The sequence below is a fragment of the Equus asinus genome, chromosome 1, assembly GCF_041296235.1.
Source record: "Equus asinus isolate D_3611 breed Donkey chromosome 1, EquAss-T2T_v2, whole genome shotgun sequence".
NCBI classification, from domain to species: Eukaryota; Metazoa; Chordata; class Mammalia; order Perissodactyla; family Equidae; genus Equus; species Equus asinus.
In genome coordinates, this window is record NC_091790.1 from 62,800,784 (window position 1) to 62,872,872 (window position 72,089).

Below are 72,089 nucleotides of genomic sequence, written 5' to 3' on the forward strand. Positions count from 1 at the left end.
GATGGGGGGCTGGGGAGGGTGTGGGTACACCAACGATGCACTCCTCGGGTCCCCAAGATGCCAGATGTCTGGGAAGCAGCTGCCACCATGGCCTTTACTGCTGCAGCCACCGCCAGTGCCATTTTCCCAACCACCAAGAACACCACCACAGTAGGCTGGACAGGGAAGTAAGAAGTAGGTTCCAAATTCACCACTGTGGTCTCAAATCTGGACGTGGGAATGTTGGGATTGGGTCTGATAGGAGTCGTTGGGCAAGAGGAATTATCCTGAGGCAGGGGCATGAAGATCCCTGAGCTCCTCTCCAAGTGTCATTTGTTGTATTTGCCTCTGTTGAGCTGAGGTGGATCCCTGCCCCAGAGGTGACCAGAGTCAGCCCACTCCACATGCCACACCACAGGGGGCGCCACCCCACCCAATGCATCCCAGGAGGTTGTGGGACACCACCCCCCGCTGCTGGTGCCCTTGCACCGGCTGCTGCCAAGTTCATCATCCTCCCTCAGGAGCCCGGCCTGGGCTGGAAGGAGCCAGAATGTGGAGGGGCTGAGACACAGTTTGGGCACACTAGCTGCCTGGCAGCCTCCTGCTCCAACCAGGCTGATGACAACTGCCAGGGTACTTTCAGGTCTCAGGGCCCTTTTCCCCATCGTAGACCCCAGACAGAGACTCATCCCAGGAAGCTGGAATGGCTGGCCTCCTTAAGACAAAGCAGGCTCCTACAGAGGATACACCTCTCCCCGTGCCCTGCCACAGTGCACCCAGGGAGATGGCCAGGGGAAGGCCTGCCTTGGCCCTTAGTCATGGATTTCTCTCAAGAGTAGAGCTCTGGGCAGCAGGAGGGCATGGCTTTAGTGACTCCAGAGTGAAGGGAGGTGCCTGCCCCTGGAAGGGCAGGCCTGCCAATTTCCCCACTATTTCCACAGGGGGCGTGGCATGCCTAGTGTGGCCAAACTCCTTTGGCTAGCATTGTGAGCCCTGTTGACTTGTCAAACATTTACTGCTCCCTGTGTTGAAAAGTTCCTTCCTGATGGGAGGCCTTGTTCTGTCAAACAATAAAGGAGGCCCCGGATGATCAGCATGCAGGAGGGATAGCCTTGCCCTGCCCCCTGGCTCCTGATGGGCAAAGAGGGGCAGAAAGCTATTTTCAAAGGATGGGAGTGGGACCTGAGCAGAAGGGGAGAAGGGGATGTGAGACACAGTTGTAGAAGTTGGGAATCCCAGTTCACCAGCAGCTGCACCCAGCCACCACCAGTGGGCTCCCCCACACTTTCAGTGCCACAAGGACCTGTCCCTCAGCAAGCCCAAGGGCCTTTCTGAGGCCAGTCACCTTTGCTGTGCATGCGTAGATAGAAAGGAGGGTTTTCCCTCCATGGAGTGGCGCTTCCAGAGTGCTAACAGTCAATAAGACCCATGGGATTTGTCAGTCAGTTGGGGAGGGGCGGGTGCACCCACCATCCTCTCTTCATTTTCCTGAGATCCTAGATCTGGTGAGAGTCACTTGAGGTTTCCATGAAATTAGTGGAGTTCTCACTGTGTTGTAGGGGATCTTGTTGAGGTAATGGCTGGCCTCTGTGATATCGGGTCTTGGTGAGGTCAGAGGGGGGTCTCTATAATGTCACTAGAGGTTTCTTGGAGGTCATGGGAGTTCTTTGTGTGTTCAGGGAGTTCTCTGTGAAATCAGGAGACCTCACTTTGAGGGAAGAGGGGTTCACTATGAGGTCAGTGGAGGTCTCTGGGTGGTCAGACAAGTCTCTGTGTGGGCATGGGATGTCTCTGTGTGGTCAAGGGGAGTGTCTAAAGTGTCAGGGGATGACTCTGTTAGGTCAGCTGAGATCTCTGTCTGTCAGTGAGGGCAGAAGGGGTCTCTATGAGGTCAGAGGTGGTCTCTGTGAGGTCACGGTGTTACCAAAATCAAAGTGGGTTGAATCCTTGCGAGTTAAGTTGGCATGAGCACACTAAAGCTATTTGGGGACATAAACCTTCCCTCGTTTGTTTGTCTTCCAGCCCTTGACTATTGGGGGCAACTGAGAATGCTGTGTAGTAGCTTCCCTCACTTCATCTGTAGTAAGTTCACAGAAGGTGTCAGTTCACACAAGGGCAGTGTGGAAATTAATGGTAACTAGAGAAGCTCTCCTGATGGAGCGGCCATTTTTGCAGCTGCAGCTGCCACGTTATGTCCTTTGAAGGGCTTTACCATGGATCCCAGCTACTTTCTGGGGGACCTGTACCACTTCTAACAGTTTAAGCATCTCTGGCCCATGTTTAACGTCCATGATTCACTCTGGAGACCTCTGTGGCTGGAGGTCACTTCTGGGCAAGCATGGCTTAAAGACCCATTGGAATCAAGGAAAAGGGCAGCAGAGTTTAAGATATGACAGGATATTAAAGAAATCTGAAGGGTCTCTGGCATCATATCTTGATACTGAAGTATTCTATTTTGGGATAGCCAGAGGCCTCATCAGTCACTGGTAGACTAGAGAATTGATGTAGGAGTCCAAACCCTCATAGGTAGGTCCATAGCCGATTTTTTTGCTTTCTTGATTAACAGGCAGATGGCAGCTACTGCTCTCTTGGGGGCTACACTTTAACCACGGTGTCCAGCTTGCCCCACTCAAAAGCGTCCGTTTATGGTCGCCGTAGTTTATCAGAGAAGCTGATAGCCCTGCATCCAATGTAAAGAATCCAAGGAAGAAAAAACAGAGCCATCCCTTTAGACACATCATATCCCTTACAGGTCAAGAAGCTGAACATACTTAGCTCACATCTGACTCTATCCTCCTGGGGATAGAATCACACCCTGCAGGATTACCCTTCTCCCCGCCCCCATTTTCGATGCCAATTGCAAGTTCGGGTCGTGACCTGTGCTCCTGACAAAGCGGCCGCGAGACCGCAGGTTCCCACCACCCCCTCCCTGGGTTTGAGGGCTCTGATAGAGCGGCTCACACAACTCGGGAGAACCTCTCCCTTCTGAACAGCCACAGGGAAGAGGTGCATAGAGCAAAACATGTGTGGCAGGGAGGAGGAGCTCCCGGGGCCTCTCTGGGTGTGCCACTCTCCCCGAACCTCCACGTGTTCGCCAACGCGGCAGCTGTCTGAGCACCGTCCTTTCGCAGTCTGACGGAGACTCCATCGCCTGGGCATAGTCGATTACGGTCATTGGCCGTTGGCTACTCAGCGTGACCTTCAGCCCCTCTTGCCCCCGCCCCCACCCCAGGGCTGGGGGTGGGGATGGGGACGGGGACAGGCCTGAAACTTCCAAGGCCCGAATCGAATCGCACAGTTGGTTTCCCCAGCACCCAGCCCCCACCCTTAGGGCTTCTCCAACACTCACCTCGTTAACACCAGTTCAGGTGGCGTTGAAAGGGGCTTGTTAGGAATAACACCAGACAAACCACTTCGCCTTTCTGGCTCTGGACTCGTTTCAGGAACTGAGCCCTAAAGTAATTCTCCTAACCAAAGATGCGCCATGTGGCTCTCGTATGGGCAATCACAGGACTTTTAGGCACTCGGTGCCAGAAACCAAGGGAAGGCATTTACTGTTATAGCCCCAGGAGCGCACAGCATTGAGAGCACTAAGGTCACGGGCAAAGCTAGATTCCCCTGTTCTGAAAACTTACTGATTCCGGGAAAGCTTCCTCTTTATGGCTTCTGGCTTCAAGGGGCATATGTTTTACCCGGGGCCAGCCACCTACCTGCTTCCGTTTTACCTTTCCTGGCGTGGCACCAGCTGCTCACTCCACCTGTCCTTGGGCCCATAGTTCCGAGTTAGCCCTGCTTGAATCATGTAGGGGAATCTCTCGCTTCTCAGGGGCTGCTGTATCCTGCAAGAGGGCCATCAGCTCACCTCCCCCACTTTTTGGCGCTTGGAGCTCGGTTTTCTCCTGTTCCCGGCCTGTGGAGGCCCCTAACTCACAGCGCATGTCCCTCCCTAGAAGGGGGTGGGGAACGGGGCATTCTGGTACACACAGTGAGGAATCCTTCAGCAGTCTGGACCCTGTTTCACAGGTCCAGGGCTCCAGACGTCTTCCGGTCTCTCCCTTTCCTGAGACCTCCTTCAGTTCACACTTTCCTTCAGAAAGGTTTCCCTTGTGGGCATTCCACACCAAGAACACGGCTCCACTAGGGAGCAAAGATTCAGCCTGCTCTCCTCCTTCCTGCCGAGGTCACCGGGGCCTCCCGGAGCCAACCGGGGGAGGGGGCTGTCCCTCAGCCCCATCACGTCTCATCTGTGGTCAAGGGAAACTGCCACGGCTCGGTCTTCTTCGATCCCTTCCCTCCCTGGGGACGGTTCGGACAATCCTGCCACCAACGCCCTTCCTCTTGGCAGTCCGCACACCGATTAGCCCCCGACATTGTGGGTGGCCTCCTGGCCCCTCGGTGGGGGCCGGGGTTACTCACCCATGGCATATGCCCCCTCTCCCTCAGGATACCTTGAGGAGACTGGCGGGCCACAGCGAGCAGGGCGGCCTGCCTTTTCATCATCTTGTCTTCCTTTGCATCCTCAGCTTCAAGTCGGTTATGGAGCACCCTCCGTGCAGCCACTCGTAGCTGTGCGGGACTGGTAGCAGGATGGATCGCCAACTTTTGGAGTTTCCCACGGGTGTCTGGAGCACTTCTGAGATCTGAAACACGGATTCGGGATCACTGTACTGCCCCGGGCCTCCAGGTCCCAGTTTGTGTATCGCCTGAGGCAGTCCTGCGGCCTCTGGAACAAAGTGTGTGGGTGTGGTGGGGTGGGGGTGGGGGGGGTGGGCGCGGGGCGGGGAGGGGCGGCTCGGCTTTCCCCAGGGCCCTATTGGACCTGTCTGAATTTAGGCCATTTAATGGGTGGCCGGCTTACTCTTTTCATGGCTTTCAGAAGCAGACCCCAACAATATCCTCCCTTTCCTCCATCCCCAGGATCATTGGGATTTCACCCTGCCTCGCTCTCTGGCACAGCCTGTCCACCAGGCCTGCGGATGTCCGATCCTGGGTCATCTGCCTTACCCGCTTGTTCCCTGGCTTCGAACGGAACGGATGACTTTGCCTCAGGCATGCTAACCTTCTCCTCCAGAAGCCCACAATTCGTATGGGGTGAGAATTCATATGGAGTAAGTATAATAATATTGCTCATAATGTTATTTTTATTATTAATAGCTAACAATTATATAGTGCTTCCTATATTCCAAGCAATATTCTAAGTGCTTTCTCAATGTTAACTCTTTGAATCCTTGCAATTCCCCCATGAGGTAGGTATTATTTCTTTCAAATGAGGAAACTGAGGCACCAGAGAGAGGCTAAAACCAATATGTAACTGATAAATGAATTCCTCGATAAGGCTGAGTAAATGCAGGCTCTTTGTGTTCGGAGTCTTGGCTCTTGATACTCTATACCTGTTCTCCTGCAAGTCCTATGAAACTCAGAAGCTTGTACCGTGGTGGTGAGGCACAGGGGCTTTAAGCACACTGCTGAGTTCCAGAGCTGACTCCACCCTTGGCTTGGTAGTGAAAACAGTCCTGGATTTGAGAAGCTCAGTATCTACTGCCCTCTCCTCTAGGACCCAGTAGAGGTGGGGGATACAGATGCAAATGTTGGGAGACTTTTAAGTTCTAGGGGCAGGTTGTATCCAAAGAAGCTGAGGGCCTGCAGGTAACTTCTCCTCGCCAGTTTAGCACCTCCCCTACCCCTTCAGCCCCCATCCATGCAGAAAGGCAGCATGAGCCTGGAATCACTCAGGCCTAGATGGAAATCCTGGCTCTGAAATGCACTGGCTTTGGGTAACAACTTAGGCTTCATGATCAAGAAGGTAAAATCAGAGGAAGATGGTGCTGTTGAGTGAGCATCCCAGCAGCTGAGTTAAACGGTAACCAAAATGACTGCCTGACTCAGGGGCATAAGGCTTTAATGCACACACACTTCACATGTCCCAGGCACAGGCTAGACATTCTACACGGCTCCTCCCTTTTCATACTCCCAATAGCCCCAGGAGTTGTGTTGTTCTATACCCACTTCACAGATGAATAAACTGAGGTTCAGAGACCTTAAGTAAGTTGTACCAAAAGTTGGGCTTCTTTGAATCCTTGTTACCATTATGGGCTTAACTGTATCCTCCCAAAATTCATATGTTGAAGACCTAACACTTAGCACCTCGGAAGGTGATTGTATTTGGAGACAAGGACTTTAAAATGGTGATTAAGTTACATGAGGCCATTAAGGTGGAGCCCTAATCCTGTCTGACTGGGGTTCTTGTAAGAGGAGGAAATTTGGAATCACAGGGAGACATCAGGAATGCGCTCACACAGAGGGAAGAACATGTTAGCACAGTGAGAAAGTGGCCATCCACAGGTCCCCTACTATCAGCACATAATCAGGAAGGGCAAAGAGGTTTTCTGGTGCCATTTTGTCCCGAGGCTTTATCTCATATTTCGTAACTCCTAGCAGCTCTGAAAAATAAATGTTATGAATGTGGAAATATCAATGGATCTGGGACTTTTTCTTGCATTATTGTCATTTCTCAGAGGATCAGAAGATGTCATAGGCATAAGCCTGTCTCTCCTAAGAAGGCCTGGAAAGAAATTACAGAAAGTGTAGAAGGCAGGAGCTACTTCTACTATAGCTCATTTCCAGATTCGGGCTAATATCAGATCTTCATTGGATTATTAATGTTTCTTGAGAGTGCAGCTTCATCAAATTTCTCTTCCCTGCCTGGGCCTTCAGCAGCTGATACGGTCATCAGCTGTCTAGCTTGTGGCCCTGCATACCTATGCCTTACCTATTCATATGTCCAAAGTGACATGAAGCTCAGGACGCCATATTTTCTGATTTATGGTATCATTTTTGGAAAAGTTTTATGAGGTATAAACAAAGCAAACTAGTTAAAAATCTAACAATCCTTTTTATTTGAAGAGAATAAGATTATATGCCATTAGAACTCCTCTGCAAAACCCAGGACATATATCTCACAACTTGCTTGACATTTTTTTTTAAAGATTTAATTTTTTCCTTTTTCTCCCCAAAGCCCCCCGGTACATAGTTGTATATTCTTAGTTGTGGGTCCTTCCAGTTGTGGCATGTGGGATGCTGACTCAATGTGGCTGGATAAGCGGCGCCATGTCCGCACCCAGGATCCAAACTGATGAAACACTGGGCCACTTGCAGCAGAGCACGCTAACCTAACCACTCAGCCACGGGGCTGGCCCCCTTGCTTGACTTTTGATAGGTAAGAAGGAGATAGAAATTCTTACCAGTGGCTATCTGGTTGCTAGAAACAGAAACTGCCTTTTGTTAACATAAGCAAAAGAAATATCTTTAAAGGCTATGGAATGACATATAAAATTGAGGGAAAATAGAACTTCAGGAAGAACCAGAACCAAAAAATAATGAGAGATACAGAGACAGAGATAGAGAGTGGGGGGGAAGGGAAGAAGGGAGGGAAGGATGGGTGGAGAAAGTGATAGAGTTAATTGAACAAGGTGGCCACAGCATAGGCTAAGGGAGGGGATGGGAGATTGACAGTAGTCCGTGATCCCAGAGAAGAATGTATTTATATACAAATGGAGGAAGGATACTGGACAAGCAAGTATAAGTGATTTTCACTAACAAAGCATTCCTAAATTACTCATAAGCATTACGTGACTCCCTGATTGTCACATGCACAAGTATTGCTCCATGAAATTCCTGCTTGGGGACTTCACCAAATGTCATCTATTTACACTCAACACCCATTTCCATCTCCTTGTACATTCTTTCTTGTGTTGCAGTACTTCCCATACTTGAGAGGGCTAAAAAGAACGTTTCCAAAACTCCCTTGATGCCACGGTTCCAGAATTGATTTAAGTTCCATCAATGTAATGCAGTTGCATGAGATTTGAAAGGCAGAAGGGGTAGTGAAGGGCAGCAGGGACATTTCGTATATTTATTTTCCGGCATTAGTAGGAACTCCAGGCCCTGGCAGGCATCAGTTTTTCCAGTGGCCAAAAGGCACTTTGCACTGCCTAGTCACCAACCTCATGGTCAGGGGCACGGAGACATCAGCCAGAATTTCCTGCAGTTCCCCCATCTCTGGACTACATCTGCTGAGGCCTGACCCTGAGCCTGAGCCTAGCAGCAGACACCAAACTCCATTCTACTAGCCCTTGCAATAATTCTGTGGATGTCTAATTTCCTATAGTAAAGCCCTTTCTAGTGGAGATACTTAAAGTAGTTTCTGTTTCCTGCATGCACCCTGAATGATACAAGTATCAAAAAGCTCCTTCAGTATCAATTTAATTTCCAGCTTTATTGCACCTTCTTTCAGTGCAATGATATGGTTCACCCATCTTATGGCTCCTTTCCTTGCACAGATGACAGAGTTTTCTTGAGTAATTGAGCAGAGCTTCCTCTGACTTTCCTACAGGTGAGTTGAGTTATTTTGTTCCTTGAGATCACTCCCATTTCCCAGAACTATTGTTGACTATGCTGCTTAGCTTCAGTGGTTTCTTTGTTGTGTTTCATCTCATTACTCCCAGAAATGTAGATGCCTCACCAGTGAAGAAAGACTAGGAGTGATGATTGCCTTGATGGCTGTTCTTTTAGGCCAGTTGGATCATAAAAGGCATACTTCTCCAAATATTATTATATCATGAAGCATTCTCTGGTGATAGCCCTTTGATAGGTACACTTATGGAAGAAGTTAGAGTTGGTATTATGCATTAGAATTTCAGTCACATAGTCCCTTGGATCTAGGAATCCCAAAGCTAGGGACTTATGTTACTGATATCTCACAAAAAATCCTCTCAGATTTACATATAAGTTTAGTGCAGGAATTTTTTTTGGTAAGTGTTTTTAAAAATGAAAACAGCAAAACGATCATTCAGGGACCATTTAATTGAATTACAGTATATTCAATTGATAAAAGTATTCAGCTGTAAAATAACATGGTTGGCCCAATACAGGAACATTTCCAAGATGTAATATTAAGTGAAATGATAAGGATGAATTGCACAAAATATTTAGCATTTAGCAAGTTTTAAGTATGACAGGTGAAAAAATATGCATTGGTGTCAACTACACATCAACTGTTCACTAATTCCCCTTGGGATCAAAATACTAGGTTCTGAGGGTTTAGAGTGGGGGGGTGGTATATCATTTTGTGTTTCAGTGGAGAAAGAGAAACATTACCAGGTATTTCAAACAGAGGGAATTTACAACAGGGGATTGTGGGTTGGTTATGCCAGGATTGGACGACTGAGAATGAGGGTATTCATTTCCTAAGGCTGCTGTAGCAAATTACCACAAACTTGGAGACTTAAAATAATAAGCATGAATGAAAAAAGAGAATGAAATATACAAAAAGAAGTGTATATGAGACATATAGGAAATGCTGACAATACTCAGTACACATGTAATCAACGTTTCAGAAGGACAGGAGGAAGAGAACGGAGCTAAAGCAATATCTGAAACAATTATGGCTGAGAAATTTCCAAAAGTGATAGAAGACTTCAAGCCACAGATCCAAGAAATGCTATGGATTCCCATGAAGACAAATACAAAACATTTAGAGCCCACCAAACATGGTATGGTCTAAGGTCTAAAGGGGTATTTCACAATAAGGAAGTGTGGGCCCAACTTTGCATCTCTTCATTGTGGGGCCTGTGAGTGAGGGAGAGGAAGAAGCAGCAATCATGGAGCAGGGCTATAGCATGGCTGCTGATGGGGGATAATTAGGAGGGAATGAAGGTGGCCTCAGAGGCTCATTGATCCCCTCAAACATTGCTTGAAGACCTGTAACTCAAGATTTGACAGAAAAATGGCTAAGAGTTTGCCTTCCCTTTTATCAAGGAAAAAAAATAGCTATAGTAATTCTTACTTACAACTACTTATACAAAGGGACAGAAAACCCAACTCAGTGGGTATAGACCATGAAGAGATTTTGTTTTATGTAAGTGCAAAGTCTGGCAGCAGCAAGCCTTACAGGTGTGGGTTGATCTAACCATTCAGGTGTCAAAATCAAGGATCTGCTTTCATTCTGGCTCTCTGTTCTGCTTTACTTGGTGTTGGCATAATCTCTAGGCTCTACGTGGTAGTCCTCCAACTTCTCCAGGTGGGCACTCCTCTGCAATAGCAAAATAGCCATGGCAGCTATGTCATCATATCTGTACAGCTCCCTCTTTTGGTAGGTCCTTCTAGGAAGGAGAGAACATTACTAGCTAAGAAATTATAGCAGATATCTCCTCTCACCTCTGAGGCTCAGATTGAGTCTTATGCCCATCTTTGAACCAAGATCGTGATTGAGATACCACGTTAGTCTTCAACTAAGCAGAGACCAGGTTTAGAGTTGGAATTGGGGGTTAATACTACCAAACCACAGCACTGGGATGGGGGAGGAGTGGTCTCCACAAAGCAAAATATAGTTGCTAACAGTAGAAGTGGGTAATCACCAGAGGAGGAACAAATGCTGAAAGCCAAAAAAAAAAAAAAAAAAAAAAAATTAACTCAAATCACATGGCATGACACTTGACCCACTTCTCTTCCCTTTTCCTCCTGGGTTAGCTCGGCTCTGTTCTCAACTGTTGCTTGAATGCACCAAACACCACGCCCTTGAGGCCTTTGCTCTCCCCAGAGCTTTATCCTGGAATGCTCTTTCCTCAGACATTTGCTTGGCTTTCTCCCTTGTTTTTCTATTCACGGCTCTATTTAAATGTCACTTCAGAGAGGCCTTTGGTGAATTCCCTATCAAAAATAGCAACTGCATTTCTATATACCCCCATAATTGGCTTTGGTTGTGTTTATAGCATTTATCACTATTTGACATTATTTTATGTCTCTCTTTGTCCTCACCACTGGAACGCACTCTCCCTGAGAAGATTCTCTCTTGCTCATTGTTGTATCGTGGTGCCTAAAACAGTGCCCAGCATGTAGTAAACATTAAACAAATGTTTGTTGAATGAATGAATGCGTTAGAATCCAAGACCTAACCCCACTTCTGTAATCTTAAGCAGGGAACTGAAGCCTTTATTGCCTCTGTTACCTTATCTGTCAAATGGAGATGCTTTCTACCACAGAGCATTATTCTTCAAGTAAGAAAATGTGTGGGAAATGTCTGGCATGTACAGATCTTTGATATATATTATTCTCACAAACATATATATTGATGTATATATATATATATATATATATATATATTCTCACAAAGCTTCATTCAGTGGACCCAATGAGGCCAGAATCCTTTATTTAAATCAGTTGTTATCGACCCTGGTGTCACTTTAGGATTACCGAGGGAATTCTTCACAGGTGCTGAGCTTGGTTCTCACCCTGAGTCTCTTATTTAATTGGCCTGGTGTGACGCCCAATCATTGGCAATTTTTAAAGCTCCCCAGCGGGGTCTAATATGCAGCCAGTGCTCAAGACCACTAGTTTCTAGTCATTGGTGGGCTGATGGCAGGGCTGGATGTGTAACCATCAGACTCATGGAAGCATTGTAAAACCTGGCCCTTCCAACACCTGGAAATCTCTAGAAGCCAGCTTGGCTTATTTTCTCCAGTACAAACCTTCAACTGGCAGACTACACAGATGATCCTTCCCACTGTGTTAGAAAGAAAAAACATCAGCCCTGCCTCAGATTTCTCAAATGATTTTTACATGTGCAAACCATGACCTGTTTCCACGCTTGTAGATGTTAGGGGGGAGAAAGGGAAGCTTAAAGGAGACCAGGGAGACTAGTGTGTATTTTCTTCTAAAGAAACTTTTAAAAGTGCAGAGAAACTGGCCTGGGACAGGGTCTAGGATCTAGATCTTATACTAACAGGGATGATGCATGTGAACAGTGCCCAGGACAATTCCTGGCCCATCGTAATTAGTGTTCAATTAAGCAAACTAGACTTGCCTAAGGTGTTATGATAATAATGACACAACAAACAATGAATCCTTTTTTTGAGCATCTTCCCTGTGTTAAGTATTTTAGGTAGGTAATTTTTTATCTCTACAACATTACGGTAAATCACTGGTTTTCTCCCCTTTCACAACTGGCAAAATTAGGATCTGAAAGCTTGCAGCTGGGAGAGGGAAGACTCAAGATTAGCATTCAGGGCTGACACCAAAGTTCATCTTCCTGCCTGTATACTCTATACTGTTTCTAGAATCCCCTTAACTCTCAAACTCTATGACTCGGAGCAACTTGGACCTTTTTCACCTGCAGTAAACAGAAAGCTTTTCCTTCACTTAAAATAATGTAAATAGTGATAAATGCTAGGAATACAACCGAAGCCAATTGTGGGGGTACTGGGTTAGAGATGCTGTTCAAACCTCATCCCATTCAGACCCTCTGACTATTGATAGGAGAGGGAAAGTGGAAGAGAGAGGTTTTGCCTGATCTTTGAGGCATACACCTGTGTGGAGAGAGGGGGCAGAAATGCCTGGTTTTCTGTTAAGAGGTAGGGCCATGGGAGGAAGCTGCTGCCCACTCCTCAAACTGTGCAAGTCCTCCTGATTCAGGGCAGTTCTACAGGCTCTTGTCTCTGCTTATCTGGAACTCTCTGCTCCTTGTGAACACCCACCATCACCTTTGCCTAGAAATTCCTATTCACCCTTTGGATCCACAGTTTAAGTGTCACTTCCTCCAAGAAGCCTCCTCTGGTTCTCCACCACTCCCACCCCTACCCTAAAACAAAATATTTTCACATCTTCTTTTGTTGTGTTTATGGTAGTTTGTAATTAAATAATAATTTTGAGTAATTGTTTAGCGCCTACCTCCCCTTTGTCAGCTCCATCAGGGCAGGAACCAGATCTTTCTGATCTACCTCCATATCCCCATCGCCTAACACAGTGCCAAACACATAGAAGGGCCTCAACATTTTATTTGCCTGGCTGTAAGTGTTACAATGAAGAGACCAAACTTAACCCTTCCATTTTTTCTATCTTTCTCAGGAAACAGAGGAAAGGGAACCTCTGCCACTCCAGTGCAGCCTGACATTCCTGAGATGACTCAAGACACAACTAAACAAATGGTATGCACCTGGGTATGTGGAGCTTGAGGAAGAGCTTCACTCATCTTTCACCTTCTATTCTCTGATGCTGGGTAGGGTCCTCCTTTCTGGTTTTTTTTTTTTTGGTGTTGTTCATTTATTTTTTTAATGATTGGCCCTGAGCTAATATCTGTTACCAATTTTTTGTTCTTCTTCTCTCAAAATTCCCCTAGTACATGGTTTTATATTCTAGTTGTAGGTCCTTCTGCTTCTGCTATGTGGATGCTGCTTCAGCATGGCTTGTTGAGATCCATTCCCAGGATCTGAACTGGTGAAGCCCTGGGCTGCTGAAGCAGAGCATGTGAACTTAACCATTCGGCCACGGGGCTAACCCCCCCTTCTTGGTTTTTGGTTTCCACCCACCACCGTGATGTCAGACTCTCTTTGACTTTGAGAATCTCCTCTGGCAGAGAAGGGAGGTAGAAACCTCTTCAAGTGTGGGGTGGTTCCTGCCTTAGCTGATATCGCTGCAGAAACCTCTCTCCACAACCTGGTCATGGGCTTGGCACCTGCCGCAAGAAATTGGACCTGTAGCATGTGCAATGGTTCTGAAGCCTGTGACCAATCCTCCCACTGCCATCAAAATAAAGGGTGGTTCTGAGACCTATTTCAACTTTTTTTTTAAAGATTTTATTTTTTTCCTTTTTCTCCCCAAAGCCCCCGGTACATAGTTGTATATTTTACTTGTGAGTCCTTCTAGATGTGGCATGTGGGATGCTGCCTCAGCAAGGTTTGATGAGCAGTGCCATGTCCGCACCCAGGATTCAAACCAACGAAACACTGGGCCACCTGCAGTGGAGCGCACGAACTTAACCACTTGGCCACAGGGCCAGCCCCCTATTTCAACATCTTAAATTCAGCTTCCAGAGACTGAGGGTGACCTTTTCCCCAGACACCACATTTTAAAATGTAATGGGCTCTTTGATTTTGCAAACAAAATCTTGCAAGCAGTTAAATTACATTTTTAATATTCCCAGCACTTAGCCAGGAAAAGATGCAGACAGAATTGAAAAGCATCCTGAGGTTTTCTGTCGTTGTTTTTATTTAAATGCCCAGATTAGACCATAATTCATCTCAAAATGGCAGGAGGCCTCTTCAGGCACTTCACACTTCAAAATGTCTTAGAAAATCATGTCAATTTTGGCAAGCCTCTTGCCATGCCAGAAACAACAGCAGATGCTTTTCTCCTTGAGTATCATCTATTGTGAATCAGATTATTAAAAAATACACCTTGCTCTTTTATTTTTGCCTCTGTTTTGAGGATTTTATGGCATCTCTGCAGTAATTGATTTGTGTCACATTCCTGCATAAGTAGCATTCATTGTCCCACTTTTTAGAAGGGGGAATTGAAGCAGAGGTGTGGTAAACCAACTTTCTTATGATCCCGGAGAAACTCACTCATTCATTCACTTGTTCATTCAGTAACCATGTCTTGAGAACCAGCTATGCCCTGGTCACTAACCAGACCTTGAGGATACATAAACGACTATCTCACAGGCCAGTCTCCAGATCTCTGGTAGAAGAGAGAGTCAATAAATGATTACAACATTCCACGATAAGTGCTGAGGTGGATAAAGGGGCCACAAAGAATCGCCCCTCAGCCAGCTTGTCTGTAAGAGAAGGCTTCCCACAAGAAGTGAAATATGAGTCAAATCTTGAAGGATGAGTAGGACCCCAACCATCCAAGGCCTGAGTGGCAAGAAGGGCTTTTACAGCAGAGGGAGCAGCATGCACAAGGCACAAAACAGCTTCGTGTTTTCTGGTTTTAGGTGGTTGGAGAAAAAGATGTATATGTGGGATTGAAAGAAGATAGGCAAGAACGAGAACGAGAACAGTCTTACATGCCAATCACGGGACGTGGACTTCCTCCTGACACAGTGGGACGAAAACAGTATAGAGTGTGTTAGTACTCACTCACTTACTTAGTTCAGCCTAATTCAGGTTCATACAAATTCCCCCTTTCCCTGTCTTTAGTGGTCAAAGAGAGTGTTGATCTATCTGAAGAAATATAAAATTATTAAAATCACTTTTTCAGATCCAAGGACCTCTTTGAACTGTCTAAAGTCATCCTGCATGCAAATGTGCATTTGCCTGGGTAGATTATCTAAAGCCTTCGTTGGATTTCTCAAGTGATCTAAAGCTCTAAAAAGTATAAGAATCACTACTCTGTTTATTTTATGAAAACTTTCAGCCCTTCCCAAAGTTGATTTTATCCAAGTAGAATTCTTTTATATCAATCTCTTAAAATTTACTGGTTGCTTGTTATCCATGTGGGTACCATATCATGTACCATTCTATTATTTCAAACAAAACAATTCTTCACATTTCCCAGCAGCAGGTTAATCCATGTTTGTTAACCAACTAAAACTGGACTTCTAATCTCAATTACTATTCTTTAGACCTATGGGATTTTCATACTTTCTATGTGAGAAGTTTGAGACAAAGGTACTATATTGGAGAAATACAGGTATTTGAATGTTGGGGGAAGCACAGATGATTTTCAAAAGTTAGAGTCATAATTCTATGGTGAGTTAGTTAAGATTATTTGGATTGAAATTAAGAGAAGAAACTCTACTAAATTTATTGGAAGGAGAGAGAAGCGTATTATGCTACCTAAGGTTAGAAATGTAACAAGTAACAGTGAAGTAAAATCAGGGACTTGAACTTCATCATGACGTCCTATATCTTTTCTCTTCTCTCTGCTGTTAGCTTCATTCTCCCTCTCTCTCTCTCTGTCCGTCTCTATCTTTCTGGACAGATCAGCCTTTTCTCATTTCCAGTACACAGTGTGTAAAACCCGTGAGAGTTCCTACCTCTCACACAGAATGATCTCTGTTTGTATATCCCTCTGTCTTCATCTCTCACAAATCGTTCCAAAATCACTGAACAATGAGTGCATTGGTCCCTTTGCATTAGATACCCAGTCCTGCACTGTACACTTAGATATGGCTGTTCTGTCCCTAACCATATGGCTCGGCAGGAGAGAAAATTCCTGGAAAAATGAAGTTGTGAAGATCAAACAATGGATGCCACTCTGTACATGGTAGGTGACAGAATGCCTGTCATGGCTGCCGGGACTAGGTTGTCCATTATTCTAAAAACATCTCTATTTTGCAGTAGACATGAGATTAGGATGCCAAACTGAGCTAGACATAACCTCTACATCTCCTTATAGTTCTGTGTCTACCATTCACTGCCTGATCTCAGTAAGTCACTTCCACTCTCTGGGCCTCGTCTTCCTTAGTTAAATTAACAGGACAGACAGAACTAGAAGTTCTTTATGGTCCATTACAAGGAGCCCATGAGCCTAAGACAACGTCACTATTCTTTCAGTCATTCTTTGTCAAGAACCTCAGGCTCATTGTCCAGAGGTTATTCCGTGGAGAAGTTATAAGCAATTCCTGAAGACCCTCCTCCATGAATCCCACTAGTATAGAACGTCAAGAAAAATCTCAACCAGTTACAAAAACCTTTTCTTTGTGAAAATCAGAAATGCAAACTGATTAAAGTCATGATTTCACCCTTCTCTTAAAAACATAGAAAACATTCAACACAGTAATTTACATCCTGGAAGGCTTCACAGATGTAGTCCTATAGCACTCAGGACTTGAAACCCATCCTCCAAGCTTTACAAAGCCAGACATTACAGTAAATCTCGCTAGCTGTATGGCCTCATCTTTGGCCAAGAGACTGGAGAAGATCTAGGTGGTGAATGTGTTGCCAGTGAGATAGTTGTGTTGTTTTGGTAGAAAACTCTAGAAGAGGATCTGCAGCCAGAAAACCCTACTGCTGAGACTTCAGCCTCCAAAGATCCCCCAAGCTCTTTGAAAATCAGGCCAGTCTCACAGCCTTTCCTGAACCCAGTGATGAAGAACGAGTCTGAAGAATCGGAGACATGGATCAAAAGGTTCAGGAAGCTAGAAGATGCCCTATACTTGTGTGATCTGAATAATGCAGGTGAAGTGCGAAGCTTAAAGCTAATAAACTTCTGTTTGTGTTTTAGTCTGAAAGTGGTGATCTCATTTTCTTTCACTTGTTAACAAACACAATTTGTATATAACCCACGTGCCTGGCACTGTGCTGGGCGCAGTCAGGGAATACAAAGATGGATCAGATGTGTAACCTCCACCAGGTTGCTTAAAGTTTCTCTGTGTCTCTGGAGGAATCCACTTCACCACCTGGGTCTAACCCACAGTCCAATCTTGCAATTCCCTTGATTGACATTTTCAGCATGCTTGCTAACAGACTGAACTCCAAACTTCTTAGCAAAGCAAAACCTGATCCTTGTCTACCTGACCAGTGTCTTCTCCTTCAGTTGCTATTCTCTCAGCATACCCTATCCTGTCAGAGTCAACAACGTGCCTTCCTCAAATGTGATTTCTCCTGTGGCCATGCCCTCCATCTGTGCTGTCTGCCTCTCCTTTACCTACCTCACCCCCTCCCAACTCCCCGTCTTGTCCAACTGGCTAATTAATGCCTAAACATATTTTACGTTGGAACTCCACTCCACTCCTCTGAGACTCCACAGACAGATCTAGGCCAACCTTTATCTGATCACTTAGAGTTCATTAACATCCAGTATCATATTTGATATATTGTATTTTTTCAATCGAGGGCTTGTTACTATCTCACCAGTAGACTATATTCCCTTTTTATCCCCAGCATCTTGTGCAATTCTGTTCAACACTTTTTTTGAGGCAATAAGTAAATAAATAAATGTACATAAATAACTAAATCCAAGATGGGAGGTGATAAATGCCATTAGGGTGTGCTACGTGGGCATTCAGAGAAAGGAGGTTCCTTCCCATAAGGTGATCAGGAAGTCTCTGGTAATATGGGACTGATCATTAGAGATCAAGCGCAGTTTGTATACAAAGGGATGAAATGGAGCGCCCTCTCTGGCAAAGGTGCAGGTTAGCCAAGCAAAGTTATGTATGAAGCTCAAGGAAAGGAGTTTGCTTTGTATAAAATGTAAGGACTATTAAGAAGAATATCAAACGGTAGAAGATGGGACCAGATCCAGGAGGATCTTAGATGCCAGACCTGGAGATGAAGATTTCATTCAAAGATAGTGAGTAGTAGTGAGGGTTTCTAAGCAGGGGAGTGGTATGATCAAGTTGTACTCCAGAAAGTTGGTGTTTCTGTGCAGAATGAAGGAGAAATTGAAAGCAGGAAAAGGAGGAAGGAGGCTATCGGAGTGTCCAACTGAGAGAGAATGTAATCCAGAACCAGGTCAGAGGCCTGCAGAAGGGAGGAGCACATACAAAAGCACATGGGCTGAAATTGTTGTACTTAATCACACGCTGTGGCTCGTGAAGACTTAGTGTCCCCTATGTGGCTCTGGAAACATGAAACTTGTAGAAACAGAGATAAGAGTGGTTGTTTTCAGGGGACAGGGGGAGATGTTTAAAGGGTACAAACTTTCAGTTTTCAGATGAATAAGTTCTGAGGATCTAGTGTACAGCATGGTGAGGCTAGTTAATGTAGGGGAGGAAGACATTTCCTCTTCCCAAATGTGGGTTCGTCTGGCCGGAGAATGAATTAAATTCACCTGAGACAGAATAACAAGAGAAAATTAAACAAAGCTTTATGAGGAACCATGGCCCGGGGCCTTTCTTCCCGAAGGAAGAAAGGGCACCAAAGAAGTGGGGTGCACAGAGTGGTTATATATCCCCAAACAGGGTGTTTCACGTATGATTGAAATGTCCCTTTTACAACAGTCACGAGCCTGCTCTGTCAGCACAGCCCTTGATGAAGGCAGATAGGTCTGCTGTCTCAGTGAACGCTGCGGGGTGGCAGGTGTGTTGCCTCGGGGCTGGGGGATCACAGATGAGCGCAGCAATCAGTTCCTTGACTACAGAGAGGGAGGCACCTTTACAGATAGAGATTTACCTTACAGATGTAAATGTGTCCTAACAAAGGGCAAGTTCCACTCCTCAGAGCCTCCTTCCCTGTCCCACTTTATCAAAAGCAATCAGCCTCAAATAATCCTGATGCCAAAGAGACATATCTTGGGGTGGCCAATTTCAGGTCCCTACAGTCCCGCCTTTGAAACTAAAAGTTTCACAATCCAGAAGCTGAGTGGTAGATTGTTTCATCTCACTGAACACATTTCTTAGTCCTGGTAATAGATCAGTCCAGTTAAATTCATTTTAGAAGGTGGCGACGCAGGTGGGCTCCCAAAGTTAGGCCTTTATTTTGGAAGCAAGCAATCAGGTGTTTAAGAAGTATTTCTATGGAAATAAAAAGAAAAACAAGGTTAATGGTTGGAGCAAATTATAAACTAGTTCCTGAGTCCAGGAGGCAGCCAGTCAAGAAGACTTCTGGATGTCGGAGTGAAGCATCTTTAGCAGCTTGAAATGTCTCTGATGATGTCATCAGGCATTCAGATATCTTTCTGAGTGGCTTACAGCTTACACAGCAGCAGACAGGAATCTCTCAAGTTTTTATCAAGTCATTCAGCTTTAGTTTGCAAGGCTTCAGGAAAAAGAGCAGGTTCAAATCTCAATGATTCCAAATGAAAATGAGGAAAAGATTGAAAACATTAGTTTAGAGATTTGTAACCAGATATTTCAGCAGAAGAATTCAGGATCCAGTCCAGTTCACAGGTGGAAAAAAACCCTCAAAGACAGTTAACAAAGCTAGGATCTAACATCCACAAATGTGTCTTATAGCTTTTCACTGAAACGTAGTTCTTCTCTCTAAAATCACCCTCATTTTTACCAAAGATAGCCAAATTAAGACTAATTCGTTTGCAAAATAAGTTTAGTTTCAAGAAACTTGGCCCAATTATTTACATAAGTGCAGCAAGAATAGCAGTTGATCATATAGGCTCTTACATCTGCTTTGCTGAAATTTTTTATGAGGAATCTCAGATTGAACTTTAAAGACCTCTCGAGGCCAGGAAAGCCACGCCAAGGACTTGCTGTCAGATTTTGCCTACAGTACCTACAGATTTGGGTGGACTCCTCTCTTCTTGAGTTCCCCCAAAATATTCCAAGTTTCCTTACATCTGCCAGATAAGCAAGCTTCCTTACTTACCGGGTAAGATTGCCATAATCTCTATACACAAGGTACCAGGCCCATGTTTCCAAGTGGCTTTATTTCCAGAAAGTCAACCTTATTCCTCAAAGGCAGTATTGTCATATCTGAGTCTGTACGTTTCTCTGAAATATGACATTCCAGTCAAAGCCTTGGTAATACAACCAATGTCCTGTTATAAGGAGGACAGATTCTTATTGAACTTATGCAAATAACAATATTGCCATGAAACAACCATACTCACTCACTTACTAGGTTTCCAAATTCTGGAGGGATCAGGTAGGGAGAAAAAGATAAATGTTTCAGTTTTGCTCATAATGGTATACTATCAGTAAATTGCTGTAAGTCATAGTCAGCCTAAGAGAAAAGATTTCCTATATCTGAGGAAACAAAACAAAAACAAACATCAAAAGAATCAACAATATTTCAAATAAAAGTCATAAAAAGTCATAATCATCCTCATCAGTTCACACAGTCCTGTATAATTGATTACTGTGCTTAAGCTCCTGTTAGGAGGATCTATGAGGTTATCCGTTTCTCCATTAGATTTCTGCAATTTCTTACCCAGTCCAGTTCTGTGATCTGAAAGTTTATCAGAAAACTGTAATCCAGAGTAAGTGTCAGAGTCTTTTCCATGAATGTCTCTGAAGATGAGTGTATTTGCAAAAGCAAAGAGCATCAGAGTAAAACAACCGACTGTAGGCAACAAAAGACTTAAAAATGACAATTGACAGAGAAACTTATTATTTCTGATATACAACACCTTAAAATGATAGTTAGAATTATGGCTGATAGCCAGGACAGATCAGAATTTTAGGAATGTTATCTAATTTTCAAAACACTTATATCAGTAATATTTACCCACATAATACCACTTAGGAAAGATTATCATCGCTTATCTGATAATGCTTCCAATGTAAATTAAGCTACCAAGGAAGCCTAATTAGTTTAGAATCTTCCACCTTACAGGAAGGGAGAACAAATGTCTCTCCGAAGTCCCAGGGGCCGTCTGAAAATCCACAGAGAAATCCTCCCCCTTCTACCAGGTTAAAAGACAGCCTTCATTCGGGACTTGAATATTCTTGAGGGAGAAGCTTGTCAAAAATATCAAAAGATTTGAAAACACTTGTTCAAACAACGCTCACTGTCAGACAATGCTCAGGTGTCCATTTAAAGTGACAACAGAAACAATCAAAAGTCTTGAGTGACCTCAGTCATTATACTAACAAAACGGATTTGTCTTTTATGTAGACTTACTCAAAGGAACACCTTTTATAACCTCTTTATCAAGAGCAGACCAAAAGTTCAAGACAATTATCCTTTGAGAGAAAACCAAATTTTAATTTCTGTACCACTTTACTTTTTCATATTAAAACCCATTTACTTAATTAGATTCATTTCAATCTTAGCCAACTTCACCAGGCATAAAACTCCTTTCAGAATTTCTCCTTCACAGACCTTCTACAACTTTCTTTTTGCCTTCAGAATTTGTCCCAAAGTCTTTCTTTTTTTTTTTTCCACCTAGTACTTTAGGACAAGTTTATCTTTTCTTAACCCATCAAACAAAAATATTCCATTCTTCATACCTTCTTTACTAAAAATTTACACCTTACTTTCCTTAAATACAGAGCTGTTTTTCTTATTAATTTCTAGCAGCTTTAATCACATATATTAGAACTCTTTAACCTTTAACAAACCGTAGGAAACACGAAAATGGTAAGCAATTATGAATTGTCTTTTATATCAGCCTTCTAAACACTTTTCATAATTTCTAGAAACACCCCACACTTTACAGTAAAAGACCCAAAGACTTTTAGCCTCTCTGCAATAAGAAGGCAAAAGTAGATAAACTTAGATACGTCTGGCAATAATGTTTCAGTGTTCTATCCAATCCAAAAATGACCCAGATACTCAGATTTTTTATCATTTAACTTAACTTGGCAAAACTGAAGATTGTTACCAAAAAGAATTTCGAAGCTGTTTTTTTTCCCCAAGTATACAAACCATAAAACAGTTATTGTATCCACTTTTATCTATTTAAATCATTTGTTCCCAACAATTATATTCAGATTACCTACGGAAACCTCATGAGACATCAGACAAAACTGATCATTTATATCTGTTATTTTGCTGACGAATTTCTAACAGACAACCTGAGCTTATTTGACTAGTAAACACAGGCTTGCATGCCTGCATCATATGCAAATACCTACAACTCTTGAGGGCATGCATTTTCAATCAAACCAACAACTTAAACTTTCATTAAGCAAAGATTAATCTATGTCATGTTAACTTGAAAGACATTTGGGTTAATACTTCTTAGAGAAACTTTTTTGTAAGTGTTTACTTTAAGTCAAAGGAATAGAGCTCTTTAGAAATTGTACCATCTGGAGGTAAAGTATCACACATTTGTAACATATATAGATACAGACAGACATATAGAACAAAGATTTTCCTTAGATTTGATTTAGGTGTTGTCATAGCAGACCACGGTGAAAAAACTTGTTTTCCCAGTTTTTTTTTTTCCTTTCTCTCTTTCTTTCTTTCTTTTCGCCTTAGCAATCTGGCTTGGGATACCCCCTTTGTTAAGCAATTGCAATCACAGCACGAAGCCAACCAGAGTCTGGAGGAAAGGCTGCAAATTCGGGAACTGATTCGGGCCTTTTCAGAAGCTCAATTTCCCGTGTCTCTTTTGATTTTCTTTTGTTATTGTGGGGACCTGGAATTGGCCACCCCAAGATATGTCTCTTTGGCATCAGGATTATTTGAGGCTGATTGCTTTTGATAAAGTGGGACAGGGAAGGAGGCTCTGAGGAGTGTAACTTGCCCTTTGTTAGGACACATTTACATTTTTAAGGTAAATCTCTATCTGTAAAGTTGCCTCCCTCTCTGTACCAGGAAGAAGAAAGGAGATGACCTTCTCTCTAAAAACTCTTAATCAATACCAAAGACAAGGACTTAAAATCTGCATTTTATTGTGCTACTCTGGTAACCTCCTGGAACTAACTTCCCTCCCCCTCCCAACGCTGGCATTTCTTAATGATTAAGCATCTTTCCTTAGGCTAGGAACTGATTGCTGAGCTCACCTGTGACCGCCCAGCTCCAGACAATCGACTTGCCTCCAGCTACGCCCTCTGAGACAGCAGACCACTACCTGCTGTGTCCATCAAGCACTGTGCCGACAGGGCAATCTTGTGACTATTGTGGGAGGGACATTTCAATCACATGTGAAACACCCCGTTTGGGGGTATATAACCACTCTGGCACCCCACTTCTTGGGTGCCCTTTCTTCCTTCTGGAAGAAAGGCCCCGGGCCATGGTTCCTCATAAAGCTTTGTTTAATTTTCTCTTGCTATTCTGTCTCATGTGAATTTAATTCGTTCTCCAGCCAGACGAACCCCTATTTGGGGAGAGGAAATGTCCTCCTCCCCTACAGTTTTGGCGTAGTTGGCAGGCTGAAATTTCCCTGGCTGGACACTGCTTGCTCCTAGACTGCTGCGGCTGAGAGATCCCAGACCCCTGACGAGAGCCGGCAAGAGGTAAGAGTTCTTACCACATCAGTCTCCCGGATCTCTGCCTGCAGAGTCCAAAGGAAGCAAGAGTGGTGAGGTTTTTGCTCTTCTAAATTTAGATTAGCAGGAGAAAATGTTGGTGGGGCTAGCTTCTCGGATTCAGCGACTCTAGGATTTGAGTACTCACTGGTTGTAGATCCTTTTCCTCCCAGAGATAGACTTTTCCTTGTCTCTGTCTTTTTGTTTGTCATACAACACAGGCATCTCTATAAGCCTGTTGTCTGGGCTTTTTGTCTTGTTGTATGTCTTGAGAGCTTGGCTTTGTGACCTTTCTGGTCTCCGCCATTGGAGGATGCATGTACCGGCATGCATCTTGGCAGCCAGTCACATAGACTGGGGCTCTGGGAAAGTTTGTCTTGAGAGCTTGGCTCTCTTTGTCTGGCTGTGTAAGCTCTCGGGGAAGTTTGTCATAAGAGGTCCCAACTGCTTTCATAAGGGGCCTTTGTCGTCTCAACATTTGTTGCTTGCCTTTACTTTCTTAGGCTATTTTTGGGAGTGAACTTTCTGGATCTCTTTTGGGGACGCCTCTTTGTCCTTGGTTAAGCTTTGGTTGAGTCGCTGTTAAGATCCTACTCGTCAAATCAGCCAGACGATGGATCATTTAAATTCGGAAAACTTCTAAATTGGGGAAAAAAATTGTGAGAGCTCTCATCATAATTTTTATTGGTATCTATGAAAAAAAGCCAAATTGAAAAGGAAACACAAGAAAATGGTAACTAGGTTTAAACCCTGACTCAGGTTATAATTGAACTGGTGAAATATAAAGGTCTATGTGTTAAGATTGTAAAGGTTGGAATGCTTGAGCTGATTTTCTTTTTATGAAGAGGTTATATCAACTTTGCTTGAGTATGTTTTAAAGCGTCTTTCTGGGAATGCTTCCTTATGCAATATTATAAGACTAAGACCTGTTAAGTCCTGGCCATGGGTCCTGCTGCCATGCTGCAGCTCTTCACTGCCCATAGGCCCTGTACCCACGCTATTTGAATAGAGGAACGCTATTTCCAGGCCTTGAGCCCAGGAAGTCTTTCTTTTGACTCCTTGGCTGCTGAGCCAGCTTGCTTCACCAGCTTGGGAGCCGAAGTTCTAGTTTTCCTTGTGCCTTTCTCTTTTTCAAGGATGGGTCTAAATTAACTGCTCCATCGGGAACCTTCTCAGACAGCTGTATGAATCCATGTTTGCTTGCCCATGGCTACTCTATGGGGCAAATCGTGGCATTCAGCCTGAATAGAATCAGTACCTTAAGCCTGAGGGTGATGGAAAATGAATTAATCCATTCTTTCCTGACTCTATCTGTAATAGACAAATTTTACATGGGCACGGGTCGGCCACTTAAGTCATTAGGATGGTCGCCAATCTCCAAGACTCCTGTGGAAGGTTTCTTTTCCTAAGGCTGGATTGGGATCCCTTCCTCTGGCACCTGATCACTCTCTGAACTGTGGGTAAGTCCCAATCAGGACTCCGGTTCAAGGCAAGTACCAAACTCTAACCTTTGGTTGAGTATGGGAACCCCTTCTTGGGAGAATGGGTCCAGGATGCAATTGGGTAGAATGTCCCCCAGACCGGAGGAAAAATTCTTCACGGTTTTTCTCTGTTCTTTGATCTTTGGGACAACTCACCTGGCACTTAACGACTGCCAGGCATAATAGGGAAGGCATACAAGAGATGCAATGCAGAGGGATGCGCCCCATCATCCCTTGCTATAGGAACCCCACAGGCAGAACAAGTAGGATGCTGCCCTAGGTTCGGGAGATTTTCAAGGTAATGGACCCTTTTCTTTCCTCTCTCTTAAAGTGATAGTGACCATTTTTGGGCTCTTTTTGAGCTTTGCAATTGAGAAACAAAGAAATCTTTAAAGTGTGAAAGGCTCGACCTCTGGGAGCCCCCACTCTGGTTTCTGGGCCTGATCACCCCAGCAACCACGTGGGGTGCCCTCTCTTGGCGATCGACTTGTTAAGCATTTTAGGTGCCTACTGAATTGGTTATGACAATAGGAGACCTGTGGTTTATTCTGTGAACTGTCCTGATGGTGTTGTGTGCCCCTGCACGGGAACTGCTGTGTGACCTCTATCTCGATAACCCTTGGGGAAGAGGCCATGAGGGTGAGGCCTGATCTCTTTTCCATTGTTCTCCAGGCCTTTGCCTCCTGCTTCCCTGCCTGGCTCACCTGTGCTGGCTCAGGGACTAAGTGCCCTGGGCTAAGTGGGATTTGACTAGATCTTATAACTATGTTGATGCCTGCGGTCAGGCACCTTTGCACCCTTTCTCTGGCCTTGTCAATTGGACACCAGCTTTACCACCATGAGGAATGCCTCAAGCATCCTAAGAGACTCACCCCCTGGGTGCATTTTAAAGTTGGAAACGCTTTCAGTTGGATGGCTTATGCCCCAGAAACTCCAGCTTGGAGAAAACTTGAGGAGTTTCTCTGTCCCTTTGTGATGTAGTTGGACAGGCAGGTCAATCTAGAATGTCATTAAGTTAAACCCAGTAACTTCCAACTGTCCTTGGAAAATCCTTGCAAGACTGGACATACAGCTCTAGAGGCAGTTCAGATTCCACCCAGTTCCTTTATCTCAAAAGGATTATCATCTCCCCTCTCCAGGAACTACTATCTAGACCATCACTAATCCTAAGACTGAAGGAAAAAAAAAAGAGGGGAAAGGTCATAAGTGTGCCCTTGCTGAGAAAAAAAATCTAGCGTCTTGAGTGTCTTCTCCAGAAATATTAGTAAAAAGGCTCAGAACAAAATTTGGATTCATAACTAGGGAGTTTTGTATTGTACCAGATTCATGGAGTGATTTTTAAAACAATTGCTGTGGAAGTGCTGTGTCTGTGTGTGTCTATGTGTGTGTGATATTTTTACCCCGGGTGATATGGCCCAAACTAAGAGCTCTGTTTAATTGGATTAAAGTCAGCGCTTACATAAATTCTAAATGCAATGGAAATTAACCCAATGTCTTTTAAGTTAAGATGATATGGATTAATCTTTGGTTAATGAAAGTTTAACTTTGTTTGTTTGATTGAAAAGGCATGTCCTAAAGAGCTGTCAGTATTTGGATGTGATGCAAACATGCAGCCTGGGTTCACTAGTCAAAAAAGTTCATGTTTTCTGTTAGAAATTTGTCAGCATAATAACTTTAAATGATAGCTGTTTGTCTAATGTCTCAAAGTTTTTGTGGGTAATCTAAACATAATTATTGGGAACAAATGGTTTAGATATAAATGAAATAAGAGTTTATAGATAACTTTTTTAGCAATAATTGTAGTTTACGGTATGTGTATTTAAAATAACTTCCAAAATCTTTGGTAACTTGAAATTTTGAAGTTTTGCTAGGTTAATTTAAATGATAAAATTCGTTGAGTAACTAGATCATTTCCAAATAAGATATTAGACATTAATTATTAAATGTAAGTTTATCTACTTTTGGCTTCTTATTGCAAAGAGGCTAAAAACATTTGGGTCTATTAGAAAGTATGCCTTGTGTTTTATTGTGAAGTGGAATGTTTCTAGAAATTATGAAGTGTTTAGAATGCTGATATAAAAGATAATTCTTAATTGCTTAGTTTTTAGTTTTTTACTATGGTCTGTAAGGGTTAAAAGTCTAATTAACACATGTAATTAAAGCTACTGGAAATTAATAAGGAAAATGCTCTGTATTCAAGGAAAGTAAAATGTGTGTTTTTAGTAAAGACGGTATAAAGAATGGAAATATTTTGTTGGATTAAGAAAGATAAATTTGTCCTAAAGTACTAGAAAGTAAGAAAGAAAGCATGGGACAAATTCTGAATGTAAAACAAAGTTATAGAAATTCTGAAAAGAGTTTTGTACCTGGTCAAGTTGGTTAAGATTGAAATGAATCTAATTAGGTAAATGGGTTTTAATATGAAAGAGTAAACTGGTACAAGAATTAGAATTTGGCTTTCTCTCTAAAAATGATAATTTTCTTAAACTCTTCGTCTGCTCTTGATAAAGAAATTATAAAAGGTTTTTCCTTCTGAGTAAGTTTCCAGAAGAAGATCTATGTTTGGTTAAGATAATCTCCTATGCAAAAAGACAGAGGTCTCTCTATTAAGGTTTTTCTTTTTTTTGCTGTTGATACCTGAGCATTGTTTCACAAATGTTTTAAAACCTTTGATATTTTTGACAAGCTTCTTCCTCAAAAATATTCAAGTCCTGAAATAAAGGCTTTCCTTTGACCTGGATGAAGGAAGAGGATTTCTCTGGGGATTTTCAGAGGGCCACTGGGACTTCACAGAGAAATTTGCTCTCTCTTCCTATAAGGTGGAAGATTCTAAACTAATTAGGCTTATTGGTCTGTTAAATTACATTGGAAGCATTGTCATATAAGTGATGATAATCTTTCTTAGCTGGTATTATGTGGGTAAATGTTATTGATATAAGTGTTTTGAAAATTATATAACATTCCTAAAATTCTGATCTGTCCTGGCTATCAGCCATAATTCTAACTATCATTTTAAGGTGTTGTATATCACAGAAATAACCAAGTTTCTCTGTCAATTGTCATTTTTAAGTCTTTTGTTATTTACAGTCAGTTGTTTTACTCTGATGCTTTTTGCTTTTGCAAATATGTCTCATCTTCAGAGGGATTCATAAAAAGGACTCTGACACTTACTCTGGAATACAGGTTTCTGACACACTTTCAGATCACAGAACTGAACTGGGTAAGAAAGTACAGAAATCTAGTGGAGAAACTGAAGACCCCATAAAACTGTTAACAGAAGATTAAGATCAAGAACTGATTATATGGGACTGAATGAACTGAGGATGATTATAATTTTTTTATGACTTTTGTTTGAAATATTGTTTTTGATGTGTTGCTTTGTTTTCTCAGATTCAAGGAGATCTTTCTCTCTTTTTCTCTTATGCTAACTATGACTTACCAATTTGGTGAAATTATACCTTTGTGAACAAAACTGAAACATTTATCTTTTTCTCCCTACCTGATCCCTCCAGAATTTGGAAACCTAGTAAGTGAGTGAGTATGGTTGTTTCATGGCAATATTGTTATTTGCATAAGTTCAATAAGAATCTGTCCTCCTTATAACAGGACATTGGTTGTATTACCAAGGCTTTGACTGGAATGTCATATTTGAGAGAAACGTACAGACTCAGATATGACAATACTGCCTTTGAGGAATAAGGTTGACTTTCTGGAAATAAAGCCACTTGGAAACATGGGCCTGGTACCTTGTGTATAGAGATTATGGCAATCTTACCCGGTAAGTAAGGAAGCTTGCTTATCTGGCAGATGTAAGGAAACTTGGAATATTTTGGGGGAACTCAAGAAGAGAGGAGTCCACCCAAATCTGTAGGTACTGTAGGCAAAATCTGACAGCAAGTCCTTGGCGTGGCTTTCCTGGCCTCGAGAGGTCTTTAAAGTTCAATCTGAGATTCCTCATAAAAAATTTCAGCAAAGCAGATGTAAGAGCCTATATGATCAACTGCTATTCTTGCTGCACTTATGTAAATAATTGGGCCAAGTTTCTTGAAACTAAACTTATTTTGCAAACGAATTAGTCTTAATTTGGCTATCTTTGGTAAAAATGAGGGTGATTTTAGAGAGAAGAACTACGTTTCAGTGAAAAGCTATAAGACACATTTGTGGATGTTAGATCCTAGCTTTGTTAACTGTCTTTGAGGGTTTTTTTCCACCTGTGAACTGGACTGGATCCTGAATTCTTCTGCTGAAATATCTGGTTACAAATCTCTAAACTAATGTTTTCAATCTTTTCCTCATTTTCATTTGGAATCATTGAGATTTGAACCTGCTCTTTTTCCTGAAGCCTTGCAAACTAAAGCTGAATGACTTGATAAAAACTTGAGAGATTCCTGTCTGCTGCTGTGTAAGCTGTAAGCCACTCAGAAAGATATCTGAATGCCTGATGACATCATCAGAGACATTTCAAGCTGCTAAAGATGCTTCACTCCGACATCCAGAAGTCTTCTTGACTGGCTGCCTCCTGGACTCAGGAACTAGTTTATAATTTGCTCCAACCATTAACCTTGTTTTTCTTTTTATTTCCATAGAAATACTTCTTAAACACCTGATTGCTTGCTTCCAAAATAAAGGCCTAACTTTGGGAGCCCACCTGCGTCGCCACCTTCTAAAATGAATTTAACTGGACTGATCTATTACCAGGACTAAGAAATGTGTTCAGTGAGATGAAACAATCTACCACTCAGCTTCTGGATTGTGAAACTTTTAGTTTCAAAGGCGGGACTGTAGGGACCTGAAATTGGCCACCCCAAGATATGTCTCTTTGGCATCAGGATTATTTGAGGCTGATTGCTTTTGATAAAGTGGGACAGGGAAGGAGGCTCTGAGGAGTGGAACTTGCCCTTTGTTAGGACACATTTACATCTGTAAGGTAAATCTCTATCTGTAAAGGTGCCTCCCTCTCTGTAGTCAAGGAACTGATTGCTGCGCTCATCTGTGATCCCCCAGCCCCGAGGCAACACACCTGCCACCCCGCAGCGTTCACTGAGACAGCAGACCTATCTGCCTTCATCAAGGGCTGTGCTGACAGAGCAGGCTCGTGACTGTTGTAAAAGGGACATTTCAATCATACGTGAAACACCCTGTTTGGGGATATATAACCACTCTGTGCACCCCACTTCTTTGGTGCCCTTTCTTCCTTCGGGAAGAAAGGCCCCGGGCCATGGTTCCTCATAAAGCTTTGTTTAATTTTCTCTTGTTATTCTGTCTCAGGTGAATTTAATTCATTCTCCGGCCAGACGAACCCACATTTGGGAAGAGGAAATGTCTTCCTCCCCTACATTAACTAGCCTCACCATGCTGTACACTAGATCCTCAGAACTTATTCATCTGAAAACTGAAAGTTTGTACCCTTTAAACATCTCCCCCTGTCCCCTGAAAACAACCACTCTTATCTCTGTTTCTACAAGTTTCATGTTTCCAGAGCCACATAGGGGACACTAAGTCTTCACGAGCCACAGCGTGTGATTAAGTACAACAATTTCAGCCCATGTGCTTTTGTATGTGCTCCTCCCTTCTGCAGGCCTCTGACCTGGTTCTGGATTACATTCTCTCTCAGTTGGACACTCCGATAGCCTCCTTCCTCCTTTTCCTGCTTTCAATTTCTCCTTCATTCTGCACAGAAACACCAACTTTCTGGAGTACAACTTGATCATACCACTCCCCTGCTTAGAAACCCTCACTACTACTCACTATCTTTGAATGAAATCTTCATCTCCAGGTCTGGCATCTAAGATCCTCCTGGATCTGGTCCCATCTTCTACCGTTTGATATTCTTCTTAATAGTCCTTACATTTTATACAAAGCAAACTCCTTGCCTTGAGCTTCATACATAACTTTGCTTGGCTAACCTGCACCTTTGCCAGAGAGGGCGCTCCATTTCATCCCTTTGTATACAAACTGCGCTTGATCTCTAATGATCAGTCCCATATTACCAGAGACTTCCTGATCACCTTATGGGAAGGAACCTCCTTTCTCTGAATGCCCACGTAGCACACCCTAATGGCATTTATCACCTCCCATCTTGGATTTAGTTATTTATGTACATTTATTTATTTACTTATTGCCTCAAAAAAAGTGTTGAACAGAATTGCACAAGATGCTGGGGATAAAAAGGGAATATAGTCTACTGGTGAGATAGTAACAAGCCCTCGATTGAAAAAATACAATATATCAAATATGATACTGGATGTTAATGAACTCTAAGTGATCAGATAAAGGTTGGCCTAGATCTGTCTGTGGAGTCTCAGAGGAGTGGAGTGGAGTTCCAACGTAAAATATGTTTAGGCATTAATTAGCCAGTTGGACAAGACGGGGAGTTGGGAGGGGGTGAGGTAGGTAAAGGAGAGGCAGACAGCACAGATGGAGGGCATGGCCACAGGAGAAATCACATTTGAGGAAGGCACGTTGTTGACTCTGACAGGATAGGGTATGCTGAGAGAATAGCAACTGAAGGAGAAGACACTGGTCAGGTAGACAAGGATCAGGTTTTGCTTTGCTAAGAAGTTTGGAGTTCAGTCTGTTAGCAAGCATGCTGAAAATGTCAATCAAGGGAATTGCAAGATTGGACTGTGGGTTAGACCCAGGTGGTGAAGTGGATTCCTCCAGAGACACAGAGAAACTTTAAGCAACCTGGTGGAGGTTACACATCTGATCCATCTTTGTATTCCCTGACTGCGCCCAGCACAGTGCCAGGCACGTGGGTTATATACAAATTGTGTTTGTTAACAAGTGAAAGAAAATGAGATCACCACTTTCAGACTAAAACACAAACAGAAGTTTATTAGCTTTAAGCTTCGCACTTCACCTGCATTATTCAGATCACACAAGTATAGGGCATCTTCTAGCTTCCTGAACCTTTTGATCCATGTCTCCGATTCTTCAGACTCGTTCTTCATCACTGGGTTCAGGAAAGGCTGTGAGACTGGCCTGATTTTCAAAGAGCTTGGGGGATCTTTGGAGGCTGAAGTCTCAGCAGTAGGGTTTTCTGGCTGCAGATCCTCTTCTAGAGTTTTCTACCAAAACAACACAACTATCTCACTGGCAACACATTCACCACCTAGATCTTCTCCAGTCTCTTGGCCAAAGATGAGGCCATACAGCTAGCGAGATTTACTGTAATGTCTGGCTTTGTAAAGCTTGGAGGATGGGTTTCAAGTCCTGAGTGCTATAGGACTACATCTGTGAAGCCTTCCAGGATGTAAATTACTGTGTTGAATGTTTTCTATGTTTTTAAGAGAAGGGTGAAATCATGACTTTAATCAGTTTGCATTTCTGATTTTCACAAAGAAAAGGTTTTTGTAACTGGTTGAGATTTTTCTTGACGTTCTATACTAGTGGGATTCATGGAGGAGGGTCTTCAGGAATTGCTTATAACTTCTCCACGGAATAACCTCTGGACAATGAGCCTGAGGTTCTTGACAAAGAATGACTGAAAGAATAGTGACGTTGTCTTAGGCTCATGGGCTCCTTGTAATGGACCATAAAGAACTTCTAGTTCTGTCTGTCCTGTTAATTTAACTAAGGAAGACGAGGCCCAGAGAGTGGAAGTGACTTACTGAGATCAGGCAGTGAATGGTAGACACAGAACTATAAGGAGATGTAGAGGTTATGTCTAGCTCAGTTTGGCATCCTAATCTCATGTCTACTGCAAAATAGAGATGTTTTTAGAATAATGGACAACCTAGTCCCGGCAGCCATGACAGGCATTCTGTCACCTACCATGTACAGAGTGGCATCCATTGTTTGATCTTCACAACTTCATTTTTCCAGGAATTTTCTCTCCTGCCGAGCCATATGGTTAGGGACAGAACAGCCATATCTAAGTGTACAGTGCAGGACTGGGTATCTAATGCAAAGGGACCAATGCACTCATTGTTCAGTGATTTTGGAACGATTTGTGAGAGATGAAGACAGAGGGATATACAAACAGAGATCATTCTGTGTGAGAGGTAGGAACTCTCACGGGTTTTACACACTGTGTACTGGAAATGAGAAAAGGCTGATCTGTCCAGAAAGATAGAGACGGACAGAGAGAGAGAGAGGGAGAATGAAGCTAACAGCAGAGAGAAGAGAAAAGATATAGGACGTCATGATGAAGTTCAAGTCCCTGATTTTACTTCACTGTTACTTGTTACATTTCTAACCTTAGGTAGCATAATACGCTTCTCTCTCCTTCCAATAAATTTAGTAGAGTTTCTTCTCTTAATTTCAATCCAAATAATCTTAACTAACTCACCATAGAATTATGACTCTAACTTTTGAAAATCATCTGTGCTTCCCCCAACATTCAAATACCTGTATTTCTCCAATATAGTACCTTTGTCTCAAACTTCTCACATAGAAAGTATGAAAATCCCATAGGTCTAAAGAATAGTAATTGAGATTAGAAGTCCAGTTTTAGTTGGTTAACAAACATGGATTAACCTGCTGCTGGGAAATGTGAAGAATTGTTTTGTTTGAAATAATAGAATGGTACATGATATGGTACCCACATGGATAACAAGCAACCAGTAAATTTTAAGAGATTGATATAAAAGAATTCTACTTGGATAAAATCAACTTTGGGAAGGGCTGAAAGTTTTCATAAAATAAACAGAGTAGTGATTCTTATACTTTTTAGAGCTTTAGATCACTTGAGAAATCCAACGAAGGCTTTAGATAATCTACCCAGGCAAATGCACATTTGCATGCAGGATGACTTTAGACAGTTCAAAGAGGTCCTTGGATCTGAAAAAGTGATTTTAATAATTTTATATTTCTTCAGATAGATCAACACTCTCTTTGACCACTAAAGACAGGGAAAGGGGGAATTTGTATGAACCTGAATTAGGCTGAACTAAGTAAGTGAGTGAGTACTAACACACTCTATACTGTTTTCGTCCCACTGTGTCAGGAGGAAGTCCACGTCCCGTGATTGGCATGTAAGACTGTTCTCGTTCTCGTTCTTGCCTATCTTCTTTCAATCCCACATATACATCTTTTTCTCCAACCACCTAAAACCAGAAAACACGAAGCTGTTTTGTGCCTTGTGCATGCTGCTCCCTCTGCTGTAAAAGCCCTTCTTGCCACTCAGGCCTTGGATGGTTGGGGTCCTACTCATCCTTCAAGATTTGACTCATATTTCACTTCTTGTGGGAAGCCTTCTCTTACAGACAAGCTGGCTGAGGGGCGATTCTTTGTGGCCCCTTTATCCACCTCAGCACTTATCGTGGAATGTTGTAATCATTTATTGACTCTCTCTTCTACCAGAGATCTGGAGACTGGCCTGTGAGATAGTCGTTTATGTATCCTCAAGGTCTGGTTAGTGACCAGGGCATAGCTGGTTCTCAAGACATGGTTACTGAATGAACAAGTGAATGAATGAGTGAGTTTCTCCGGGATCATAAGAAAGTTGGTTTACCACACCTCTGCTTCAATTCCCCCTTCTAAAAAGTGGGACAATGAATGCTACTTATGCAGGAATGTGACACAAATCAATTACTGCAGAGATGCCATAAAATCCTCAAAACAGAGGCAAAAATAAAAGAGCAAGGTGTATTTTTTAATAATCTGATTCACAATAGATGATACTCAAGGAGAAAAGCATCTGCTGTTGTTTCTGGCATGGCAAGAGGCTTGCCAAAATTGACATGATTTTCTAAGACATTTTGAAGTGTGAAGTGCCTGAAGAGGCCTCCTGCCATTTTGAGATGAATTATGGTCTAATCTGGGCATTTAAATAAAAACAACGACAGAAAACCTCAGGATGCTTTTCAATTCTGTCTGCATCTTTTCCTGGCTAAGTGCTGGGAATATTAAAAATGTAATTTAACTGCTTGCAAGATTTTGTTTGCAAAATCAAAGAGCCCATTACATTTTAAAATGTGGTGTCTGGGGAAAAGGTCACCCTCAGTCTCTGGAAGCTGAATTTAAGATGTTGAAATAGGGGGCTGGCCCTGTGGCCAAGTGGTTAAGTTCGTGCGCTCCACTGCAGGTGGCCCAGTGTTTCGTTGGTTTGAATCCTGGGTGCGGACATGGCACTGCTCATCAAACCTTGCTGAGGCAGCATCCCACATGCCACATCTAGAAGGACTCACAAGTAAAATATACAACTATGTACCGGGGGCTTTGGGGAGAAAAAGGAAAAAAATAAAATCTTTAAAAAAAAAGTTGAAATAGGTCTCAGAACCACCCTTTATTTTGATGGCAGTGGGAGGATTGGTCACAGGCTTCAGAACCATTGCACATGCTACAGGTCCAATTTCTTGCGGCAGGTGCCAAGCCCATGACCAGGTTGTGGAGAGAGGTTTCTGCAGCGATATCAGCTAAGGCAGGAACCACCCCACACTTGAAGAGGTTTCTACCTCCCTTCTCTGCCAGAGGAGATTCTCAAAGTCAAAGAGAGTCTGACATCACGGTGGTGGGTGGAAACCAAAAACCAAGAAGGGGGGGTTAGCCCCGTGGCCGAATGGTTAAGTTCACATGCTCTGCTTCAGCAGCCCAGGGCTTCACCAGTTCAGATCCTGGGAATGGATCTCAACAAGCCATGCTGAAGCAGCATCCACATAGCAGAAGCAGAAGGACCTACAACTAGAATATAAAACCATGTACTAGGGGAATTTTGAGAGAAGAAGAACAAAAAATTGGTAACAGATATTAGCTCAGGGCCAATCATTAAAAAAATAAATGAACAACACCAAAAAAAAAAAAACCAGAAAGGAGGACCCTACCCAGCATCAGAGAATAGAAGGTGAAAGATGAGTGAAGCTCTTCCTCAAGCTCCACATACCCAGGTGCATACCATTTGTTTAGTTGTGTCTTGAGTCATCTCAGGAATGTCAGGCTGCACTGGAGTGGCAGAGGTTCCCTTTCCTCTGTTTCCTGAGAAAGATAGAAAAAATGGAAGGGTTAAGTTTGGTCTCTTCATTGTAACACTTACAGCCAGGCAAATAAAATGTTGAGGCCCTTCTATGTGTTTGGCACTGTGTTAGGCGATGGGGATATGGAGGTAGATCAGAAAGATCTGGTTCCTGCCCTGATGGAGCTGACAAAGGGGAGGTAGGCGCTAAACAATTACTCAAAATTATTATTTAATTACAAACTACCATAAACACAACAAAAGAAGATGTGAAAATATTTTGTTTTAGGGTAGGGGTGGGAGTGGTGGAGAACCAGAGGAGGCTTCTTGGAGGAAGTGACACTTAAACTGTGGATCCAAAGGGTGAATAGGAATTTCTAGGCAAAGGTGATGGTGGGTGTTCACAAGGAGCAGAGAGTTCCAGATAAGCAGAGACAAGAGCCTGTAGAACTGCCCTGAATCAGGAGGACTTGCACAGTTTGAGGAGTGGGCAGCAGCTTCCTCCCATGGCCCTACCTCTTAACAGAAAACCAGGCATTTCTGCCCCCTCTCTCCACACAGGTGTATGCCTCAAAGATCAGGCAAAACCTCTCTCTTCCACTTTCCCTCTCCTATCAATAGTCAGAGGGTCTGAATGGGATGAGGTTTGAACAGCATCTCTAACCCAGTACCCCCACAATTGGCTTCGGTTGTATTCCTAGCATTTATCACTATTTACATTATTTTAAGTGAAGGAAAAGCTTTCTGTTTACTGCAGGTGAAAAAGGTCCAAGTTGCTCCGAGTCATAGAGTTTGAGAGTTAAGGGGATTCTAGAAACAGTATAGAGTATACAGGCAGGAAGATGAACTTTGGTGTCAGCCCTGAATGCTAATCTTGAGTCTTCCCTCTCCCAGCTGCAAGCTTTCAGATCCTAATTTTGCCAGTTGTGAAAGGGGAGAAAACCAGTGATTTACCGTAATGTTGTAGAGATAAAAAATTACCTACCTAAAATACTTAACACAGGGAAGATGCTCAAAAAAAGGATTCATTGTTTGTTGTGTCATTATTATCATAACACCTTAGGCAAGTCTAGTTTGCTTAATTGAACACTAATTACGATGGGCCAGGAATTGTCCTGGGCACTGTTCACATGCATCATCCCTGTTAGTATAAGATCTAGATCCTAGACCCTGTCCCAGGCCAGTTTCTCTGCACTTTTAAAAGTTTCTTTAGAAGAAAATACACACTAGTCTCCCTGGTCTCCTTTAAGCTTCCCTTTCTCCCCCCTAACATCTACAAGCGTGGAAACAGGTCATGGTTTGCACATGTAAAAATCATTTGAGAAATCTGAGGCAGGGCTGATGTTTTTTCTTTCTAACACAGTGGGAAGGATCATCTGTGTAGTCTGCCAGTTGAAGGTTTGTACTGGAGAAAATAAGCCAAGCTGGCTTCTAGAGATTTCCAGGTGTTGGAAGGGCCAGGTTTTACAATGCTTCCATGAGTCTGATGGTTACACATCCAGCCCTGCCATCAGCCCACCAATGACTAGAAACTAGTGGTCTTGAGCACTGGCTGCATATTAGACCCCGCTGGGGAGCTTTAAAAATTGCCAATGATTGGGCGTCACACCAGGCCAATTAAATAAGAGACTCAGGGTGAGAACCAAGCTCAGCACCTGTGAAGAATTCCCTCGGTAATCCTAAAGTGACACCAGGGTCGATAACAACTGATTTAAATAAAGGATTCTGGCCTCATTGGGTCCACTGAATGAAGCTTTGTGAGAATATATATATATATATATATATATATACATCAATATATATGTTTGTGAGAATAATATATATCAAAGATCTGTACATGCCAGACATTTCCCACACATTTTCTTACTTGAAGAATAATGCTCTGTGGTAGAAAGCATCTCCATTTGACAGATAAGGTAACAGAGGCAATAAAGGCTTCAGTTCCCTGCTTAAGATTACAGAAGTGGGGTTAGGTCTTGGATTCTAACGCATTCATTCATTCAACAAACATTTGTTTAATGTTTACTACATGCTGGGCACTGTTTTAGGCACCACGATACAACAATGAGCAAGAGAGAATCTTCTCAGGGAGAGTGCGTTCCAGTGGTGAGGACAAAGAGAGACATAAAATAATGTCAAATAGTGATAAATGCTATAAACACAACCAAAGCCAATTATGGGGGTATATAGAAATGCAGTTGCTATTTTTGATAGGGAATTCACCAAAGGCCTCTCTGAAGTGACATTTAAATAGAGCCGTGAATAGAAAAACAAGGGAGAAAGCCAAGCAAATGTCTGAGGAAAGAGCATTCCAGGATAAAGCTCTGGGGAGAGCAAAGGCCTCAAGGGCGTGGTGTTTGGTGCATTCAAGCAACAGTTGAGAACAGAGCCGAGCTAACCCAGGAGGAAAAGGGAAGAGAAGTGGGTCAAGTGTCATGCCATGTGATTTGAGTTAATTTTTTTTTTTTTTTTTTTTTTTTGGCTTTCAGCATTTGTTCCTCCTCTGGTGATTACCCACTTCTACTGTTAGCAACTATATTTTGCTTTGTGGAGACCACTCCTCCCCCATCCCAGTGCTGTGGTTTGGTAGTATTAACCCCCAATTCCAACTCTAAACCTGGTCTCTGCTTAGTTGAAGACTAACGTGGTATCTCAATCACGATCTTGGTTCAAAGATGGGCATAAGACTCAATCTGAGCCTCAGAGGTGAGAGGAGATATCTGCTATAATTTCTTAGCTAGTAATGTTCTCTCCTTCCTAGAAGGACCTACCAAAAGAGGGAGCTGTACAGATATGATGACATAGCTGCCATGGCTATTTTGCTATTGCAGAGGAGTGCCCACCTGGAGAAGTTGGAGGACTACCACGTAGAGCCTAGAGATTATGCCAACACCAAGTAAAGCAGAACAGAGAGCCAGAATGAAAGCAGATCCTTGATTTTGACACCTGAATGGTTAGATCAACCCACACCTGTAAGGCTTGCTGCTGCCAGACTTTGCACTTACATAAAACAAAATCTCTTCATGGTCTATACCCACTGAGTTGGGTTTTCTGTCCCTTTGTATAAGTAGTTGTAAGTAAGAATTACTATAGCTATTTTTTTTCCTTGATAAAAGGGAAGGCAAACTCTTAGCCATTTTTCTGTCAAATCTTGAGTTACAGGTCTTCAAGCAATGTTTGAGGGGATCAATGAGCCTCTGAGGCCACCTTCATTCCCTCCTAATTATCCCCCATCAGCAGCCATGCTATAGCCCTGCTCCATGATTGCTGCTTCTTCCTCTCCCTCACTCACAGGCCCCACAATGAAGAGATGCAAAGTTGGGCCCACACTTCCTTATTGTGAAATACCCCTTTAGACCTTAGACCATACCATGTTTGGTGGGCTCTAAATGTTTTGTATTTGTCTTCATGGGAATCCATAGCATTTCTTGGATCTGTGGCTTGAAGTCTTCTATCACTTTTGGAAATTTCTCAGCCATAATTGTTTCAGATATTGCTTTAGCTCCGTTCTCTTCCTCCTGTCCTTCTGAAACGTTGATTACATGTGTACTGAGTATTGTCAGCATTTCCTATATGTCTCATATACACTTCTTTTTGTATATTTCATTCTCTTTTTTCATTCATGCTTATTATTTTAAGTCTCCAAGTTTGTGGTAATTTGCTACAGCAGCCTTAGGAAATGAATACCCTCATTCTCAGTCGTCCAATCCTGGCATAACCAACCCACAATCCCCTGTTGTAAATTCCCTCTGTTTGAAATACCTGGTAATGTTTCTCTTTCTCCACTGAAACACAAAATGATATACCACCCCCCCACTCTAAACCCTCAGAACCTAGTATTTTGATCCCAAGGGGAATTAGTGAACAGTTGATGTGTAGTTGACACCAATGCATATTTTTTCACCTGTCATACTTAAAACTTGCTAAATGCTAAATATTTTGTGCAATTCATCCTTATCATTTCACTTAATATTACATCTTGGAAATGTTCCTGTATTGGGCCAACCATGTTATTTTACAGCTGAATACTTTTATCAATTGAATATACTGTAATTCAATTAAATGGTCCCTGAATGATCGTTTTGCTGTTTTCATTTTTAAAAACACTTACCAAAAAAAATTCCTGCACTAAACTTATATGTAAATCTGAGAGGATTTTTTGTGAGATATCAGTAACATAAGTCCCTAGCTTTGGGATTCCTAGATCCAAGGGACTATGTGACTGAAATTCTAATGCATAATACCAACTCTAACTTCTTCCATAAGTGTACCTATCAAAGGGCTATCACCAGAGAATGCTTCATGATATAATAATATTTGGAGAAGTATGCCTTTTATGATCCAACTGGCCTAAAAGAACAGCCATCAAGGCAATCATCACTCCTAGTCTTTCTTCACTGGTGAGGCATCTACATTTCTGGGAGTAATGAGATGAAACACAACAAAGAAACCACTGAAGCTAAGCAGCATAGTCAACAATAGTTCTGGGAAATGGGAGTGATCTCAAGGAACAAAATAACTCAACTCACCTGTAGGAAAGTCAGAGGAAGCTCTGCTCAATTACTCAAGAAAACTCTGTCATCTGTGCAAGGAAAGGAGCCATAAGATGGGTGAACCATATCATTGCACTGAAAGAAGGTGCAATAAAGCTGGAAATTAAATTGATACTGAAGGAGCTTTTTGATACTTGTATCATTCAGGGTGCATGCAGGAAACAGAAACTACTTTAAGTATCTCCACTAGAAAGGGCTTTACTATAGGAAATTAGACATCCACAGAATTATTGCAAGGGCTAGTAGAATGGAGTTTGGTGTCTGCTGCTAGGCTCAGGCTCAGGGTCAGGCCTCAGCAGATGTAGTCCAGAGATGGGGGAACTGCAGGAAATTCTGGCTGATGTCTCCGTGCCCCTGACCATGAGGTTGGTGACTAGGCAGTGCAAAGTGCCTTTTGGCCACTGGAAAAACTGATGCCTGCCAGGGCCTGGAGTTCCTACTAATGCCGGAAAATAAATATACGAAATGTCCCTGCTGCCCTTCACTACCCCTTCTGCCTTTCAAATCTCATGCAACTGCATTACATTGATGGAACTTAAATCAATTCTGGAACCGTGGCATCAAGGGAGTTTTGGAAACGTTCTTTTTAGCCCTCTCAAGTATGGGAAGTACTGCAACACAAGAAAGAATGTACAAGGAGATGGAAATGGGTGTTGAGTGTAAATAGATGACATTTGGTGAAGTCCCCAAGCAGGAATTTCATGGAGCAATACTTGTGCATGTGACAATCAGGGAGTCACGTAATGCTTATGAGTAATTTAGGAATGCTTTGTTAGTGAAAATCACTTATACTTGCTTGTCCAGTATCCTTCCTCCATTTGTATATAAATACATTCTTCTCTGGGATCACGGACTACTGTCAATCTCCCATCCCCTCCCTTAGCCTATGCTGTGGCCACCTTGTTCAATTAACTCTATCACTTTCTCCACCCATCCTTCCCTCCCTTCTTCCCTTCCCCCCCACTCTCTATCTCTGTCTCTGTATCTCTCATTATTTTTTGGTTCTGGTTCTTCCTGAAGTTCTATTTTCCCTCAATTTTATATGTCATTCCATAGCCTTTAAAGATATTTCTTTTGCTTATGTTAACAAAAGGCAGTTTCTGTTTCTAGCAACCAGATAGCCACTGGTAAGAATTTCTATCTCCTTCTTACCTATCAAAAGTCAAGCAAGGGGGCCAGCCCCGTGGCTGAGTGGTTAGGTTAGCGTGCTCTGCTGCAAGTGGCCCAGTGTTTCATCAGTTTGGATCCTGGGTGCGGACATGGCGCCGCTTATCCAGCCACATTGAGTCAGCATCCCACATGCCACAACTGGAAGGACCCACAACTAAGAATATACAACTATGTACCGGGGGGCTTTGGGGAGAAAAAGGAAAAAATTAAATCTTTAAAAAAAAATGTCAAGCAAGTTGTGAGATATATGTCCTGGGTTTTGCAGAGGAGTTCTAATGGCATATAATCTTATTCTCTTCAAATAAAAAGGATTGTTAGATTTTTAACTAGTTTGCTTTGTTTATACCTCATAAAACTTTTCCAAAAATGATACCATAAATCAGAAAATATGGCGTCCTGAGCTTCATGTCACTTTGGACATATGAATAGGTAAGGCATAGGTATGCAGGGCCACAAGCTAGACAGCTGATGACCGTATCAGCTGCTGAAGGCCCAGGCAGGGAAGAGAAATTTGATGAAGCTGCACTCTCAAGAAACATTAATAATCCAATGAAGATCTGATATTAGCCCGAATCTGGAAATGAGCTATAGTAGAAGTAGCTCCTGCCTTCTACACTTTCTGTAATTTCTTTCCAGGCCTTCTTAGGAGAGACAGGCTTATGCCTATGACATCTTCTGATCCTCTGAGAAATGACAATAATGCAAGAAAAAGTCCCAGATCCGTTGATATTTCCACATTCATAACATTTATTTTTCAGAGCTGCTAGGAGTTACGAAATATGAGATAAAGCCTCGGGACAAAATGGCACCAGAAAACCTCTTTGCCCTTCCTGATTATGTGCTGATAGTAGGGGACCTGTGGATGGCCACTTTCTCACTGTGCTAACATGTTCTTCCCTCTGTGTGAGCGCATTCCTGATGTCTCCCTGTGATTCCAAATTTCCTCCTCTTACAAGAACCCCAGTCAGACAGGATTAGGGCTCCACCTTAATGGCCTCATGTAACTTAATCACCATTTTAAAGTCCTTGTCTCCAAATACAATCACCTTCCGAGGTGCTAAGTGTTAGGTCTTCAACATATGAATTTTGGGAGGATACAGTTAAGCCCATAATGGTAACAAGGATTCAAAGAAGCCCAACTTTTGGTACAACTTACTTAAGGTCTCTGAACCTCAGTTTATTCATCTGTGAAGTGGGTATAGAACAACACAACTCCTGGGGCTATTGGGAGTATGAAAAGGGAGGAGCCGTGTAGAATGTCTAGCCTGTGCCTGGGACATGTGAAGTGTGTGTGCATTAAAGCCTTATGCCCCTGAGTCAGGCAGTCATTTTGGTTACCGTTTAACTCAGCTGCTGGGATGCTCACTCAACAGCACCATCTTCCTCTGATTTTACCTTCTTGATCATGAAGCCTAAGTTGTTACCCAAAGCCAGTGCATTTCAGAGCCAGGATTTCCATCTAGGCCTGAGTGATTCCAGGCTCATGCTGCCTTTCTGCATGGATGGGGGCTGAAGGGGTAGGGGAGGTGCTAAACTGGCGAGGAGAAGTTACCTGCAGGCCCTCAGCTTCTTTGGATACAACCTGCCCCTAGAACTTAAAAGTCTCCCAACATTTGCATCTGTATCCCCCACCTCTACTGGGTCCTAGAGGAGAGGGCAGTAGATACTGAGCTTCTCAAATCCAGGACTGTTTTCACTACCAAGCCAAGGGTGGAGTCAGCTCTGGAACTCAGCAGTGTGCTTAAAGCCCCTGTGCCTCACCACCACGGTACAAGCTTCTGAGTTTCATAGGACTTGCAGGAGAACAGGTATAGAGTATCAAGAGCCAAGACTCCGAACACAAAGAGCCTGCATTTACTCAGCCTTATCGAGGAATTCATTTATCAGTTACATATTGGTTTTAGCCTCTCTCTGGTGCCTCAGTTTCCTCATTTGAAAGAAATAATACCTACCTCATGGGGGAATTGCAAGGATTCAAAGAGTTAACATTGAGAAAGCACTTAGAATATTGCTTGGAATATAGGAAGCACTATATAATTGTTAGCTATTAATAATAAAAATAACATTATGAGCAATATTATTATACTTACTCCATATGAATTCTCACCCCATACGAATTGTGGGCTTCTGGAGGAGAAGGTTAGCATGCCTGAGGCAAAGTCATCCGTTCCGTTCGAAGCCAGGGAACAAGCGGGTAAGGCAGATGACCCAGGATCGGACATCCGCAGGCCTGGTGGACAGGCTGTGCCAGAGAGCGAGGCAGGGTGAAATCCCAATGATCCTGGGGATGGAGGAAAGGGAGGATATTGTTGGGGTCTGCTTCTGAAAGCCATGAAAAGAGTAAGCCGGCCACCCATTAAATGGCCTAAATTCAGACAGGTCCAATAGGGCCCTGGGGAAAGCCGAGCCGCCCCTCCCCGCCCCGCGCCCACCCCCCCCACCCCCACCCCACCACACCCACACACTTTGTTCCAGAGGCCGCAGGACTGCCTCAGGCGATACACAAACTGGGACCTGGAGGCCCGGGGCAGTACAGTGATCCCGAATCCGTGTTTCAGATCTCAGAAGTGCTCCAGACACCCGTGGGAAACTCCAAAAGTTGGCGATCCGTCCTGCTACCAGTCCCACACAGCTACGAGTGGCTGCACGGAGGGTGCTCCATAACCGACTTGAAGCTGAGGATGCAAAGGAAGACAAGATGATGAAAAGGCAGGCCGCCCTGCTCGCTGTGGCCCGCCAGTCTCCTCAAGGTATCCTGAGGGAGAGGGGGCATATGCCATGGGTGAGTAACCCCGGCCCCCACCGAGGGGCCAGGAGGCCACCCACAATGTCGGGGGCTAATCGGTGTGCGGACTGCCAAGAGGAAGGGCGTTGGTGGCAGGATTGTCCGAACCGTCCCCAGGGAGGGAAGGGATCGAAGAAGACCGAGCCGTGGCAGTTTCCCTTGACCACAGATGAGACGTGATGGGGCTGAGGGACAGCCCCCTCCCCCGGTTGGCTCCGGGAGGCCCCGGTGACCTCGGCAGGAAGGAGGAGAGCAGGCTGAATCTTTGCTCCCTAGTGGAGCCGTGTTCTTGGTGTGGAATGCCCACAAGGGAAACCTTTCTGAAGGAAAGTGTGAACTGAAGGAGGTCTCAGGAAAGGGAGAGACCGGAAGACGTCTGGAGCCCTGGACCTGTGAAACAGGGTCCAGACTGCTGAAGGATTCCTCACTGTGTGTACCAGAATGCCCCGTTCCCCACCCCCTTCTAGGGAGGGACATGCGCTGTGAGTTAGGGGCCTCCACAGGCCGGGAACAGGAGAAAACCGAGCTCCAAGCGCCAAAAAGTGGGGGAGGTGAGCTGATGGCCCTCTTGCAGGATACAGCAGCCCCTGAGAAGCGAGAGATTCCCCTACATGATTCAAGCAGGGCTAACTCGGAACTATGGGCCCAAGGACAGGTGGAGTGAGCAGCTGGTGCCACGCCAGGAAAGGTAAAACGGAAGCAGGTAGGTGGCTGGCCCCGGGTAAAACATATGCCCCTTGAAGCCAGAAGCCATAAAGAGGAAGCTTTCCCGGAATCAGTAAGTTTTCAGAACAGGGGAATCTAGCTTTGCCCGTGACCTTAGTGCTCTCAATGCTGTGCGCTCCTGGGGCTATAACAGTAAATGCCTTCCCTTGGTTTCTGGCACCGAGTGCCTAAAAGTCCTGTGATTGCCCATACGAGAGCCACATGGCGCATCTTTGGTTAGGAGAATTACTTTAGGGCTCAGTTCCTGAAACGAGTCCAGAGCCAGAAAGGCGAAGTGGTTTGTCTGGTGTTATTCCTAACAAGCCCCTTTCAACGCCACCTGAACTGGTGTTAACGAGGTGAGTGTTGGAGAAGCCCTAAGGGTGGGGGCTGGGTGCCGGGGAAACCAACTGTGCGATTCGATTCGGGCCTTGGAAGTTTCAGGCCTGTCCCCGTCCCCATCCCCACCCCCAGCCCTGGGGTGGGGGCGGGGGCAAGAGGGGCTGAAGGTCACGCTGAGTAGCCAACGGCCAATGACCGTAATCGACTATGCCCAGGCGATGGAGTCTCCGTCAGACTGCGAAAGGACGGTGCTCAGACAGCTGCCGCGTTGGCGAACACGTGGAGGTTCGGGGAGAGTGGCACACCCAGAGAGGCCCCGGGAGCTCCTCCTCCCTGCCACACATGTTTTGCTCTATGCACCTCTTCCCTGTGGCTGTTCAGAAGGGAGAGGTTCTCCCGAGTTGTGTGAGCCGCTCTATCAGAGCCCTCAAACCCAGGGAGGGGGTGGTGGGAACCTGCGGTCTCGCGGCCGCTTTGTCAGGAGCACAGGTCACGACCCGAACTTGCAATTGGCATCGAAAATGGGGGCGGGGAGAAGGGTAATCCTGCAGGGTGTGATTCTATCCCCAGGAGGATAGAGTCAGATGTGAGCTAAGTATGTTCAGCTTCTTGACCTGTAAGGGATATGATGTGTCTAAAGGGATGGCTCTGTTTTTTCTTCCTTGGATTCTTTACATTGGATGCAGGGCTATCAGCTTCTCTGATAAACTACGGCGACCATAAACGGACGCTTTTGAGTGGGGCAAGCTGGACACCGTGGTTAAAGTGTAGCCCCCAAGAGAGCAGTAGCTGCCATCTGCCTGTTAATCAAGAAAGCAAAAAAATCGGCTATGGACCTACCTATGAGGGTTTGGACTCCTACATCAATTCTCTAGTCTACCAGTGACTGATGAGGCCTCTGGCTATCCCAAAATAGAATACTTCAGTATCAAGATATGATGCCAGAGACCCTTCAGATTTCTTTAATATCCTGTCATATCTTAAACTCTGCTGCCCTTTTCCTTGATTCCAATGGGTCTTTAAGCCATGCTTGCCCAGAAGTGACCTCCAGCCACAGAGGTCTCCAGAGTGAATCATGGACGTTAAACATGGGCCAGAGATGCTTAAACTGTTAGAAGTGGTACAGGTCCCCCAGAAAGTAGCTGGGATCCATGGTAAAGCCCTTCAAAGGACATAACGTGGCAGCTGCAGCTGCAAAAATGGCCGCTCCATCAGGAGAGCTTCTCTAGTTACCATTAATTTCCACACTGCCCTTGTGTGAACTGACACCTTCTGTGAACTTACTACAGATGAAGTGAGGGAAGCTACTACACAGCATTCTCAGTTGCCCCCAATAGTCAAGGGCTGGAAGACAAACAAACGAGGGAAGGTTTATGTCCCCAAATAGCTTTAGTGTGCTCATGCCAACTTAACTCGCAAGGATTCAACCCACTTTGATTTTGGTAACACCGTGACCTCACAGAGACCACCTCTGACCTCATAGAGACCCCTTCTGCCCTCACTGACAGACAGAGATCTCAGCTGACCTAACAGAGTCATCCCCTGACACTTTAGACACTCCCCTTGACCACACAGAGACATCCCATGCCCACACAGAGACTTGTCTGACCACCCAGAGACCTCCACTGACCTCATAGTGAACCCCTCTTCCCTCAAAGTGAGGTCTCCTGATTTCACAGAGAACTCCCTGAACACACAAAGAACTCCCATGACCTCCAAGAAACCTCTAGTGACATTATAGAGACCCCCCTCTGACCTCACCAAGACCCGATATCACAGAGGCCAGCCATTACCTCAACAAGATCCCCTACAACACAGTGAGAACTCCACTAATTTCATGGAAACCTCAAGTGACTCTCACCAGATCTAGGATCTCAGGAAAATGAAGAGAGGATGGTGGGTGCACCCGCCCCTCCCCAACTGACTGACAAATCCCATGGGTCTTATTGACTGTTAGCACTCTGGAAGCGCCACTCCATGGAGGGAAAACCCTCCTTTCTATCTACGCATGCACAGCAAAGGTGACTGGCCTCAGAAAGGCCCTTGGGCTTGCTGAGGGACAGGTCCTTGTGGCACTGAAAGTGTGGGGGAGCCCACTGGTGGTGGCTGGGTGCAGCTGCTGGTGAACTGGGATTCCCAACTTCTACAACTGTGTCTCACATCCCCTTCTCCCCTTCTGCTCAGGTCCCACTCCCATCCTTTGAAAATAGCTTTCTGCCCCTCTTTGCCCATCAGGAGCCAGGGGGCAGGGCAAGGCTATCCCTCCTGCATGCTGATCATCCGGGGCCTCCTTTATTGTTTGACAGAACAAGGCCTCCCATCAGGAAGGAACTTTTCAACACAGGGAGCAGTAAATGTTTGACAAGTCAACAGGGCTCACAATGCTAGCCAAAGGAGTTTGGCCACACTAGGCATGCCACGCCCCCTGTGGAAATAGTGGGGAAATTGGCAGGCCTGCCCTTCCAGGGGCAGGCACCTCCCTTCACTCTGGAGTCACTAAAGCCATGCCCTCCTGCTGCCCAGAGCTCTACTCTTGAGAGAAATCCATGACTAAGGGCCAAGGCAGGCCTTCCCCTGGCCATCTCCCTGGGTGCACTGTGGCAGGGCACGGGGAGAGGTGTATCCTCTGTAGGAGCCTGCTTTGTCTTAAGGAGGCCAGCCATTCCAGCTTCCTGGGATGAGTCTCTGTCTGGGGTCTACGATGGGGAAAAGGGCCCTGAGACCTGAAAGTACCCTGGCAGTTGTCATCAGCCTGGTTGGAGCAGGAGGCTGCCAGGCAGCTAGTGTGCCCAAACTGTGTCTCAGCCCCTCCACATTCTGGCTCCTTCCAGCCCAGGCCGGGCTCCTGAGGGAGGATGATGAACTTGGCAGCAGCCGGTGCAAGGGCACCAGCAGCGGGGGGTGGTGTCCCACAACCTCCTGGGATGCATTGGGTGGGGTGGCGCCCCCTGTGGTGTGGCATGTGGAGTGGGCTGACTCTGGTCACCTCTGGGGCAGGGATCCACCTCAGCTCAACAGAGGCAAATACAACAAATGACACTTGGAGAGGAGCTCAGGGATCTTCATGCCCCTGCCTCAGGATAATTCCTCTTGCCCAACGACTCCTATCAGACCCAATCCCAACATTCCCACGTCCAGATTTGAGACCACAGTGGTGAATTTGGAACCTACTTCTTACTTCCCTGTCCAGCCTACTGTGGTGGTGTTCTTGGTGGTTGGGAAAATGGCACTGGCGGTGGCTGCAGCAGTAAAGGCCATGGTGGCAGCTGCTTCCCAGACATCTGGCATCTTGGGGACCCGAGGAGTGCATCGTTGGTGTACCCACACCCTCCCCAGCCCCCCATCTCTCCCATCTGGCCTAGTGACTCTCACCACTCCAGGAGCCCTGCTTTCCTCACTTACAGCCATCTCTTTGACTGCACTTGTTTAAATTACATGACCTTGAAACCTCCCTCCATAAGTTATTCAGATCAAAATTCTCCCTGGAACCTCCTGAGTTGGCTGAGAACAGAGCAGCAAAGTCCACAACATTCTCCAAAGTTAGAGGCAAGATTTTCATCTTGAACTTCCTGGGCACACCCCTGGGCTCCTAAGCAGGCTTCATCTGACGTTAATTATGGATTTCAGGCCATCCCCTTCTGTCTTTTTGAATCTGGTCTGCCTACCAGTATTTCATGTTCTGGAGAATATCTTGGGTATTTTCCAGGTGAAACTTCAGTGTTTCCTCATGGCTTTGCTGCCTCAGTTGGTCCAACAGCTTACAGAGGTGGGCCTCCTGGGCCCACGTGACTTCACATATGTTAAGTCACTGTGAATCTGTGAGTGAAAACATCTCACACTAGTTCTGTTCAATGGGTTCTTCCCCAACGTGAGATTTCTGCTTATTGGAGGAGATAAGAGGCACTTAAAAGACTGCCCACAGACGTTCATTTGTTCTTTTCTCTATGTATGAATTCTAGGCTAATCAGTCAGTCATAGTTCCTGGTTAAAAACCTTCCCTATGTAAGTTACATATGCACGGTGTGTTACTCTCTTGCATGCATTGAGATTTCTTCTTCTTTTGTTTTGTTTTGTTTTTTTTGAGGAAGATTAGCCCTGAGCTAACATCTGCTGCCAATCCTCTTTTTGCTAAGGAAGACTGGCCTTGAGCGAACATCTGCTGCCAATCCTCTTTTTGCTAAGGAAGACTGGCCTTGAGCTAACATCTGTGTCCATCTTCCTCTACTTTATATGTGGGACGTCTGCCATAGAATGGCCTGCCAAGTGGTCCCATGTCTGCACTGGGGATCCAAACTCGTGAAGCCTGGGCCACTGAAGTGGAACGTGTGAACTCAACTGTTGTGCCACTGGACCAGCCCAGAGATTTCCTCTTTATAACACCTCAACTGTACAGTTGGTTAATTTTGTAACATCATTGTGTTTCATAGACTAGGTATTTGAGCCGTGTTTATACAATTTTCCTTTTATAAGAACTCAGGTTGTAGCTCTGAGCTCAGGTCAATATCTTTCCTAAATTAAAATTATGCAAAACTTTCTGCTGGGATGGCACTTACTCCCAACTCAAATTATAGTCCCGTTATTGTGCTTTACTAGTAATCATCCCATTCCCAGGCCTCTAACGTAGGGGACCAGGGTTCAACCCAAGAAACTTACCATCACTGTGCAGTTAGATGGATCCTTCCTGGTATAGGTACCATTTCTTGGTTTTAAAGGTTACTTCTCCTGCCTAAAGTCAATTAAAAAATAAATTTCTCAAGAGGCATTAGGGAACCAAAGTGTTGTACAGCATGCAAGGCAAATATTGACCCTTACACAGGGCAAGAATGTGAAATGGAGCAATGCACTAGTGTCTAGAAACATGTTTTAGGGCACTGTCAATTACAAAATGTTCTCAAGATTGAAGAGAAAACTAAGACGGATTTTGGTAAGGTTATGAGAGAAGAAATCATCAAGGGGAAGGGATGAGGGCAAAGTTCACAATATGAAACTTTCAATCCAAAGAGGACATAAACTATGAATAAAAGACATTGATAAATGCTAGGAATAATGACAACATTGAGAATTTTTCCCCACTGGATTCCCATACTTTCCTGAAAAGACCATGGACTTAAGGAAATCTGCAGTTGGCATTACCAAGGTCCTGATCCCTCACTGACTAGGCTTTTCCTCATAGTGAACACACATGCCTGGAGCTTACCCAGCCTCAGGCCTTGTGGGAATCCCCTTTCTTCCCTCCACAACTCCTCTCCTTGCTCCAATGGGAAATTCTGTCTTATTTGCAGACCTGCCACCCTGTTCATGGGGAAAAGCCACTTGAATTTTGAACTGTCTTTTAGGAACCATACATATTCCTCAAGTAAAGGACAGGATCTCAATGAACGACTAAGTGAGCATTGAAGAAAACCTTGTAAGTCCTTGAGCAGAGCAGGAGGAACACCATGACACCAAGCCAAAAGCATTGAGGAACTCGTGGATGTGCATGAGCAAGCTCACAGAGTAAAGATTCCCAGTGTTTTCAACAAATGAGGAATTAAATGTTTCTAGTTAATCCAGAATAACCTAAATTTATGTTGCCTGGTGGTTTTTTCTACTGTGGCCTCAAACTTTGGGCTTACTGCTTAGAACAGAATAATTACTTAGGAACTGTTTAATCTTATTTTTTAGTTATTAAAAAAAATCCATTGAGTTTTCAGCACTGTTCTGGGTGCTGGCAATAGAGCAGCAACAAAGACATAAAATTGTGGTCAAGAAGACTATATTCTAGTGAAGGGGCAAACTACATGTCATTAAATCAATAAACAGAGTTACCTTCTCGTAGTTGTGTTATGAAAGAATAAAAATGAGAGCTGAGGGGAGCATGATATGTGGAAACTTCTCTGGATACTTGTTGAGTAAATAAATCCTTATTGACAGACTCAACAACAGAGAGAAGATGAATGATGTTCTCCAGCATCACATCTCTGTGTAGCTTTTGCCAGGATGCGCCCACCAAGGCCTATTCTTCCTGGGTGAAGCCCAGAACCACATCCATGAAGGTCGCTGATTCCTAAAACATTGTGGACATTCTGGTTCAGACAGGGACATCTCTACCAGAGTCCAGGGGCAGAAAGTTGACATGATAGAGTTGGGGAAATGAGGCTGTAGGTATATAAAGCTGAAGTCCTCTTTGGGGTTCTAGCCAAACGCTTCCCTGTGCTGATCTGGCATGTGTTATTCTTGCATAACCGCAAACGTATATACAGTCTGTACACAGCCTTAATACATACTAGCTTCATTATTAAGGAATATCACACGATGTGCAATAATATGGTAAATCTCATTTACAGACTGGCACGCTTAATACAGTTTATTGGTTGTCAACTTAAGAATACATAACTAGATTCTCCTCACCAATTTAAAGTGAATCACAGACTCATCACACAGCAGGCAATATCAATTGCCTGTGACATATAACTGTGATTATGTGTAAACATTTCCCCTATAGGAACCTTACCTTTCTCCTTTGTGAAATGGTTTAACAACCTCTTACAAATGTTGACCAACCCAATGAGCTAATTTGCAAAGCACTTCTTTTGCATCAAACACTCAATGCATATAAGTAATAAGTATGTTATTTGAATGAAGCCATGCTGACCATTCTGCAGAATGGAACAGACTTAGAGAACCCGGATCGGCAGGTACAGCCTCTGTCTCTTATCTGTACACATTCCCTGTGTTCACTACAAGGTAGAAGGACAGATGGTCCAGAAACACAACCCAAGGTTCCCTGATACTTCTATACAGAAGGATGGCCCTAGCCTGCCCCACCTGCAGTGAGGCTTCCATTGTGAATTTTCTCTGGGACCTCCAAGCATCCGCTATCATTTAGTTTAGTCCTATGCATCTGATAACAGGTAACAGCAGCCTCTCAATTGTATATGGTCACTCCAGGAGACCCCAAATGGCCACAGAACCCTCCACCCCATCCCCCACCCTGCCCCTCATCCCCTGCCTGCTGAGCTGTGCTCACCCCACCCCAGCTCTGAGCCCCCCAAAGTGAGTCCGACCCACCTGAAGAGTCCACAGCCGCCCCATAGAGACAGCAGGTGAGCCTGAGACCAAGTCTGAGAAGTCTGAGCGTGACAGTGGTGCCTGCCATAAGACTTGGACGCCTGTGGCGTCAGGAACGCCCCCTTCACGCCTCACCCAGGCTGAAGGCCCCACCCCAAAGATTCAGGGCAAGCGCAAATTGCAGCAAAAGGCCCACTGCTCCATGGCCTGAGGGCTGAAAGGAGTCACAGTCACTGCTGCTTACAGCTCTTAGGAAGGCACCGATGTATCCACCCTTTCCTCCATCATGCCCGTCACCACGCATATCACGCTCTGCGCTCCTTCAAGCCCCTCCCCTCACACCCCTTCCCACACCCCTCCCCACGCCCACCACGCTCTGTGCTCCTTCACGGCCCTCCCCTTCCTTCTTCACGACCCTCCCCTTCCTCCCGGCATCCTCCACACTCTGACCCTGCAGCCATGCTGCCGGGCTAAAGCGGGTTTAATTAATGGCGCCTGAGGCCGGCTCCTGAGGGCTCCTGAGGCAGCTTGAAACCCAGCAAAAGCTCCCTGGCTGATAAAAGCTCAGTGGCTAAAATGGAAATACTGGGACCCGGGTAGGTGGAACTTGCATTTTCAAAGCCACCTTTCCCTCCATCCCCTCCATCTGGTCGGGCTGCTGGAACCCTCACAGTGGAGAACTCCTGGCTGAGGGGTCTACACTTTGGTCATGCCTCATAGAAGAACAGCCCCAGCCATAGTATTAAAAGGAGGAAACATCACAGTGGACAGCTCTAATTCCTGCACTATAGACAGGAAACGCAGAAGCCCAGTAAGTGACCCCCTAAGCCCCTTCTCTGAGGCCCCACTCAGTGGGTCCACAGGACCTCCTTACCCACCATGGGCCTCTTGGCCTAGTTAACACAGGCAACAGGACCAGAAGTTCCCAGTGTTTTTTCCCAAAATGTTAGTGTGGTTTTATCTAGGTCACTGTATTTTGGGGTCTCTTTGTTAGAACAGCTTAACCTACACCTTAGCTAATATACCCTTCCCCAGGTCATCTGACTGATAAATCAGATGGAAATCTTCATTGTTACACAACATTGACCGTGTTCCAGATGCTTGTCACATTCAATTTCACTGTTAGGTAGTACTTATTAGAAGTTTTTGGGTGAAAAGTAAAATTCACAGAGCCCAGCGTATGAAGAGTGTGCTGTTAAATGATTCCTCCAGAATCTCCAGATGTTCTTTTTGGATTAAGACAGGCCATCAGAGAATTGCACACCTGGGCTGTCTTGATCTGATTCCTTGGAGAATTGCTCTGTGGATCTGAGCCTTGGCCCCGCGCCATTGGCCCACACTGAGGAGTGCCGCAAACAACCCCGTGAGCCCCACTGCTTCCTTGCCTGGAGGATGTGATTGAGGATGTGGTTTTCTGTCCTTTGTGTGGACCCAAGAAAGAAGTTTCTTTCAGACCTTGTACCAGGAATAATCGTGCTTCTCCTGAGCAACTGGCTTGTTTTGTTTTTGTGAACACTCTAAATTGTGTAACTGTCTGTGTCTTTCAAAGCCATCGAAAATCCTTTGGGAACAAGACAGGGTATAAAATAAAGCTATTCAGAGTTTAGACCAAGCTCCCTATTTAATGCATTATATTCCTTTTGGAAAAGTCGCTTCATTTGGCTGACTTTCTTTGCTCGTAAGTTAGAGATAATGAGTTCTTCCTGTGAGCAGAGTGTAAATTAGTGTTTTTAAAGCACTCAGAGTTCCCTCAATGCAAGTTATTATGGAAACTAACACTAATATTTAATTTATTTAAATCTCTGCTATTTTGTAATTCCCTCTCTTTTTATGTCATTCCTGAACTTTGCTTGCTCATTCATTTACTTGGCACGTTTGAGGATGTAACAGTGCACCAAACACCCTGGAAGGATACAGATTAAAAAGTCTGGATTGTGCTTTCCAGTAGCATGAAGAGTTGACGGTGTGTTTTCCACTAAATTAGAGATTTAAATAACAAGAAAACAATAAATGAATAAGTCAATAAATATCTTAATTATAAAATTCTGTGGTTTCAGTGAAGAAAAGAAATAGGGAACAGTGGGAAAGGATGACAGTTCTAGAGGTGGAGATGGAAGGTGCCTGTAAGAAGGCAACTTTCAAGCAAAGCCCTGGAGAATAAAAAGGAACAACTGTGCTAAGAGCTCAGGAAATAAGTCTTAAGGCATGAGACGGTTTGGCAGGGTGATGGATCTGAAAACAGACAGTGGCATCACAGTAAGCAAGGACAAAGGAGGATTTTGGAGAGAAGGTCAGGGACCAGGCCATTTAGGGCCTTAAAGGTCAGAGCATGGGACCTGTATCTTCTCTTACCTTCCATAGGATGCCTCTTGAAGCACTTTATGGGCCAGAGTGATGTGGTATGAGTGAGGTTTTAAGGAGAAAATTTTGTTTGTATCTCTAGTGTGAGATAATCTCACGTAATAAGGGAAATGTTGAGGCAAGGTAAGCACTGAGGGTAGGATAGGGGAACACAGAGGAGGTGTCCTCTGGGAGTTCTCAATTCGGTTGTTGAGCAAGACTTCCTGAAGTATATGGTGGCTGAGCTGAGATGTGGAGAAATGAGTAAGAGTTCGCCAAGGGAAGGGAAGTAAGGGTGAACTAGACAGTGAACTTCATGACTGAATGTACAGTGATATGTGACAGCACGGTAAGGATGCTGCTGTATTGAAGCATCAAGTAAAACAGAGTATGAGGGGAGATGAAGCTGGAGAGGAGGCTAAAGATTGGACCATGGAGAAGCTTGAGTGTCTAATACTTTCTTCCCCATTCCATGGCTGGCAGGTGGGAGGGAGCTGGGTCCCATCTCCTAACATTTTTATGAGAATTATTTGCGAAAATAATTGCTGCAACCTCTTAAATAAAAGCTTACTTCCCCCCATACTTTCTTTGAAATAAGACCCCTTGGAGTACAGGTGGCCATGAGCAACTCTTCTGCAACCTGAGATGGAGCAGTTGGGAGAAGGTTACTCATCTTCACCTTTGCCTGTACCTTGTCACCTCCTATCACCACCTCCTCCTTTCCCTGGCTCTTGTCATCTCCAGACCTCTGCAGGGGGAGTTGCTGGTGGGTGCCCATCCCACTTCCTAATGAATGTAGGTGTGCTTAGTAAAATGCTGACAGATATGACGTGTTATGATAAGTGCTAATGGCACTAGATTTAGAGTCAGGGGCTGGTCCTAGGCCTTCTGCTTAGTAGGTGAGTGACCTGAACAGGTCACTTGATTCCTGGGAGCTATTTCCTCACATATATATAAAGGGGGATGTATCTACCTCCCTGAGTTGTTGTGAGGATTAAATGAAAAATTGAATATATGCAAAGTGCTTACACAGTGCCTGCTTAGTAAACTATAGGTGTTATTGTTATCCATAGTAGGGAAATACTAATCAAAAGGGAAAGCAGACTCAAAGTTCTTTTCTGAACACTGATCATGGAAGACTAGGAAATGGAGAAGCTACTGAACAAAAATAAGGTAATGGACCGTGGCTAAATCACTTAACTCGTTTCCTCATCCAAACTGTGGGGGTTACAATTTCCATTTTGTGTAATGTATTGGATATTTATAAGGAATAGATGTTATTATAGATGCAAAAATTTTTTGAAAACTGAGTATTTTCTTGTTTTGCTTAAAGAAAATCTGGATCCTCCAAGAGATGACAAGGATTTTGGCAGGGAAATATTTCAGAGAGAAATTGTGGTAGAAGTTAGAGAAGCTGGCAGGGCTCTCACACTGTAATAGAGGTCTGACTTGAGGAAAGGGGGGACAACCTTGAACCAAAGTCAACCAATAGAGGAACCCTGCAGCTCACATCTTTCAGGAAGAGGGCAGCCAAGCTATCCCTGCTGAGCTCAGTAATGGGCTGGGAAGAGCTTGTGGGAGGCGTGGCCTCAGCACAAAGAAGTGATGGATTTCAGAGCAGCGGCTGGGGCCATTGGTCAGTTCTGCTCCCTGTAGCTGGTATGATCTTGTGGCCACCACATTTACTATGATGAAGAATCTATTTTCTTACCAGGAGAATATATCGTTTTGCAACTAAGACTATTTATTCTGATCCCCCTTCATATGTAAGAGAACTCATCCCGGCAAGTCCACTGCAGCCATTCTTCCAGTGAAGGTCAACAAATAGTGTGCAGTGCTCTGATAATGAGCTAAAGGAACTTGTGGGCATGGGCTCTGCTTTTACCTTAAGTTCGTTCTTGAAAGAGCTAATGGGGAACGTGTTAGTGTTATCTCTTAGAGCTGGTACTTTTTCTTTCTTGATACAAAATAGCATTTATTAATAATTTCCTCTGTATCCACTGACTTTTCTATCCAATGAGCCACCCTATGCCTTTCGATTGGAGCATTTAGTCCATTGACATTTAAAGTAGCTATTGATAAGAAGGTACTTATTGCCATTTCGTTGCTTTTTTTTCTGGGTGTTTTAGTAATTCTTCTCAGTTCCTTTCTTCTCTTGCTCTCTTCCCTTATAGTTTGATGGCTTTCTTTAGTATTATGTTTGGGTTCCGTTCTATTAATTATTCGTGTATTATAGGTGTCTGGTCTGTCATTAGCACGAGGTTCATATATTATAGTCTACATGTATCATGGTCAATATTGAGTTGCTGGTCTCTTTAGTTTGACCTCTTACTGAAAGCTCTACTCTTTTGTGTGTGTGTGTGTGAGAAAGATTAGCCCTGAGCTAACATCTGCCATCAATCCTCCTCTCTTTTTCTGAGGAAGTCTGGCCCTGAGCTAACATCCATACCCATCTTCCTCTACTTTATATGTGGGACGCCGCCACAACATGGCTTGACAAGCGGTGCATTGGTCCACACTTGGGATCTGAATTGGCAAATCCCGGGCCACTGAAGCAGAACATGTGAACTTAACCACTGCACCACTGGGCTGGCCCTAAAAGCTCTACTCTTTTACTCCCTTCATCCCACATTTTCTGTTTTTGATATCATATCTAACCTCTTTTTTTCTGCATGTGTATCCATTACCCTCTTATCATGGAAATAGATAATTTTAATACTTTTGTCTTTTGACCTTGATATTAGCTGCTACATTTATTGTATATTTGCCTTTACCAGTGATTTTATTGGTTTTTAAAAAGTAATTTTCTTATTCCTATTTGTGGTCTTATCTTTTCCATTCAATCAAGTCCCTTTAGCATTTCTTGTAAAGCTAGTTTCTTGCTGATAAACTCCTTTAGTTTTTGCTTGTCTGGGAAACTATCTTTCCTTCCATTCTGAGTGATAAACTTGCTGGGTAGAGTATTATGGCTGTAGGATTTTCCTTTCAGCACTTTAAATATATCGCGCCACTCCCTTCTAGCCTGTAAAGTTTCTGCTGAGAAGTCAGCAGATTGCATTATGGGGTTTCCTCTGTATGTAACTTGTTGCTCTTCTCTTGTGGCTTTTAGGAGTCTCGCTCATCTTTAATTCTTGACCTTTCAATTATAATGTGTCTTGGTGTGGGCCTCCTTGGGTTTCTCTTATTTGGTGCTCTCTGTGCTTCCTGTACTTGGATGTCTGTTTCCTTCCTTAGGTTAGGAAAGTTTTCAGCTATGATTTCTTCAAATAGATTCTCTGCACCTTTGTCTCTCTCTTCTCCTCCTGGGACACCTATAACACAGATATTAGTATGCTAGATGTTGTCCCAAAGGTCCCTTAGACTGCCCTCACTCTTTTTAAATTTTTTTCTTTTATCTGTTCAGCTTGTGTGATTTCCTCTGGTCTTTCATCCATCTTGCTGATCCATTCTTCTGTATCTAGTCTGCTATTGAGTCCCTCTAGTGAAGGTTTCATTTCTAGTATTGTATTCTTCATTTCAGATTGATTCTTTTTTAAATTAAATTATTTTTTAAAAGATTTTTTTTTCCTTTTTCTCCCCAAAGCCCCCTGATACATAGTTGCATATCCTTCAATGTGGATCCTTCTAGTTGTGGCATGGGGGACGCTGCCTCAGCGTGGTTTGATGAGCAGTGCCATGTCCGCACCCAGGATTTGAACCAACAAAACACTGGGCCGCCTGCAGTGGAGCATGCGAACTTAACCACTCGGCCACGGGGCCAGCCCCCGATTGGTTCTTTTTTATATTTTCCAATTCTTTGTTGATGTTTTCACTGAGTTCTTCTCCCAAGATCAACAAGCATCCTTATGACTCTTTTTTCAAACTGTTTGTCACATAGGTAGTTTACTTCTGTTTCATTTAGTACTTTTTCTGGGGTTTTATCCTGTTTCCTTACTTGGAATGTATTCCTTTATCTCCTCATTTTGCCTCTTTCTCTGTGCTTATATCTATGTATCATGTATGCCAGCTACATCTCCTGATCTTGGAGAGGTGGGCTTATATAAGAGATGCCTTATGAGGTCCAGCAGTTTGCTTCCCTCTCATCACCAGTTCCAAATGTTCCAGGAGTATCGCCTGTGTGCGCTATATGTGCCCTTCTGTTTGTGTTGCTCTTGCTGCAGGTGCCTGGGGAGGCTAGGCTTAAGGTTACTCCCAGCTGGCCGTGAAGCATCTCTGCTAGAAGGTGGTCTTTTTCTCTCCAGAAAGGAGTTTCTGCCTCTTCCACCTCAGTCAGCCCTGTCCCATTTTGTGGGGGTTCTTTTAACCCAGTTTTCAGTTCTCTCTTAGGGTTAATTTTTCCAAGGGTAGTTGTAGATTTGTTGTGTCCACGGGAGGAGGTGAGTTCAGAGTCTGCCTACACCACCATCTTGACCTAAAGTGGTAACTTTGAGTAAAATTGGGCTGGGAAGTCCTTTCAGGCTGCATCTCAGAGTGCTGTAGTCCTGTATCTGGGTTGATTCCTTGCCAACATCCATGTACAAACATGCCCTAATGTGTGTTAAACAGGCAGACCTCCTTTGACCCAAGATTCCTCTCCATTTCCCATTCTGTTTCTCTGCTCAAATTCAAACTGCCTCTCCTCAGGTTCTCTCCTGAACCAATTCAGGAGTTTTCTCCACATCACTTCACTGAAATGTCTTTTTCCAGGTCACCGATGATTTCCATTTTGCTAAATTCAAGGTTAAGTTTTTGCTCTCATCTCACTCAACCTTTCAGCTGCATTTGACACCGATTATACAATTGAACACTCCTCCTTCTTGAAACACTTTCCTCTGGATTTCCAGACACCCCTTCTCTCCTGAATTCCCTCCCCCATCTCTCCCTCCTCCTGCTCCTTCTCCTCCACCACATCTCTAGTAATACTCCCTTCTCGTTCCTGTGTGCTCTCTCTTCTCAGAGGAGTAAATATTTTTCCTATTATCTTAGTGGCTACCCTACTTTATCAAGGTCTAACATTAATTAGTATGTATACCTTCTTCCCACAGAGTGCAAGAATCCCATTTACCTCTTTCTGACTTCTAGATTATTATTGTTGTGTGCTTAAATTATCATATAACTATAAAACTATAAATGTAATATATGAAAATATATATTTGAAGCCTATCACATTTTATCTTTGTTTTATAGATTATTTATTTTGAGCTACCCACATATTTATTAATTTTGCTGTTCTTACGTTGTTCCTACTTCTCCATCATGAGATTTCCTCCCTTTCTCTCAAAAAATATCCTTCACTATTATCCTTCAGTTTGATATTTTAGGGGAGCAAGAAATTTTCCTCTTTCCTCTTGGTTCTTCTGGCTGGTCTAAGGATTAAATTGACATGAGAAAGAATAACAGGAGAAAATCAAAGAAAGTTAAGAACATGTATACATGGGAGAAACACAGGAAAACTGAGTAATTCCCCAAAATGGCTGGAGCCACCACCTGAAATACCTTAAATACTTCAGCTGAAGACAAAAGAGGGTTTTGAGGGTAGTGGCTTGAGACTTCAAAGAGGAGGGAGGCAATTCACTAAGAGAAGGAAAAGTAAGTGTTTGGTCAACAAATGTTTGTCATGTTTGGCAGAGAGTGTGGGACATGAGGAGAGTTTTGATCAAATGGGCCTTGCTAGGCTCCTCCCTGTCTGCCACACCTACTACATATTACACTATAGTTATCTATGGTGAGAGCTCCTTCCTGGAACAGGCCTTCTATCTTAAAATCCTTTAGGAAGTTAGGAGGAAAGTCAACGGATCTTCTTGGTCTTTTGTTCCTAAAAATAATCAAGCCAAGGGGCTGGCCCCGTGGCCAAGTGGTTAAGTTTGCACGCTCCACTGCAGGCGGCTCAGTGTTTCATTGGTTCGAATCCTGGGTGCGGACATGGCACTGGTCATCAAGCCACTCTGAGGCAGCATCCCACATGCCACAACTAGAAGGACCCACAATGAAGAATATACAACTATGTACTGGGGGCTTTGGGGAGAAAAAGGAAAAAATTTTAAAAATCTTAAAAAAAAATAATCAAGCCAAAAATGCACATTTTGGGGTAGCAAATTCTGCTCTGTGACAACACATTAATGATAAATTTCAGTTTTTGTTTTTCTAGAAATGTTTTCGTTTTCTGTTATTTTCCAAAAGATATTTTTGTTTTCTTTACAGTTCTTGAGTTTGTCATTCTATTGTTTCAGCACATTAAAGCTATTTTTTTCCCACTGTGATCCAGCTTCCATTTTTGCTGTTGAAAAAAGAGATATCTGTTGAATTTGTTCTTTCTCTCTTTCCTTATTTCCTCCTCTCCTTCCTGTTTTTGCCCCCTCCTGACTGCTTTCAGGTTTTCTCTTTGTCTTTTCATTCCTCTCTTTTTTGTGATTTTATTATACTCACTGTAGATGTGGAATTTGTTTTTTGTGTTGTGCTTGTGATCCACTGAGCTTATTGTCTCTATGGAGTAGTCACTCATCAGTTTAAAAATGCTTAGTCATTTTCAGTTCAATATTGTTGCTGCCCATGTGTCCCTTTAACCTGTGGTAATAGCTGAATGCATTTTAGAATTATTTCTATTTCATTCTCATGGTCTCTCTCTCTCTTCTTCAAAATTTTGCCTCTTTGGACTTTATTTTGGATTTCTTTCCAACCATTTATCCTGCTTATTAATTTTTCCTTAGCTGTTTCTAAGATGTATACTTTCAAACACATCAGTTGAGTTCTTAATATTATTTTACTTGTCAGTTTTAGAATTTTTATTTTCCTTTCTCCAAATTTACTTTGTCTTTTTGAAAGTTTATCTTCCACTTCTCCACCAGAATTTTTTTTAAGATTTTATTTTTTTCCTTTTTCTCCCCAAAGCCCCTCGGTACATAGTCGTATATTATTTGTTGTGAGGCCTTCTGGTTGTGGCATGTGGAATGCTGCCTCAGCATGGTTTGATGACCAGTGCCATGTCTGCACCCAGGATTACAAACCAACGAAACACTGGGCCACCTGCAGCAGAGCACGTGAACTTAACCACTCGGTCAAGGGGCCAGCCCCTCCAACAGAATATTTAAACTTGTCTTTTATCCTCCTGAATCTTGTAACACAATTATATAAAGATAGTGTCAGGAGATCAGCTGGGCTGAGAGAGAGACAGCTGAACTGCCAGGTGTCAGAGTGACTGATTAAAATACAAACCCAAAATGAAGGAGTTAAGCCTTTAATCACTTACTGTGATGGTATAAGCAAGAAACTAGAACTGGAAATTTAGTCTCCTCCTATTTAATTTTCTCCCATGGAATGGCTTACTGGTTGAGAGTCATGTGGATCAGCACAGATATGTGGGTCATCTCACTGTTTGGAGAGCCCCAGACAAAAGGCTTCATTTTTTTCTCTGGATGCTGGGGGCTAGGAGGGATGAGATAGGAGTGGAGAAGTGTGGATTACTGAGTCAGAGAGGGAAAAAGTGTCTTCAGGTTTTTCCTCTTCCCTTCATAGGAAATGTGTAGCAGAGGTGCCTGAGGAAGAACTCTGTTGGTGGCCTCAGAGAAAGAGACCTGGGAATGGAGGTGCCAGGGCTAAGAATGCAAATATGGGAAGTTCTGTGTGTTCATGAAGCACCGTGTTGAGTGCTCCCCTAGCACTTTGCTGAGTGCTCCACAGGCAGGTAGTCTGCTGAATGCTGACCAGGTACTTTGCTGAGTGCTCATCTGACAGGCAATATCCTGAGTCCTCACCAGATAGGAACTGTGCTGACTGCTCACCAGCCTCTTTGCACAATGCTCACAGTGTAGGTACTATGCTGAGTACTCACCTGGCTGTCACTGTGCTGAATGCTCACCAGGCAGACACTGTGCTTATCACTCACTTGGCGTGAGCTTTGTGAATGTTCACCAGGCAATATGCTGAGAGCTCACCATGCAGGCCTTGTGCTGAGTGCTCACCAGGAAGGCACTCGGCTGAGTGAGCACCATGCACAGTGTTGAGTTCTCACAGGTGTCAATGAAAATAATCCATAACCAATCTATAAGTGAAAATTTGGGTGAGCTTATTCTGAGCTAAAATGTGAGGACCATGGCCTGGGCCCTTTCTTCCCAAAGGAAGAAAGGGCACCAAAGAAGTGGGGTGCACAGAGTGGTTATATACCCCCAAAAAGGATGTTTCACACAGGATTGAAATGTCCTTTTACAACAGTCGTGAGACTGCTGTGTCGGCATGATGATTGATGGAAACAGCAGGTAGGTCTGCTGTCTCAGTGAACACAGCAGGGTGGCAGGTCTGCTGTCTCGAGCTGGGTGGTCACAGGTGAGCTGGGTGGTCAAGGGTGAGCACAGCAATCAGTTCCTAGACTAAGGAAAGATGCTTACCCCTAAGGAAATGCCAATGTGGGGGGAAGTTGCACCTTTATCTTAATTAAGGCCATTTGTTCTTGCCATAGTAAATGTTTTAAAGCAGATATACAATGCGTGCTCAATGGCTGTGCTCAGTCCCTTTTGGAAAAAACAAAGTCAGGCCAAATTAGGTTTACATCAAGTGGCTTCCTCATATTCTCCAATATATCCTATTGCTTGCCATTTCTATTTGTCACAGGAAGGCACAGTGCTGAGTGCTCATCATGCAGGCGTTATGCTGAGTGCTCACCAACCACTGTGCTGAATGCTCAAATGGACAGCACTCTGCTGAGTGCTAAACAGGCAGACATTGTGTTGTGCTTGCAAGGCATTGTGCTGAGGCATTGAGCCTTCTGGGCTCTGACTGCTCATCCTCCTTGCTCATGTCATCTCCATAACTGTACACAAATATCCATCACAACCCTGCCCACAGATCCTTGGGGATGAAGCCAGGGCTCCAGCTTTGAGGAGGCAGAACTGAATTCAGACCTCTTTTTTTCTACCAGTCCTGTGTCCTGGAAAAACCATTGTGCCTCTCAGGGCTTCCCCACTCTCCCAACCTGCACAATGGTGATGATGCTCAAAACTACTACCTAGGCATATGGTCAGGTGTATATGAGATGACATCTACAACACCTGTGGGCTAGCGTCACATGTGTCTGATGCACAAACTTACAGATGAAATAATTACAAGAAAGCGTGGGATATACCATGGACTATCTCTCAATGCTGGCCTGGGTTTCAGCTGTGTGATCTTGGGAAATTCACTGCCCCACCAGGCCTCATATTCAGGCCTGCATCTTTAAAGGGTTGAAAGTAAATGAAATTCAGATATTCATCTAATGTCATCCACTGGCATTAAACCTTCCAGGGTCTCCTGTTTTATGGACCCAAGTGCCTCATGTTGGCCTATGGGTTCTTCACAATGGCTCCCAATACTCCCTGCCTCCTGGTGTGCATATCCTCATGTAACCATGATGTGGTTAGTTACTGGATTCTGAACAACTTAATACAGCCAAGGTGACGGGATCATGTCTAAGTTTTTTGTTTTTTTAAGATTGGCACCTGAGCTAACATCTGTTGCCAATCTTTTTTTTTGCTTATTCTCCAAAAGTCCCCTGGTACATAGTAAATGTTTTTGGGTGTGTATGTGCAATAGTTTCTATGCAGGTATTATATTTTTCAAACAGATAAGATAGGCTATTGAATACACCAAGAAAATGGATAAGTTGATCAAATTTTTTCAATGTGTGAAGTCTTTAGAGAGCAAATATCATTATTAGGAGCATAGAAAATGGAGCAAACATCTCATGCTCAAATTCTACCACAGTCACTTACTAGATATGTGTATTGGGCAAATTACTATGTCGTTGGTGCCTCAGTTTCTTCATCTGTCAATAATGTCATCTTGCAATAATGATAAGTGTAGCCACTTTGTAAAGTCATGGAGAGTATTAAAGGCGTTAATGTCTGTAAAATGCTTGGAACACCTAGCATATCATAAGCACTGTATCTATGCATTATAAATAAAATTAAAAAAATCTTCTGACCCTGTTCATAAGCTCCAGAGGGTGAGGCTAGTGCCCGGATGTATGTAGAAAGCACTCCATGACATACAATGAATAAAAGAATGAACAACACTGTTGAATGCTTTACCACTGTCACATATGTCATCCTACAGGCATTCCCAAGCAGAATCACACCCAAACCTATGTGTTCTATCCTTAAGTGTCTTCTTTGATTCTATCCAGGAATCACTGGGGCTTCTTGGACCCTAGTGAAGATTCCCTCTAAAAGTTCTCTTCTCTCTGTCACAAACCCCAGTCCTTGTCCTAATTGCTGCAGCTCACAGGGTCTGCACTCTGATCCTTTTCTTCACACTAAGGAGAAGTGTCATCCCCAGATCTGGGCATGCACAGAACATGAGCCTTGTAGAAACGTTTCCTGGCCTGTGGCAGGTAGAAGCATGCAGTGACAGGGTGGGATTTGTGTAAAACTCTCCAGGTGTTGTCAGAGGGGTGGAGTCAGGGGAGTTGTCAGCAAGGACCGGTCTTGCTGGTGGGCCTTGATAGTTAAACTGTGTGTGGGGTGGGGATGGCTGTTTCATAGGTCCTAGCATAATACCTGCAATATGATGGTTCATGAAGTCAGAATCATCCCAATGAGGTCCAAATTAATCCAATGTCATCTGTTCCCTGACCAATTCGCTAATCCAGTAGTGATTTATAGTAGTGATGTTTGTATTCTATCATCTCCTTTTCATTGATTGGCTAGTGTAATTCAATTATTCTTTACATATCTTGTATACATTTACATAGTAAAGAAAAAGTGAGTTTTAAAAGAACTCTCCTTCAAAGAGTCTCCCTAGCATATTGAATTAATAACAGAAGCCATTGATGGAAAATTCACACAAAAAATTTTGACCCTTAGTCTCTGGTTTTAGATCTTCCTGATTGGTAAATTATCTTGATTTCTGATTACTTTCTTGAGATTAGTCTATTTAGGACTATGTAGGAGTGCAACTTCATGCCACTTGAGAAGTAGTGGTGGGACCCTAGGATGACATTTGTTTCATTTTGTGTGTCTGTGTGTGTGAATGAGAGTGTTTACTGCCTCTTGCAGTGTGGGGCAGAGTACACTCCTTTTCTTGGGAAAAATGTTCCCTAACCACTTTTTTTTTTAGGAAGATTAGCCCTGAGCTAACTACTGCCAATCCTCCTCTTTTCACTGAGGAAGAGTGGCCCTGAGCTAACATCCATGCCCATCTTCCTCTACTTTATAGGTGGGATGACTACCGCAGCATGGCTTTTGCAGATCATTGCCATGTCCACACCCGGGTTCCAAACCGGTGAACCCCAGGCTGCCAAGAAGCGGAACATGTGAACTTAACCACTGCACCACCCAGCGGGCCCCCCTAACCACTTTCTCTGTGCTTTATTTTCACTCCTGCCTTGACCGGTGCTGTGCAATAGTAGCATTTACACTCTATAACATGAAATCAAAACTTTCTAGTGGCACATTTAAGAAAGTAAAAACAAACAGCTGAACCTAATTTTAATAGTATATTTTAACCCATTATAACCATGATATTATTCGTGATGCAATCTATATAAAAATTAATAATGAGAGAGTTTACATTCTGGGGGGTTTTATTGGTTCCACAAATCCAGTTTGTACCCTTCAGCTGTAGCATAATCTCCATTCGTAACTTGAATTTTTTCGTATATACATTATATTATAACGTTGACAGTTGTAACAAGATTCACATCTCTAAGTTGCTGGAACCATGCTTAAAAGATTTCCATTTAAGGATCACGTAGGATGAATAATGAAAAGTTTCTCTTGGGTCTAGTAAGAAAGGAGTCAGTGCGGCCTTACCAAGGGAATCACTCATAGAATACTGAGGGCAGATAGAGTGTGGGGGATCTGAGGAGGTGGTGGGACAGAGACACATAAGATAGATGATCTTTTCGCAATGGTGCACCACTACAGAAAAGGAGTTATAGACAGCAATTTCTCTGTGAAATGTGAGGAAAGTTAAGTGACTTTGAATATGTTGGAAGGAATAAGGAAAGTGGAGAATATTAAAAACAGGCTCTAAATTACTGACACATAAAAAGAAAGTAAAATGTCCAGGCTTTATGGATGCTTCCCAGTTGAGGTAGATGATATTGGATATACAGTGGTACCAACATATGTTATGTGCTTTTCTTAGCAGTTAACATAAGACCAGCAGCAGGTAGGGCATGGCAGATAACCAGGATCTTCTGGGTTTGAAGTTTTACAAGACAGATATGAGCAGTAAGAAAGTTTGGATCATTCCAAGGGAATTATTGAGATCATAGCCCATGGAATCCTGGGATGATAGGAGAGGAGAATGAAGAGGAGAAGAGAAATGAAGGTGAGGATGTGGTGATCTGGCATTATTTCCAATCTTGAGGAATGAGTATCTGTTGTATGAGCATTTGAGTAAAAACTGGAAATCAGGAATTGGTTGTGGGCGGATATGTTTTCTGAGTTATTTATTTTTGCACAAGACCATTTGGGTTGATGGAAATATCTGGGATGTGGGAGTGAGTCACTAAGAGTCATGTAGATAATTTCACTATTAATTTAAGCTCTAAAGGAGCTCTGCATACCAAGTGGTCAATGGGAGAAAACATTTGCGAAACATATCCCTAGCAAAGCACATGTGTTTATAATATACAAAGAGCTCTTACAACCCAATAGTAAGAAGACAAGCAACACTTCCCTGCTTGCCAGGAGACAGCAGATCCGGCATGTGATGAGCACCATGAATCCTGCCAAGCAAATGAGAACGATGGTCTAGAAGGGGAGATATGGGCAGACAATTGTTCCTGTGAGCCACCTCTTGTAATTCTCCCAGGGCTGCTGCTGTCCCCTCACTGTGTTGCAACACTCCTTGACATGGGTTGGCCAACTTTCATCATCACCCAAGACCCTGTTTGCATGGTTATCTTTTATGGGTCAGAGCATCAAGATATTGCCTCCCCACCCTGGGCTGGGGTTTCCTTGAGGTTGACCAGAATTCTCAGTCAAGGCACCATTTCTGTTGGGAGAATACCCTGGAAGTGAATGGAATGGAGAATGCATGTGTGTTTTACTTTTTTAAATAAAACTTTTCAAACACAGAAAAGTAGAACAATATCAGAAACATCCATCACCTAGATTTAACAATGTATATTTTAGCCAAGTGAAACAATATTTCTTCCAGTGTGTAAATTCTTAAAACTTGCCACCCTTGCTTCAATGAAAATGGATATTTTCATTGAAATATTAAAGTCAAGTAGACATCGTGATGTTTCAACCCCATTTTGCACCTCTGAAAAATCAGGGAATTTTGCTACATATTCAAGGTCACTATCGCACGACAAGAGAGTAACAAATTAAATCAAACTTATACCTCTGGGCACGGAGAACTGAAATTGGGCTGAGTCACCTTATGATGGTCGCAGGCAGAATGGATCATCATACCTGGCAAGCCCATGGGATCTCTCTAAATTTGTAAATTCTCACTCAAACGCTTTCTTCTCTGCCTAGAAAAATATTCATCCACTTCTCCTTTACTGAGTTGTTTTATACTCATTTTTAAGGATTGTCTTATAACATAATTTCCTCCAAGTAGCCTTCTCAGATTACCACTCCCAATCATGGATTGCTTCACGTCACATAATTTATAATTTTGAATCACCTATCATTGTTGTTACCAACTACAACATAAACTCCGGGAGAGTTTGGACACACAGCACCTGTTGTGCATGGGGGGAGGGTTTCAGGTACCTGTACTTGTGCAACCTCTCTCCAGCCAAATTCTTATAGATGTGTTGTCCAATGTGGAGTTGCAACAAGTGCCTTTTTAAATTAAAATTAATTTTAATTAAGTAAAATTAAAAATCTGGTACTTCAGTACCGTTAGAAATTGGTAACCATAAATCCTAGTCACAATAATGTAACTTCAAGTACTCGATAGCCACAGGTAGTTATGCACTGGACAGCACAGATATAGAACATTTCCATCTTTGCAGAAAGCTCTAGTGCATGGTGCTGATCTAGAGCAGGACTTGGCAAACTACAGCCTGTGGGCCAAGTCAGGCTCGTTCCTATTTTTATACAGCCTATGGATGTGGAAACAGGTCCACCCTGCCACACTTGTCAATGCTGGTTCACACACAGCTAGAGGCCCTCACTGACCATCTGGCCAAGTGGCTTTCAGTGCAGAGATAAGGAAACAGAGTCCAGAGAGGGGAGGTGACCAGCCTGAGCTCACAGAGCTGTCTAGGAGAAGGCCTCTTATATTCCACTGGGTCTCCTTTTCTCTCCCTCAATGGTGGGTAAAGCCTGGGGGACTATGCCACCTCCCACTAGCCTGAGAAGGTTCCATGCTCTCTCAGCTCCAGTCCTCCCGATTCCCAGGAAAAACCCCAGGTGTAGAAGTTGGAAACCTACTCCAGCCCCAGTGACCAGGGAGCCTTCCCATCCACAAAGACGCTGATCTTGTCCAGGGTAAGGGTAAGGCTCTGTAGCTGGGTACCATTCTGCGTCAGTCACAGGAATTCCTCACAGATGGCAACTCTGTCCAGTCTCCACATCAATGGTGAGAAGTTACACAGACGGTCCCCCAGTGTGGTTACTGTGGGGACAGAGCTAGAAGGGCGCAAGTGATGCACAAGGGTGTCTGGAATTCTACCCTGATTCTAGGTCCTGTTCAAGAGAACTTTCTCTAAGGATGTGAACATTTGTCTGCCCTACCCAATGCAGTCATCATTAGTGCTATGTTGCTATTGAGAAGTTAAAATGTGCCTTTTGGGTGTGAACAAGGAGCTAAATTTCTCATATATTTTAATTTAATATAATTGATTTATAAATAATTAGTCACAGGGAAATGTTGGAGAAAGGATTTCTGAAAATACAAAAAAATGAGAAGACTGGTCAAAATGGTCAAAATCAATATTTTCAGAAGTCTATAAATGAACCAAAGGCTTACAGCAATCTGAGGACTGTTTGGTTAAGAAAAACTTGATTCTTGGTGAAGAGAGTAAGCTCTGTGGCATTATAACGTGCACTATTCCCATCCTGTCCTCACAATATTCTCAATAACTTTGAAAACCATCAGTCGCAGAACCATGGTCGCTCTGAAAACCAACACCTTAGCAGCCATAATGGATTTGGAGCTCCCAAAAGACCCATCCCCAATGAACTGTCACTATTTGACCTGTCTGGCAGCTCCTTGAAAAAGCCTCACTCTCAGGGCTTCTCTGTAGTTGACTCAGAGCTTGCTCAGTAAGGAAAGCTTTAGCCCAGAGCACTTGAAGAAAAAACATCAGTGGTAAGTGTTTTACATTTCAGAGGCCTGAGTGAGCTATACCAGTTGAGGCAGGCAAGAGGTGAGCAGAAGCATAAAAGAAAAATTGTGGGAATGAAATGTCCATAGGGGGCTTTGGAAAGCTCCAGTGGATTTGTGGTTATCTAGAAGGCTGTAAGTGTGCAGGGCTCTGTGCATAACCAGGAAAGACTTGAGAAGGTCTTAATCCCTCACCTTTAGCTGAAAGTTTGGTTTATCTGAAAAATTGATTAACGTAATATGCCGTATTAATAAAGGACACATACCACATAATCTCAATACACACATGGAATATAGGTTTCACAAAATACAAATCCTTCAGGATTAAAAAAGAAATCACTCAACACATTAGGAATAGAAAGAAATTTTCTCAACCTGATAAATATCATCCTTGAAAAACCCACAGCTAACAACATACTCAATGGTGAAAGACTGAAACTTTCCCCCTAAGACCAGGGACAAGACAGCAATGTCTGCCCTCATCTCATGTGGTAACCACATTGTACTAGAGGTTCTAATCAGGGCAGTTAGGTAAGAAAAAGAAATAAAAGGCATCCAGGTTGGAAAGGAAGGTGTGAAACTATTTCCTTTTGCAGATGACATATCATATATAGAAAATCCTAAGAGATAAGCAGATGAACACACGGTATGTGAACCCTATCACAACAGGTGTATAAAAACTTAAATTGCCTCATGTGGTTAGTGGATGCACTACTGAACAGCACAGTTAGACTGCTGGATCCTAAGTCAACTGGTTCTAGGCCCCCATCTTCCATGAATCTTGACTAAGGCATGATTCCTACACACTATATTCCATGGTTCCCAGCACTAGGTACCTCCATGACTTCTGAGTTTACACAGGCTTCCTTGAGGTTCTAAACCTGTTGGGCTCACTGGTTTAGGAAGACACTGGATTTTAGGTAACAGTTCTATATTCCAAGGATTCTCTTCCATAACAGCTAGAACTGAGAGACTGTTGAATGGGAATACTTTTACAGAATGAGAACTTTCCAGAGTCATTAGGTCCTGAGTTGAAACTCAACTGAATGCTAAAACTTGACAGTCAGAAAAATAACTCCTGCCACTGCTGTTTCAGAAGAGCTGGTTGAGCTGAAAGACACGGCAATATTTCCGAGGTCAGAATCCCAGGCTCCGTGGCCTCTGAGAGTTCTTTTTTTTTTTTTTTTAATTTTTTTTTTTATTAATGTTATGATGGATTACAAGCTTGTGAAATTTCAGTTGTACATTTTTGTTAGTCATGTTGTGGGTACACCACTTCCCCCTCCGTGCCCTCCCCCCACCCCCCCTTTTCCCTGGTAACCACCGATCAGATCTCCTTCTCAATATACTAATTTCCACCTATGAGTGGAGTCATATAGAGTTCGTCTTTCTCTGACTGACTTATTTCGCTTAACATAATGCCCTCGAGGTCCATCCACATTGTTGTGAATGGGCCAATGTCGTCTTTTTTTATGGCTGAGTAGTATTCCATTGTGTATATATACCACATCTTCTTTATCCAATCATCAGTTTCTGGGCATGTAGGCTGGTTCCACGTCTTGGCTATTGTAAATAATGCTGCGATGAACATAGGGGTGCAACGGACTCTTGAGATATCTGATATCAGGTTCTTAGGATAGATACCCAGTAATGGGATGGCTGGGTCATAGGGTATTTCTATTTTTAACTTTTTGAGAAATCTCCATACTGTTTTCCATAGTGGCTGTACCAGTTTGCATTCCCACCAACAGTGTATGAGGGTTCCTCTTTCTCCACAACCTCTCCAACATTTGTCGTTCTTGGTTTTGGATGTTTTTGCCAATCTAACGGGGGTAAGGTGATATCTTAGTGTAGTTTTGATTTGCATTTCCCTGATGATTAGCGATGATGAACATCTTTTCATGTGTCTATTGGCCATATTCATATCTTCTTTTGAGAAATGTCTGTTCATGTC

At 43.6% G+C, this 72,089-nt stretch overlaps 4 long non-coding RNA genes across 6 annotated transcripts; 2 read left to right on the forward strand and 2 right to left on the reverse strand.

Moving 5' to 3' along the window:
* Positions 1-4,595: 4,595 nt before the first annotated feature.
* Positions 4,596-18,395, forward strand: LOC139041297 (uncharacterized). The gene is made up of 3 exons (XR_011496189.1): positions 4,596-4,712; positions 4,897-5,087; positions 8,319-18,395. It is a non-coding gene; the product is annotated as an uncharacterized lncRNA (long non-coding RNA).
* A 144-nt stretch (positions 18,396-18,539) lies between these two features.
* Positions 18,540-23,225, reverse strand: LOC139041302 (uncharacterized). 2 transcript variants are annotated; one of them, XR_011496215.1, is made up of 2 exons: positions 23,105-23,225; positions 18,540-19,210 (listed from the first exon to the last, which is right to left on the reverse strand). It is a non-coding gene; the product is annotated as an uncharacterized lncRNA (long non-coding RNA). The 2 variants fall into 2 exon arrangements; XR_011496204.1 differs by lacking the exon at positions 23,105-23,225 and adding an exon at positions 20,019-22,024.
* Positions 22,182-30,307, forward strand: LOC139041287 (uncharacterized). The gene is made up of 2 exons (XR_011496154.1): positions 22,182-23,557; positions 29,637-30,307. It is a non-coding gene; the product is annotated as an uncharacterized lncRNA (long non-coding RNA).
* LOC139041291 (uncharacterized) lies at positions 27,148-44,412 on the reverse strand. Of its 2 annotated transcripts, XR_011496162.1 has the most exons (3): positions 44,133-44,412; positions 43,758-43,948; positions 27,148-40,526 (listed from the first exon to the last, which is right to left on the reverse strand). It is a non-coding gene; the product is annotated as an uncharacterized lncRNA (long non-coding RNA). The 2 variants fall into 2 exon arrangements; XR_011496158.1 differs by having other exon boundaries at positions 27,148-43,948.
* Between the last annotated feature and the right edge of the window lie 27,677 nt (positions 44,413-72,089).